This window comes from Brassica napus, chromosome A7 (genome assembly GCF_020379485.1).
Source record: "Brassica napus cultivar Da-Ae chromosome A7, Da-Ae, whole genome shotgun sequence".
NCBI classification, from domain to species: Eukaryota; Viridiplantae; Streptophyta; class Magnoliopsida; order Brassicales; family Brassicaceae; genus Brassica; species Brassica napus.
Genome location: NC_063440.1, coordinates 2,439,969 through 2,512,057, shown reverse-complemented (window position 1 = coordinate 2,512,057; position 72,089 = coordinate 2,439,969). Strand labels below are relative to the sequence as shown.

The window sequence follows — 72,089 nt, the reverse complement described above, 5'->3', positions numbered from 1 at the left end:
ACACTACAAGAAAAATGCTCATTGTTAGCGCGGATTATATGCTATGTTAGAGTTTTGATAGCGAATTCACAACTGCTGTGTATACGGCAGCCATCATAGGTAGCTCCCTTATAATAGCGTTTTTCTTTGATGCTACGAAATGTTCGTTTACGATAGCATTAATTAGCTGATGTTATTAATGAATCTACGGCACGGTTATTTTTTGTTACAAATTGGTTATGATACGTATTGCGTGCCATGGTAGCAACGTCTACAATAGCAGTAGCTTATTTTGGTAATTGTTGTGAATAAGTGCTATACTAAAGTTTTTTATAGCTTAGAAATATATTATGATAGTTTACATTATATGAAATATTTAATGCTATGATTTACAAGCATAACTGTTTTTTTTTAGCTATTGTTATTTTGTCTACGAGCTATGAATTTGCATTTTCGAAAATTTGTAATAAAAAAGCAGAAGCTTCATAACAAACTAACTCTTTCATAAAATAAGTTTGACATACATAAGTCATTACACATAAGTGTTACTGATGCAGTTCTAAAACACAAACCAAAGTCATAAGCAATAATATCATACATCAAGTTCATTAGCCTAGCTTAAACACTAGCTAAATCTGGACCTAAGTTCTTCATTCCCTCAGCTGCTGCAACAACGAAAACTCTGATCAGTTATGCAATTACATATGCAGGTTTAAACACACAAAAAGAATACTTACAGCAGCTTAAAATATGACCAATTTATCAATTGGCCATGCAATTGATGAATCGTGTGCATCTTTCAAACACTCTATTTCATCTGATTTCCTCCAAACTTCTGCATCATCTACGAGCACTGCATATACCCACACTGTTGGGGTCAAAAACGGTTACGACGGAATTACCACCCGAAAATCCTCGGAGATCGTATTTCCGAAAGAGTTAGTAAAAGAAGGGATGTAATTTTCGTAAAAATAACTTATACGAGATTTTTACGAAGAAGTATCCTTTGGGATTCACATCGAACGATCGTCCCGCTCGGTCGCTACGTAGCGACCGAGCTCGAGCCAAAGCTCGGTCGCTACGTAGCGACCGAGCTCGAGCCAAAGCTCAGTCGCTACGTAGCGACCGAGCGATCGTCCCGCTCGGTCGCTACGTAGCGACCGAGCTCAAGCCAAAGCTCGGTCGCTACGTAGCGACCGGGCACTCGTTTCGCTCGGTCGCTACATAACGACCGGGCTCGAGCCAAAGTTCGGTCGCTGTGTAGCGATTGAACCTTTCCGAACATTGATATGACACCAGTCCTTGCATCCTCGTCAAACCTTCGAATGCTATCTCCCGAAGACCGTAGCAAGCTCAGTCCATGTTTCCCGCTATTTTAATTCATCGATCAAACTTCGCGGATTAGAAACCGCGGAAAACTCGTAGTAAACGTGTCGAGTCGGAAGACGGCCCAAAAGGACCTAAAACACGACTCGAGGCCTATCCTACGATTTTTCCTAACCAAAAGCCCGTGAACCACAGCATGGTTCACGCTTGGCCCACTAGGAAGGATAAATGTCAAGTTTCCACGGATAAATACGGAAGTTTTGAAGATAATTGTGAAGATCGGGAAAAATGGAATATCTCCATTTTTACGCTATGACGGCTGAAGGGCAGAAGAGTAAAAGCGTAAACCAACCTTGGAGCTAGTATATAAGGAGTCCTAGGCGAGGAGCAGGGAGAGAACTTTTTTCAGAGCAAACTTAGCACTTAGAGCGATTTAGGCAACTTTCCGTTTTTGTTATTTCGAGCTGCGACTCAATTAGGTTTAGCCGTCTTAGGGTTGCTAGAACTAGGAATCTCGCCGACAGCTCTCGAGCCCAGGCTTATACCTTGTTGTAACGCTCATACGCAGATTCGGAATAAGATCTACTTTGCTCTCTTTTCGATTTCTTATCTTTATCGTTGTTATTCTCGTGTTCTGATTGCTTGACGTGTGGTAATTAACAGATATCCGGGTCCTCTGGGAAACTAGGGTTTTCTTAGTTTCCTTATTTAAACGGAAATCGACAGTGCGAATTTCGGTTCCCACAATGGACTTCGTTGACCCCTCCCAAGGAGAAGCCATTCCCGGTCCTGGTCCATCGTGGAGTCGAGGAAGAGGATGCAAGCAGGACCACTGACGAGTTTCTCGAAAATTCGCACTGTCGACTTCCTCTAGGACCTAAAGCAGTTAAAGTATTCCCGGAAACTCGTCAGTAGTCCTGCTTGCATCCTCTTCCTCGACTCCACGATGGACCAGGACCGGGAATGGCTTCTCCTTGGGAGGGGTCAACGAAGTCCATTGTGGGAACCGAAATTCGCACTGTCGATTTCCGTTTAAATAAGGAAACTAAGAAAACCCTAGTTTCCCAGAGGACCCGGATATCTGTTAATTACCACACGTCAAGCAATCAGAACACGAGAATAACAACGATAAAGATAAGAAATCGAAAAGAGAGCAAAGTAGATCTTATTCCGAATCTGCGTATGAGCGTTACAACAAGGTATAAGCCTGGGCTCGAGAGCTGTCGGCGAGATTCTTAGTTCTAGCAACCCTAAGACGGCTAAACCTAATTGAGTCGCAGCTCGAAATAACAAAAACGGAAAGTTGCCTAAATCGCTCTAAGTGCTAAGTTTGCTCTGAAAAAAGTTCTCTCCCTGCTCCTCGCCAAGGACTCCTTATATACTAGCTCCAAGGTCGGTTTACGCTTTTACTCTTCTGCCCTTAAGCCGTCATAGCGTAAAAATGGAGATATTCCATTTTTCCCGATCTTCACAATTATCTTCAAAACTTCCGTATTTATCCGCGAAAACTTGACATTTATCCTTCCTCGTGGGCCAAGCGTGAACCATGTTGTGGTTCACGGGCTTTTGGTTAGGAAAAATCGTAGGATAGGCCTCGAGTCGTGTTTTAGGTCCCTTTGGGCCGTCTTCCGACTCGACACGTTTACTACGAGTTTTCCGCGGTTTCTAATCCGCAAAGTTTGATCGATGAATTAGAATAGCGGGAAACATGGACTGCGCTTGCTACGGTCTTCGGGAGATAGCATTCGAAGGTTTGACGAGGATGCAAGGACTGGTGTCATATCAATGTTCGGAAAGGTTCAATCGCTACACAGCGACCGAACTTTGGCTCGAGCCCGGTCGTTATGTAGCGACCGAGCGAAACGAGTGCCCGGTCGCTACGTAGCGACCGAGCTTTGGCTTAAGCTCGGTCGCTACGTAGTGACCGAGCGATCGTCCCGCTCGGTCGCTACGTAGCGACCGAGCTTTGGCTCGAGCTCGGTCGCTACGTAGCGACCGAGCTTTGGCTCGAGCTCTGTCGCTACGTAGCGACCGAGCGGGACGATCGCTCGGTCGCTACGTAGCGACCGAGCTTTGGCTCGAGCTCGGTCGCTACGTAGCGACCGAGCGGGACGAGCGCTCGGTCGCTACGTAGGGACCGAGCTTGGCTGAGCTCGGTCGCTACGTAGCGACCGGGCGGGACGATCGCTCGGTCGCTACGTAGAGAATGAGCTTTGGCTCGAGCTCGGTCGCTACGTAGCGACCGGGCGGGACGATCGCTCGGTCGCTACGTAGCGAATGAGCTTTGGCTCGAGCTCGGTCGCTACGTAGCGACCGAGCAGGACGATCGTTCGTTTTGAATCCCAAAGGATACTTCTTCGTAAAAATCTCGTATAAGTTATTTTTACGAAAATTACATCCCTTCTTTTACTAACTCTTTCGGAAATACGATCTCCGAGGATTTTCGGGTGGTAATTCCGTCGTAACCGTTTTTGACCCCAACATCCATTAACCAATGCTTTTGGTTCTTTTGTCTGCCAACGCCCTTCACCAACAACTACACTATCATCAGACAAATCCAGAAGTTTGCATTTGTTGAGAGAATTTGCTCTTGAGCCCTATCAAACACATTCAGAAAAAGAAGTTATCATAGGCGAAATCATGACCTTATTAACTATGTAACTGCAAGAATGAAAAACATTTACCAGTGGTGCAATGTCTTCATGTTCAAGCCCCAAACCTAGTTCCACGGATTTTTTCTTCGGCCATGCAATAATATGACCAACAGCTTCCTTAATTGTGCACATGTTAGTCACAGGTCTCCAGAGGAATGCTTCAGGTTCAGTAGCTTCATCAACCAAGACTTTAACATCATTAGGACCTAATCGACTGTCATTCACTATGTCTTCAGGGTCAGAAGAAATGATACGACCCTCAGCAACGTTTCCATCTTCATCAACCCAGTCAATAAGAAGACACTTCTTTTGTGGTATCTTGTTCACACTCTGTTAAATGTTCAGTTGTAAAAGTATAAGAGTAGTGTAAAGTAGAAAAAAATGCCATTGATCTCATATAAATTACTTACTCTTGCAGCCGAGTTTTCCCCCACTTCATTGTCATCTCTCTGTAACATAAACCCAACACAAAGCTTATTATTATGTGATAAACAGTTATCTTTATGTATTCTTGGAGATGTAACTAACCTGGTTTTTTTCCTTGCACTCTAGGGTGCAAATCCGGCCTAATACCAAGCTCCTCCAGATCCTTACGAGCGGCAAGACCATCCTTAGATTTCCCACAGTGCAACAACGTTGAAACTAAGCTTGCAGCAACATTTCTCTCCACATGCATTACATCTAAGTTGTGTCTCACCGGGAGTTCCTAACATGAGAAAGAAAACATCATATTTAAGTTAAGAAAATAAAGTGATGAGGAAAAAAAATTAAGCAAATGAAATAATAATCTAAGGTAGCTTGAAGAATATTGACCTCTTCTTCCATCTAGATAACTCATCCTCATCTACTAGTACTTCTTCCTCTTCATCTGATTCACTCGACATACCCTCAATATCAGACCCTAAATCAGTTGAACCCTGCATCATTTTTCTCTTACTGGCAGACCGTTTGAAATTTCCAAAATCATTGTGAAAATTTCTCAGATGTTGAGAAATATCACGCCCAGTAAGTATTCTTCCCCTTCTCCCTTGTTCTACTTTTCCATCAAACCATTTCTTCTTTCCTCTAAAACTGTGAGTTGGTGGCAGACCCTGTCTATGACCCATATACACATGCTTTCTGCTGAACTTCAACCACATGCTCTTTGTATTTTTTCCACATAACGGACACCCCATTTTTCCCTTTACTTTGCAGCCTGCTAGATTCCCATAAGCTGGAAAATCGCTGATTGTCCAAAGCAGCATCGCCTTTAGTGTAAAAGCTGATCGACTAAGAGCGTCGTATGTTACCTCTCCAATGCTCCACAGAGTGTTAAGATCGTCGATTAGGGGTTCTAAATACACATCTATGCTATTACCAGGCTGATGTGGACCAGGAATCAGCAAAGAAAGAATGATGTTCTCCTTCTTCATGCACAGGTCTGGAGGTAAGTTGTAGTTAACTAGCAGAACAGGCCAGCAACTGTACATCGAGTTCTTCATGTTGAATGGATTGAACCCATCTGTTGAAAGTCCTAGCCTCAGGTTCCTTGCTTCATCTGCAAACGTAGGGTATTTGGCATTCATATGATCCCATGCCACATAATCAACAGGATGACGCAGCTTTCCATCACTGTTTTTGTTGGTAAAGTGCCACCTCAAATCCTTGGCCATTTCTTCAGACCGGAACATTCTCTTCAGTCTTGGTATTACAGGGAAGTAACGGAGAACTTTCTGTGGGACGCCTTTCTTCGTCTCACCCGTGTGGACATTAGTCTTCCACCTTGAAGCCTTGCATTTAGGACACTTATCGAGCTTACCTCTTTCTGAATAGGCAGCAGTCGTTGACACAGGCATGGATCTTCTCGTTGTCCATGTCAAATGATTTCAAGAACTTCTTCACGTCATAGAGTGATGTGTGCAAGACATTTTATTCAGGTAACATGTCTGGCAAGGTCTCTAGCAAATCATTGAAGCTCTTGTCAGACCATCCATTCTGAGTCTTCAATCTGAACAACGAAACAATTGCAGATAACTTGCTATGGCTTGAACAGCTCGGATACAATGGTGTTTCAGCGCCAGCTAGCTTTGCCAAGAACTCATCTTCTTTCTTGTCCTCTCCCTCTGCCATATCAGATAGATTCCCCATACCAGCTAACTCTTCATCAAAACACTCAGCAGCTCTGAACAACCCATAGATCTCATCGTTCCACTCACTTCCTTTGCTTTCATCAGCAACCTCTTCGTTCAACTCTCCATGTAGATACCAATCAGCCCGCATCTTATAACCCTCCTCCATACCCCTAGAAACAAGATGATCAAGTACCACACTTGCTGAACGTCGAACTATGTTACAGTAGTCAATACACGGACATACAATAACATCAACCCCTCCCATTGCTGAAGCCACATCCCGGACAAACTTTGAAGCCCCTCTCTCATATCCAGGATCAACTCTGCCATTAACAATCAAAAGAAAAACAAAATTAAACAAGTTAAGTCGGTAATCACCAAATGAAACATGAGATATACGCTTAAGCTCATTACCTGTTTAGATGTACCCAAGCTTTGTCCATAATGTTGTGTTCGAACCTAAGTTGAAACCTTTTGTAACAAAACGAACTTATAACATAACACATAAGAGTCAGAGGATGTAATGATATAGCAAAAATTTTCAGAGCATGAAACGATACCAACCAAATCAAAAGATAACTGGAATAAAACAGGAAATCAAAGCAACCAACATATCAAAGCAACCAAGAAATTAAAGCAAAAAAGTAAAACTTCGATTTCAGCTTAACACCGACAGAGATGTCGAAATTGTGACTTCCTATACCTAAGAGATGTAGAACAGGAGTTGAATCGGAGCTGGGAGAAGCGGCGATGAAGGAGAGTGATGGAGATTCGAGGCGGAGATGGAGAATCAGAGATGGAGAATCGAGGCGGAGATGGAGAATCGAGGCGGAGATGGAGAACCGGAGATGGAGAATCGAGGCGGAGATGGAAATAGAGAGAGAACGAGAGAGAAGGAGATGGAGAATCCAGATTGATTTCTCTTAGAGTTTTGTCGAGAAAGGGGGAAAATGAGAGAGAAGAAAGGGAACCCCGATTAGAGAGAGGGAAAACATAAAATATTAGCTAATTTTTACTAAGTGTTTCGTGGAAAAGCTAATTTTAGCTTCCCGCTTAGCAAAACTCTATCATAGCATTTATATAATGCTAACCTATACTAAAAAAAAAATTCACTCATCAATGACAGCAGTTCAGTGAAACATGCTATAACAATGTGCTATGAATAGCAACTTTTTTGTAGTGTAATGATAATAACATGAAATGACTAGAGTCTGTTCTTTTTTCTTTGTAAAGTCGATGATATGATTCTAGTAAACAAGTTTTTTTCATTTAACATTTACACCAAAAAAGTATAGATATGATTCTAATAAACAACTTTTTTTTTCATTTAACATTTATACAAAAAAAGCATCTTTTTTTTTACAGAAGTAAACAATTTTTTTTACCGTGCTATTTTTTTTTTTTTTTGGAGGGAGGGGGAAGAGGTGTATTGGAATAAGAATTGTAAGAGATTTTAGAATTTTATTAAAATCTCATATCATTCAATGTATGATTTTAAGAGTTCTTTTCAAATCAGATGTTATTGAATTTAAGATTTGCGCACAGTCATTCAAATTTACTTGTAACTAAGTGGACTGTCCGTACGCATGTGCGGGCATTAACATTAATATTAAATTGATAATTACGTATTTATAACTATAAAATACTTATATTACATGTATGTGGTTAATATGAAAGATTCGATGTTACATATTAATATTTATACTATGTTCATATGAACAAAAAATACATTAGAACGTTTAGATTAAAAATTTCAGTGTTTCATATAAACAATATGAGTTATGAAAAATACAAAGTACCTTAAATCCATAAAGTAGATAAACCAGACCTTAAGACTAAGGCTTCAAGTTCTGTCTTGATTAAGGTAAAACCCACACATCATATAATATCATATTTCTCATGTCTTGAGCGTCAGATCATCATTAAGAGTGCTCTCGATTTTTTTAGCACCAACATCTTTCCAGTCTATTGAAAGCACTGTCCCATTAGATTCTACTTGTTGATTGTGCAAAACTGCAAAAGAGTCAATCAAAATGCCAAAACATTGTAATCTCCATGAGAGAAAAAAGACTAAATAGGAATATAGATAGATAGATAGATACTCACAAATGATTTGCTTTAGCACTCCTCATTTCCTCATCATAATTCAAATATATCTCACGGAAGAACTTGTTCAAAGCAGCGTCTCCTTCAAGCTTATCATCCTTCTATTCTTCTTCACTTCAGCTTCAAGCTTGTCATAGTCCTTTACTTTATTGGAAGAACGATAAGCCGATCTCATTGAAACCTCTGCACCATTACACAAACAAATAATATAAATTTTAAAATGTCAAGAGTTTGTGATTCAAACTTCTCATATCAGGTGAAACTAAATAAAAAGAAAAAAGAAAGTAGAAAACATGTTTAAGAAATTCGGGTCTGGCAAAATTGCTGGTTGTTTGCCATGTTCAAAAGAGGCCCATGTGATTATCTCGACTTTTAAAAGGCTTTTCTTAATTTTGGTTGATATTACTTCATATCTGCACTTCACTACTGCTATCTGAATACACACCGCAAGAAAAAAAAAGATCAATACAATGTGTACAACTCAGAACATGACATTGTTTGAGTTTAAAAAAACTGCTTGGTACTATCTAATAAAACGTATCATTTATATCTGATAAAATGTATCCTTTAGATACATAACTCTTTGAACTGCTTATAGGTTAAGCATGATTATTCTGTTAGTTCAAAATGTTAGAGTTCAAAAGGTTTAAAAGGACGGTTTGAGATGATACGCTTTCTCTCTTGGAACATCAGTCACAATACTCAGATGCAAAATCACTAACATAATTGACACAATTTACATAGAAGTGTTTATCACTGAGGTGTGTTCTGAGAATGCATTATGCTTCAAACGATCACATTTAACACTAATCTTAAAACATCAGAAAAATATAATTGAGAAAAAACAGATATTTCATGTATAACCCCAATAAAAAAATCAGCCATGAAATATAAAAGAAAGATTTGAATTACCTAAGATTTATTATCATTCGTTTCATTGTAACAGCATAGATGATTTACGGTTTCCTTCTCTAAGCCTTGAGTCAGAAAATATGTAATTCTAACAAAAATATTTAAAGATGTAAACAATCCCAAAATATAACAAATTATATAACGTCAATGAGTTTCAAAGTTTTTAAAAAGCTTTGAAATTACCTTTAGCTCTAAGACGTACCGAAGAGGATCACGTACAATAAATAAATTGCACTTGATTAGCATACACATCTTATATTATATTCTTGATAAAAGCTTTGAGATTACCTTTAGCTCTAAGACGTACCGAAGAGGATCACGTACAATAAATAAATTGCACTTGATTAGCATACACATCTTATATTATATTCTTGATAAGTGATTTAACTTTATAAAAAAAAGAATTACCTTTTTCGAAAGGGATGATCAGTTCCTGGATAAACATAGTCGTCTCTTTTTGTTAGTTAAATCCCACTATAAGGATTTAAATAATAGATAATAAGAAATGAATAAGAAATTTTAACATTAAAACCGCTCAACTAAGTTTGTTTTGGGTAAAAATCACAAACTGAGTATTTAACAAAAAACCCCATAAACTAACTTTATTTAATAAATTAAACTCTAATAGGTCATAATTACCATTACTACAAGTAAATCTTTAGTTTAGGGGTTTCTACACTAAGTAAACATAGTTGAAGAATTTTACCATTAAAAATAAAAAAATTCAAAATATTGTAATAGGAGGATAAATTTTCAAAATACATTTTATAAATTAATGTATAAGCTTCTATAAATGACTTAGAACCTCTTATAATAATTTAAAACATCTGATAAGCCAATATAAATAATTTTATAAATGTATTTATAATTTTATAAATGATTTATAAATCATGCACTGAATTATTAGACATTAATAGTTATTATGATACTTTATATACAAATACAATTCTTTCTATATGAAAATAAAATCATTATATCAATTCAAGTAAACATTTTTGTTTATTATTTTATGTAGTTTATAAATATATAAAAAATTGATCGCATTATTACTCTTTCATATTTCAACAATTAGTTACCATAAATAATTATCTCTAATATTATGTAGATTATTTGAAAAGTGTTAATTGAATTATCCTTTCCTTTTAGATATAATTATAATAAATAAAATTAAAAATCATCGGTCAGTCAAATTATAACAATTTGAAGAGTTCATTTATGATCAACACGTAATAAAAAATCACCTATGTGACTTCTCAATCGATATATGGTAGGATTTATATATTTTTAAATAATTTATTACATTATATATATAATTTTTAAATTCTGATAAATTTATTCTGTGAACAACGATAAATAATTTAAAAATCATATTAATAAACATGTTTGGATTTTGTAATATTTAAAATAGTTTTTATATAATTATATTCGAATACAATTCATCAGGTAGAGTATAAAACTATTATAACTATTAAAAGTAATAAATAAAAATTATTAATCTTTCTATAATTTCGAGAATTAGTTGCCATAAATTGTTATTTGTAATATTCTTTAGATTATATGATAAGTGATGTTAAATGTTTTTAGACTTATCTTAAATTTTTAGATCTAATATAAATAAATAAAAATTTAAAAAAAATCGACCAATCAAATTATAATAATTTTTTTTGAAATTTCACCTATGAGCGACACGTCACTAGACCTCACTAAAGTGACTTCTCTTTTAATATATAGGGGGATCTCCTTTTATTCAATTAATAAGTTGTAAAACTTATATAAATCCACTGTTATTCAACTCTAAACAATATCTTTAAAAAAAATTATGATTGAGATTTTAAGAGACTTGACATTTATTTTCCGTTAAAAAGAGCTTCCATAGAATACCACCTCCGTAGATGTTGGGGGTGTATTGAATCAAGGATTTTAGGAGATTTTGGAGTGTTTTAATTCTGGTAGAATTTAGGTGAGTTTTGAAGTTATTTGAGTGATTTTAGTAAAAATTAAAAAATAAAAAATGAAATCTATAGGTGTTTTGGTACAATATTTCTAAAAAATTCAATACACCCCCAACATCTATTGGAATAAGAATTGTAAGAGATTTTAGAATTTTATTAAAATCTCATATCATTCAATGTATGATTTTAAGAACTCTTTTCAAATCAAGTGTTATTGAATTTAGGATTTGCGCACAGTCATTCAAACTTACTTGTAATCTCCTTTTATTCAATTAATAAGTTGTATAACTTATATAAATCCAGTGTTATTCAACTCTAAACAATCTCATATTTTTATAAATATTTATGATATTCTATAAACAACTCTAAACTTACTTGTAATCTCCTTTTATAAATATTTATGATATTTTATATATTTTTATGAAAAAATATTTTTTTTCTAAAGAAAATTCTTTTTTTTTTTAATTTGTGGATTGGCAGTTATCCGCGACTTAAATTCGACTGACCCACATCCACCCTGCTTAAAATAATCTCGACCCACACCCGCGATTCAAAATTTTCAAATTGTTCGACCCACACCCGCCCCACGGCGGGTCAAACGGAGCGGAGCCTGCGAGCAATGATTAAAATTTCCAGCTCTACCAAGAAGCCATACTCTAGAGGTCAATCGGTGGTGCTACATTGGAGGTCATTCAAAAAAGCGAGCAGGAAAGCCTGATGTTTGTGATGCAGCTAGAGAAAATGCTGATCAGTAGAGAAACTTGATGCTATTATTGTCTTCTGCAAATAAGTGATGTTTGTTTTTCTATGATTTTGTACTTGTTACAGCAGCAAGTTTCTAATTCGTTGAGCAAATTGTAAGTCAGCTAGAATCACTGCAACCTAATCTCTTACCAGTGTAACCAACACAAGAACACCATTTTCGTCTCAGCAAGAAGTTTCAAGTTATTCACAGCAGCCATAGTAGTTCACAAGACTCATATAACACGATGCATAAGAACATTGCATAGTGAAAAAGCTATTGAGAAAAATACAGGAAGCTATATATCCCATATATGCTGCAAAATACAAGAAATCTATAGGTGGAATCTGCTACTCTTGAATTACATGACGCTCTGAACAGATCAATGAATACCATATCTAATCAAAAAGTTGTCCCTTACTCTCATATATGCTGCAAAATACAGGAAAAATATCCACAAGCATCACCACAGACATGATTCTTTTTAAGATTTGATAACATAAGCTCCCCCTCTCTATGTGCATATCTACTTTCTAAACTAGGCCAGAACGCAGCAATATCACCATGACGAATACTTCTAGAATCAACAAAGATCATTCCAGAACTGTATTTATGGTGAGTAGAAATCTGCATACCACATAATTGTACATGTGCCATGAACATGAGGTTAAATAACTCTTTGAAGTTGCTAATTCAGTTTCACCATTGATATCGATTCAGTGCTCAAAACAGAAAGAAATAAGCAAAGTATCGGACAAGAAACATGAATTGAAAAATAAGAACATTACAATCATCTTCGTCCACCCCTGCTATTATTCTCTATCCCTATTCTTCCACTATTCTTGATTGCCATAACTCGGCCTTTTTCAGAATTTATTAAAATGCAGATTTGGCGATAATGTTACAATATTTTACTTTAGAATTTATTAAAACGCAGATATGGCGTTCATCTTCCAGTTTAAATGCATATTAAATGTCGATTTTGAGGGTAAATCATGTTACAGTATTTTACTTTAGTGACACATTGTTAAAAAGAAGAGAAAATTGCCGATAAGGAACAAAACAACTATTGATTTGTCCCCTTAGAATTAAATCATAAATCTTTGTCCCTATAGAATAAACAATAGTGAATACCCTATTTTGTCATTTTATTTAATATGTAGTTACCATAAAAATCTAATTTTATTTTAATGAAATAGAAAGTAAAAGGAGTAAAAGCTTTTAAAAAAAAATAAAACCGTGTCGTCGTCTCCGACTCCTTTCTCAATTGAAGAAGATGCGATTTCGTTCGTCATCACCACCTTCTCGAGCTGTCCATCTAAGTTTGTCGGAGAGGTTAAAATCGTCGTCCCATCTCTCCGCGTCCTCCTTCTTTCATCGTCACATCTCTTCATCTTTCCTCTGTTATCTCCAACGTCGCCACATCCCTCCGTCCTTCCTTCCTTCCTCGTCACATCTCTTCGTCTTTCCTTTGAAATCGTCGTCACGATTAGATTCACATTGTTCTTCTTTTGCTCTTGCTTCATCTCGGTTCCCAAAAATCGAAGGTTAGGGTTTGGAAATCCCCTTTATTTTTTTTCTTTATTTTGTTCGTTTTGTGGTTTTGCATGTAGTAGATAGAGATTGCATTGTTTGAAAACACAATTCGATCCACGTTTATGGTTTTAATTTTAGTTTGTGGTTGAGTTGACTGTAGTTTGTTGTTGAGTTCGATTCAAGTTTTAAAACACAATCCGATCCGATTCACGTTTATAGTTCTCAATTCCAAATAGACTTGAAAAGACTAATTAGTTTGACATGTAAATAGATCGATTTTACATGTTGTTAATGTGATGGGTAGATTTGACTATGTTTCTTTGCCGTGTTGGACCATGCGTGCAGAGAAAAACACATATGCTAGTTGATTGTGATTGTTATGTGCTATTTTTGAATGTTTAATAGTTTGATTGTGAGATTGAGTTATATTTACTTTGGAATTGTGTTTGTATGTCCTTAAAGGAATGGCTAACGAGTTGAAGTTTATGATTTCATGTTTTATAGGAATGGCTTATCAGTTTCCAAAACGCACTCTTGAAGAAGGAGCTGAGACTCATATTGATAAGATTAACAACACCTGTAGACGTACGATTTTTGAAACGGTGAAGGGTGTTCTCAAGGATTAGTATGAAGAAGTATTGAAAGACCCGGTCTTCGGTCCGTTTCTGGCAATCGTAGAAAACAAGCTCATTTACTCCAGGAAGATTATTCACAGCTTCATATGCAAGCAGCTAAAGGTTTCCAAGCTCAACGAGTTGTGGTTTCTATTTGAAAAGCAGCCTCTCAGGTTTTCTATACAAGAATTTCATGTCGTGACTGGTTTGAAGTTCAAAGATGAACCAGACATAGACTTCATTAACTGGAAAGATGATGAGGGGGTTTTGGAGCCTCGTTCTGAAGAAAAATAGAAAGATTAACATATTCAGTGTAAGGGATGAGCTTCTTAAAGAGTGTAAAGAGTGCACGTATGTGGACAAGGTAAGGTTAGTATATTTGTGTATTATACATGGATTCATCATGGCTAAGGATTGGAAAGTGTCTATCCCGCAAGAATACATCCGTTTTGTGATGGATTTTGAGAAGTTGAGGATGTATATTTGGGGTCTTCGCGCATATGATGAGCTACTTGCATCAATATTCAGAGCAAGGGAAGATTTGCATCTGAAGAACAGTTACGTGTTGGATGGATTTTCATATGCGTTTTAGATATAGATTATGGAGGCAGTCCCAGACATTGGTACTATGGTGGGTAAAAAAATTTAAAAAAAAACATCACCAAAGTAAGATGTAGAAATTGGAAAGGAAGTGGAAAAGTATCCTAACAAGATATCAGTAGCCTAGAGTCACACTTCGATAAGGTAACTATCTTTCTTCTATGAATATTGAATTCTAAAATTTCAACAATTTATGCTTACTGATTTGTTTGTTCTTGGCAGGGAGAGCTATTCCCCTTTATATCTCATACTGGGAACAATGATGTTGTTGATAATGTTGAGTTCATTAGGGAAGATGAAAAAATTGATGAAAGAGTTGGTCATATTGTTGCTCTGATGAATGCCAAACAAGACTGGAACCGATTTGCTTGGGATGTTGAGGATTTTCCTCGAAATGTGGAGCTTTCTGATTCAGAAGAAGATGTTGAAGTCGAAGATGTCACAGAGGAACTGTCTGTTGTTGCAGAGGAACCGACAGTTGTTGCAGAGGAACCGCAGTTGTTGCAGAGGAACCGATTGTTGTTGCAAAAGGGGGAAAGCATAAGCTTATTGATACAGGTGTCGAGTCTCAAAAGAAACAACTGCTTTGTCAACAGGCGGCTGAGCATAACAGTGGTGTCTCCGGTAATCTGAAGACCTTCATTGAAGGATTGTTCACCTCTTTTTTCAACTCTTTGAAGGAGCTGGTGCAAAAGGACATCCAAGAGCGTTTTGACAAGGTCTATAATGAGATTGCTTAACTCAAGGAAGATATGTCTCAATTTACGGGTCCTTCACATACAGAAGGAAAAACCAGAGCATCTGAGATTCCGGGTCCTTCACATACAAAGCGGAAAGACCAAGACAAATCATCACAGAGTCCGGATCCTTCAGCAGCAAAGGAAAAAGGCAAAGGCAAGGCAGCTGAGAGTTTGCCTCCTCCCACGGTTCATCATAGCCTCAGCCAGTAAGAAAGGTAACAAAAAAATAAATCTTTTGTAATGTTCTATATCGGATTTGAATCTCTTATAATGTTTTGTTCTTTATTTTTTGTTGTAATTGCTATGTAGTTTAACACAGCTGTAAGGTGGTTGTATTTTGTTATGTGGCATAATGGTTGACTTTATTATAATTTTATTTGTATGAAGTGAAAAACCTTTCTATTAATGTTATGCTTGATTGTATTAACAGGATGTTCAAAATTCTAAGGACGACATGATAGATTTTTTTGAAAAATATGTCACAATCATCAAACATCAAAGTAAAAATGGGGACCCAAGAGTACTTACAAGATGTCATGGTAAACCTTTCTCAATCATCATATGTTAAAGGTTATGAAGAGGAATCTGAATCTCCCTTTTGTATCTCTTTCATAAAGCGGGTGTGACCCTGGATTAGCTTCCCTCATCATGTGCAAATATTTGGGAATTTTTTCATAACCTTTCACTGCGTTGATTACATATTCACGTGCATCCCATGCCAAAGAATATGATATCTCAACTCCATGTTCTGTACGCATATACTGGATTATATCATTTGATATCGGCCCTTCTTTAGCAGTTTCAAACTTATGCATAATCAGAGTACCAACTGTTTTTGCTGAAGTTGTCCGAACAGAACCGTTCCTATTGGATGGAGCACATGAATGATCAGGTACATACTTTTTGATGATAAAATACGATGAACATGTTAATCCCTCTGCACGAACACGCCAGCTGTAATCATCATTTGCACAACGAATGTACCACATTTTTTTTATCCGATTTGGCAACAACATAGTCGAAATTATTTTTCATCGCACATATTTCAAAAGTTGCCTTCAGAAGCGTTTTGGAACTAAAATGTTGACTCTTCTTCACAACATCTACCAGAGAAAAGCGAACACCACTTTCATTGATCTTCTCTATGTCACACTTTTTGTCATCATCACTGTCGTGTACCTCAACATCTTCTTCTGAATCCATATCAGCAGAATCGTCAGACTCCATAGGCTCTTCTTCTCTGTTAGGCGACTCAGCAGCTTCTTCCGCTCGGTTAGGCGATTGAATACTCACACACAACCGCGTCGAAGCTTTGTTCTTTACATATGTAAGAAAATTTCTAACTTGCCGATCATTGGTGATGATAAAAGATGGTGAGTCAATGTTATTGATTAAATCAGAAGGTAACTAACTCAGCTATATATTGACCATGTTACATCAATTTCAAAGTCTTCACACACCATAACCTTTAGGTTTTTAAAGTTTGAACTTGTGTCCAAAGTAAGTAACCTGTCTCTTTTTCTTGATCAACAAGAAACCCCAATCCATTGTTATTGGACGATTTCCATAAACCGCATGAAGCATAGAAGGGAATTTTTATATTTTACAAGGCCAAAACTTTGGAAAAGATTACAAAAGACATTAAAAGGAAGAACTAGGAAATGGAAGAGAATTCCCACAATCTTTCGCAAATCATGTACTGTCAACGAGAAAATTAGACTTTAGGAAAAATAAAAAGGATTTAAAAAATTTACAGAATATTTCCTAACCTTTTTTTGCTAGATTTTCGGATATTGCTCACAGATCTTGTAGAACTTACATTCTACCAATTTAGTAATTAGACGGATAGGTAGAATATGGTATACCATGATTATAGATAAAAAGACAACTCGAGTAATGTATTTTCTATTGTAGTAGATAAATCAATGTTTTTAGGATTTTAAAAATACAAGACACGTAGAGCATAGATGAAGTGAGGATTTAATATTCTGCGGTAGTAGTTGTAAATGTTTTTTGTGTATTGCACATCCTACGGTCAATAGATCAATGTGTCTTTGTTAGATTACGTAATATAAATATCCGTAGATGGTAGATCTGATTTACTAATACCTTAAACCCATTTTAAAATTACTATTTTAAATATTTTTTTAATCCAAAAATATTTTTTTTATATGTACATGTTTGTCTACATCAAGTTTATTATTTTTTTATATTTGTTTCCATTGTAAAACAATTTATATGATTTTTTATATATAAAAAAGATAGTGAATGTCCAAGAATGACAAAATTTGATTTTGTTCTAAAGAGATATTACTATAGTTAAGGTGTTCTTTATTGACAACAAGATATGAGCCTATTGCGTTGCAACGGGTTTTTTTTTATGTTTTAATTTAATAAAAAACACAAAATAATAAATCATTTATTACAGTTTTATGATTTTTGTTTTTTTTCATATGTTGTTTGAGATTTATTTTATAATTAAAACTTGTTTTCACACATATGTTCAAGTTAATATTTGTCTTTTATAATCATGGTGCATAGATGAATTGTTATAAACTTTGTACTTCAGATTAGAAAATACTATACCTTAACATTTAAATTGAGCACAACCCGAAATAAGAAATTGAATGAAAATTAGAAAGAAATGAAAGTCAAATACACCAATCGCAATGACAACATTATACTTGTTCTTATGAACTAATTTAATGTTTTATTAAATAAGTCTTCAAAATTTTATTTTGCTAGGATTTTGTTTTAAAAAGAAAACATTCTATTTTATAAATTTCCTTTTTTTTTAAATGAAAAATATAAAAAATAATATTAAATGCTCTTTTACAATTTTGTTTAAGATTTTAGAAAAGGAAAATTATTGTCATATAACCTATTACAATTATCTTCTCTTTAAAATTTCATAAAAAAATAAAACTGCTATCAAATAATTATTTTTAGTTATTAATAAATAATTTTAAAATTACTATTTTGACAATTCGTATCAAAACTAATTTACACTTCTTTTGTTAATTAAATACTTTTTAGTATCATGTTCAGCATTAAATACTCTCTTAAAAACATTATCAAATAAATTTGTACAATTCTCTTTTGGTTAGGACTTAAAAATATGATACAAATTTTAGATTTTAAAAAAATTATTTTTTTTTATAAAAAGGAAAACAACTATCAAATATTCTTTTACAGTTTTTTTAAGATTTTAGAAAAGGAAATTAATATTACAAAATCTTTTATAATTATATTTTGTCTAGGATTTAGAAAAATAAATTTCTATCAAATAATTATTTCTAGTTAATACTAACTGTTTTTTAAAGTTGCCATTTTCAAAATTCATTTTTATTATCTTATTATATATATTTTTAATAATTATATATTTAATCACATGTCACAATATTAGAAAGAAAATTAGTATCAAATAATCGTTTGCAATTATCTTTTGATTAGGATTCTGAAAAAAGGAAAATTACTATTAAATAATATTTTAATTATTTTTTTATTAAAATTAGTTTTTGTTAATATCTTAGTATATATATTTTTAATTATGAGATAGATTAACACATGTCACAATCTTAAAATATATAATTGCCATGTGTCGCGATCATGTTAATTAGCAACTTTGAAGAACTAAACTTTATATAATAAGATTGCCATTTTCAAAATTCCTTTTTATTATCTTATTATATATATTTTTAATCATTATATATTTAATCACATGTCACAATATTAAAAAGAAAATTAGTATCAAATAATCTTTTGGAATTATCTTTTGATTAGGATTCTGAAAAAGGAAAATTACTATTAAATAATATTTATAAGACTTTTTAATAAGATTAGTTTTTGTTAATATTTTAGTATATATTTTTTTAATTATGAGATAGATTAACAAATGTCAAAATCATAAATATATAATTGTCATGTGTCGCGATCATGTTAATTAGCAACTTTGAAGAACCAAACTTTATATAATAAGAATCAAATAATCTTTTGCAATTGCCTTTTGATTGGGATTCTGAAAAAGGAAAATTACTATTAAATAATATTTATAAGACTTTTTAATAAGATTAGTTTTTGTTAATATCTTAGTATATATTTTTTTAATTATGAGATAGATTAACAAATATCAAAATTTTAAATATATAATTGTCATGTGTTGCGATCAAGTTAATTAGCAACTTTGAAGAACCAAACTTTATATAATAAGATTTTTCCAAAAAAGAACTGCATTGGTTATTTACAAAAAATGCAAGCTCGTGATTGTCTAGTTTAAAACTTTAAATGTATTAAGTTGCACAAAAAAAGTTTAAATGCATTAAATGCGATGCTGATTACCGACTGACTTTGACTATCACGCGTGTCTACATCTCCATGATTAAGGGGGCGACTAGTTTTCTCGCTACCACCCGCAAACGCAGCTTTTGCGGTTGGTAGCGATTGTCGGCGGTTTGCAACAATCACTCAAATCGCTCTAAACCGCTTCAAACCGCTCCAAATCTCGTAAATTCAAAAGCTGGCTTCAACTAGCGTTTGCGGTTGCGGGCGGTTACGGGAGGGTAACATTTTTTTCTTTTTTTTAAACAATATATATACAAAAGTAAAAATATTTAATAAAGATTTTAAATTTGAAAATATTAAAATATATCTATTATATTTTAATTAATATTACAAAATTTAATAATAATAACAATTTCAATAAATTTTCAAAAATTAAAATTATAACTTTCTAAATATAAATTTTATATTTATTATATTTATTATAATTTTATGATTTTTGATATTTTTATAATTATATTAAATGTAAATATTGTTAATTTATTATTTGACTGTTACCGCATTTGGTAGTTAACCAGTCATAAGTCACCCGCAAACACACCAATTTTTAACCGCTGTACCAGTCGTACAAATCTCTTAAAACCACTAGAAAGCGCAACTACCCGCATCCACAAACTCCCGTAACCGCAACTGCAACCGCTGCGTTAGAACCAGTCAGGTCCTAAGTGCACCGTTCAGTATATCTGATTATTCAGAAATTTTAAATTTTATGTGTTCAGTCTGAGATCAAACCGGTTACAGTTTATGTTCACTCGGAGTAACCATATATGGCCAAAGACAAAAAAAAATTATAGTAGGAAGTGGACGTTAGATAATTCCGAAATTTGAGTACTTTGACTTCAAAATGAAAACCCAAACTGCATCCCAATGCAGTTAATAATAACAAAATCAATAGAGAAAATTTCATAAAAATACCAAAACTAAATTTTATTAAGCTTTTAATACCCAAATATTTTGTTACCCAACATAATATCCCAACTAAGTATTTTGCACACTTAAATACTTATAGTTTGTTTATTTTAATTAAAAATTCTAATAAGTTTCAAAACAAAATTTAAAAAATCTTCAAAATCTTCAAAAAATATTATAAGTTTCTAATTTTATTTTAAAATTTAGGAAAGAAGGTAAATAAACTATGGAGAAAATTGAATTATTTTTATAAAATTAATTTTGAAGGGAAAACTAAATTTGATTTTTATTTCAAAAAAAAAACTAAATTCATTATTTGAAACTAAAAACTTATTACAAAATTTAATATTATACACAATTTAGCTACTTTGAGTTGAGAAGAAGTTTCGTCAACTCAGATATTGTTCATGTACCTAGGATGGAGAATACAAGGGCGGATAGTTTGGCACATAGTGGTCGGCAACAACCGTCTTTCGTCGTACACATGGATTCAGAGTTACCACCTTGGTTTACAGGGTCTATATGAGTCTGTAATCTTTTTGCTGTCAAAAAAAAAAAACTTTTCAAACACCAAACAAAATTAGAATTTCTGAGATTTTTTTGTAAATTTTTGAGATTTTTTTAAATTTCGTTTGAAATTTATTAGTATTTTTTTTATTAAAATAAAAAAGTTTGAGTATTAAAATAGACACATATATAAAAGTTTGTGTATTAAAATGATTAAAATAATTACTTGATATATTAAACTTGATACTGGAAAAACTTTAGATATTAAAAATTTTAATAAATTTTATTATTTTGATGTAGTTTTCCCAAATCTATATATATATATATATTAATACTTTTTGTTATTATTAGAACCAAATCAATGTTGTTCTACATGTCATCATTCCGACCCTTTGTTTTTTCTTCCTCGTTTTTTTATTGTGATTCAAAAGGTTTACATCATGTGCGAGTATTTCTACTAACGGATTCCTAACGAATCGTGTTACAACAGTATTCGTCATGAATCCGTCAATAATGCATTCGTCGAGAATTTTTTGAGGTGTCTCAACCATTTCTCGACAAAGTTTTTTCTGGCGAGATAGTTTTGTGGAACGCGTTTTGATATTTTGTATTCTCGACGGATTTCGGATACAACTCCAACGAAAAATTTTCTTTGAATTTCTTGTTTTTGTAATGCGTATTGTTGGATAATAATCATGGTATTTGTAGTTTTTCATTGGAAGTGTAATTTAGGGTTCAGATTTTGGGGTTTGGAGTAATTGGAAATGCTGACTGTTTATTCTAGTCGAAGGCTGCCTATGCCATTTTCAGAGAGGTGACTCTCCAACTTTGTTAGCTATATCAAGTTCTGTGTAACTAATATTAAAACGATAGAACTTGCCTCTCTATTCCAGTTGAAAAAACTTATATTTTGTTAAAAAAGTCTAATTGAAAAGTTTGTGGATCACTTTTAAAGGAATTCATCAACATGGCCAAGAAAAGTTGGATTACTGTTTTTCTGGACTTAGTAGGATCATCTCTCTTGAATACTTGAAGGGACAACTACCTAAGTAGTTGTTGAATTACAAGAAATATTAAGAATTGAGGGTTCATAACCTTTTTGAATATATGTTACCCGAACTATTACTTTCTAAATGCTAGAACATGGTCTACTCCAATCTTGAATCTGAGTTTGGTTACATCGATTGAAAGGAACCTAAATTCGATTATGGTTCTTCAAAGATGTTTTATTGATCAGTACATGATTACAAAGAGATTAAGGAAAATAAAGAAGGTCAGAGCTTTGTTGAAAGTGACGACGAAGATACAAAGAGGCTCGATTGGTCGTAAAACCCTAAAACCTTGCCGTCAGTGTTTTAGTGTCTCTTTTCGGATCCCCTTTTGTTCCTTTGTCTTCCCTTTTTATAGCCACTATCGGTCTTTATTTTCCCTAGAACTCGTTCCCCCTAAAGCCTAGGCCTGAGACCGTGTTTAGTGGGCCTCTAAGCCGAATGAAAATACCTCGAGCTGAAGCCGATTGAACGAGCTAACGGGTGTCCTTGCTGAGCCGCTCAACCGACGTCTCTAGCCAAGGTCGTCATCGGCTAGGCTGGCTCTGGTTGGACCTGGCGGCGAAGATGGACCAAATCATGTTATTAGATGGGCTTTGTGGAGAAATATGTAATTCTTCTCCATCATCCAAGGCATTTCAGATTTCTTATTGGAGAAGAATGAAAGTCACTTTCCACAAGTGAGGCACTTTTGTTCTCCAACACCTAAGGACACATTTTGTTTTTCTTTTACATTGAAAGTCACTTTCCACAACTGAGGCACTTTCTGGTGGGGCCTAAGTGTGCTTTTGACAAATTTACCCTTGTGGAAAATGACGAGTTATAGACAATGGATTGTTGATGATAAATTATGGACGATGAACTCTGGATCGAAGAGTAACTTGTGGACAATGAATCATAGAAATGCAAATAATTTATATGATGCTTACTTCCACCATTACAAATTTGAAATTTCAAAGAAATATGACATGATAACCATTATGTACATGATACCATTAACACCATGTGGATGGTAATTTGTATGAGAGTGATTTGTTGGACATGTATTTATGTCCACGAACGGGAGAAACATGGACAGAAGCGTATGTACATACATGTGTATATATGCACAAAAAATTGGTTAGGATTGAAAGAAGAAGAAACAACAGTTAAAATGTTGTTCCAAGAACCAAAGAAGTTACAAAAACCATAGACAAAATGAAGATATATGTGTGTGGACATAGAAAAAAGCGTTGTGGACAGACGAATTGTGGACACGCATATATCTCACAAAATAGTAGTTGTGGACGAAAGATGTGTCCCCAAGACTAAAATAGCTCAATGATGTGCTTATTTTATGCAAATATTGTGTTTGGGGAACAATGACAGAGCTATTACCTCTATATTGTGAAGCTTAGCCTCAATATGTGGGCTCTAGGGTGTACGGCTGATGCGTGGGTTTTGGGGGTATAAGGTGATCCATATAATGAATTGTTTGAACAAATGATCCAAGACATAGATGAATTGTCGAAAGAGATTAGGGTTTGTAATTTGTGAGAGATTGGGAAAAGTCACAATTTTTTTTTAGTTTCGGCTTCAAAATAGGTAACCAGACTGAGCTTACACTAGAAAGATATATTAGACAATCAACAAGGAAAATATGTGCTTCAAGCGCAATGTGACTTTTTATGTAATTGTAAAGTCAAAAAGTGACCTTATGTGTAATTTTTTCAAGAATGAAACATGTCTGATACCAATAAGTATTTTGATTGCTTTCTTGTTTACTTCAGTTGACCTTCGAGACAGAGCCGCTCCTAGTCTTTATAGGGATAAAAGCAAAATAGTAAAAAAAAAAAGATCTATTAATTAACTGATTCTGAATTTTTTTTTTAAAGTCTTCTAAGGAGATTCGAACTCACTACCTCTTATTCTACTAACACCAATATCAACACCACAACTTTTACATTCTGAATGCTAGAACTAGCTCAACTCCAAGGCATTTCAGATTTCTTGTGGTAGAAGAATGAAATATGTCTGCTACAGGTAAGTACTTTGATTGCTTTCTTGTTTGCTTCAATTGACCTTGGAATAACCAGAGAAGACCATACAACAAATTTACAGCAGTATTTAATTAACATGATGGATTATATTAGTTATTATAGTTGTCATGGTTTCTTGAATTCTATTATCATATTCATGGTCAAATTTGTAATGCCTATTTGGAATATATTTTGCGTTTCCTGGCTACAGTTCCATAGGAGAAAATGTTAGTTTGACTTTTTCCTGAATTTATGAGTAGATCTTGTTTTGCAGGTCCACAGATTGTTTGTTCCCGAAGAGAAAACATCTATGCAGAAAAAAAACCCCACAATTTCTCGCTCCCAGTAGATATGGATTGTACACTGCATTTGGTTTTGATCATCTCCTGCATTTATCTTACTTGCCTGTCAAGTCAACAAGAAACCAGGTTTGTCTACAATGGTTTCGACCAAGCAGACCTTTTTACCGATGGTCTCGCCAAGATCCTTCCTGGTAGGCTTTTGCAGTTGACAAATACTACAGAGCGGCAAGTGGGTCATGCTTTCTTCAAGCAGTCATTTGATTTTGCTCCATCTGAATTCTTTACGCATTTTGTGTGCGCCCTGGTGCCTCCTAAGTTGGGAGCTGATGGTGGCCATGGGATTGCCTTCGTTGTATCTCCTTCCATGAATCTCTCTCATGCATCTCCAACTCAGTACTTGGGCGTCTTCAGCATCCCAACAAATGGGACTTCCTCCCCTCATCTTCTAGCTATTGAACTCGACACTGTTAGTACGGTAGAGTTTGATGTGCTGGAAAAGCCTCACGTTGGGATTAGTGTAAACAGCCCACTATCTGTTGAGTCTGCCCTCCCATCTTACTTTTCCAGTGCGCTGGGGAGTAATGTAAACATAAATCTCTTGAGTGGAGAGCCTATCCAGGTGTGGGTGGACTACGATGGAACGTTGCTTAGTGTTTCACTAGCCCCTATAAACATAGAAAAACCAAACCGGCCTCTTATGTCAAGATCCATAAATCTTTCAGAAATATTTGAAGATAAGATTTTTGTGGGCTTCTCCGCATCTACAGGGCAACTGACCAGTAACCAGTATATACTTGGGTGGAGTTTTAGTAGGAGCAAAGAACTATTTCAGGCCCTGGACCTCTCTAAACTCCCTCACGCTCCTCTTCCCCAAGATGAACCAGAGAAGGCTCCTCTTCCTAGAGATAAACTATCTCCACTGCTTATTGGTTTGGTTGTCGTGTTGGTGATCCTTGTACTGATAGTTCTTGGAGGACTTTATCTGTATAGGAGGAATAAGTATGCAGAAGTAAGAGAGTCCTGGGAAAGGGAATACGGTCCACACCGATTCTCCTACAAATCTCTGTATAAAGCAACAAATGGGTTTGGGAGAGATGGTCTTATAGGGAGAGGTGGGTTTGGAGAAGTCTACAAAGGAACTCTTCCCCTAAGCAGGCATATAGCTGTAAAACGACTGTCACACGATGCAGAGCAAGGAATGAAGCAGTTTGTGGCTGAAGTTGTGACTATGGGAAGCTTACAGCATCGGAACTTGGTTCCTCTTCTCGGGTATTGTAGAAGAAAAGGTGAGTTACTTCTGGTATCTGAGTACATGCCCTGCGGTAGTCTTGATCAGTACTTGTTTCATAACCGAAACCCATCTCTTTCATGGTTGCAAAGGATTTCTATTCTTAACGACATTGCCTCGGCTATTAGTTACCTGCATACAGGAGCTAGTCCAGCTGTTTTGCACCGGGATATTAAAGCTTCTAACGTCATGTTAGATTCCGAGGGTAATGGAAGGTTAGGAGATTTTGGAATGGCTGGGTTTCATGACCCCAGAGCCAACTTATCTTCAACAGCTGCGGTGGGAACCATAGGTTACATGGCACCTGAGCTAATAACAATGGGGACTTCTACAAGAACTGATGTGTATGCCTTTGGTGCTTTCATTCTTGAAGTAACTTGTGGAAGACGACCTGTAGAACCCGAGCTGCCCGTGGAAAAGCAATATCTGGTCAAGTGGGTTTGTGAATGCTGGAGAAGTGATTCTTTACTCGAGACCAGAGATCCAAGATTGGGAGGAGAATTCTTAACCGAGGAAGTGGAGATGGTTCTTAAACTCGGGTTGCTCTGCACAAATGCTGACCCAGAATCAAGACCTGCCATGGGACAAGTGGTGCAATACCTAAACCAGAGCATACCCTTGCCAGATTTCTCACCATATTCTCCAGGTATCGGAGCTTTTATGCCAGTGTCAATGCTAGCATCATTTAACATTGGTGTGCCCAATTCAAGGAATTTGTCAATGCCTACGTTTGTTTCTCATACAATCTTGGAAGGGCATGGAAGATGAGATCTATGAAACTGTGAATTATCTGCATCTAAATCTCTTTAGCTACTCAATTTTTTTTTTTAACTTCAAGAATTAACTGTTGTTGGTTGAGCTGAGTCTTTTATGCTATCTTCTGCATAGGCTTAGGTGAGAAATGTTCTGTTTTCCTTATTCCTAAGTGGCCAACAACATTATCTTAGTTTTGTAAATTTTCTTTTTGTTGGTAGAATCTTATTTGTTGACCGTGGAAAATTAGGAAACCATTAATAAGGGAAGTTTGTATACATGAGTTTATAACTAACTCTCTAACAGACTCGTTCTTGTAATTCTAATAGAGTCAACTAACAGAAAATTGGTAAGTGGACGGAGGGAATAAATTCAGTGATACGTAAGATTGTCTCTCTTACTCACAAGCAAAAGGAAATTTCAATTGTTTCCCAAACGGTACAGAAAGAGGACCTTCAAGGTCTTTGGCGATCCTAAGGTTCGTGAAGATCTTTAAGCCGTATTCTACATTTGTAGCAAAGATGTCCATATTATTGACGCTCATCGATGTTAAAATTATTAAAGAGAATTAAAATACTGTATATGAAAAATGAAATATGTTTCTTCTTTTCTTTTCGCTGCGATATGTACAAGAGAATGAGCACTGATCGATGATATCGACCAATCTTGGATCTGTTGAGATAAGCTTGAAGATGATAGATCAAGACTGAAGATTTGCCGTACAAGCTAAAAGGGATCATAGTCTATCCGAGATCGAAGATAAAGATGGTGAGATATTTTAGGAGTTATCTACAACAATAAAAGCATTAAGATTATGTTTTACGGTTTTAGCTTTATATATACATCCATCTAGTTATGATAGTATGTATGAGTTTTATGAGTATTTGAGGTTTGAGTGAGTTTTACCGAGGCAATATAAGAGAGTTATTCTTATACACAAGAGCAATCGTTTATCTGTTTTCAATACTTGGTATCAGAGCCACAAATTGAAATGATGGGGGATCTTACGGTTGCTACGACGAAACCAAAGGAGACAGGATCATCTTCGATAAAATGCCCTATACTAAGTTCCACAAATTACACTGTATGGGTAATCAAGATGAAAATTATGCCGAAGGTACACAAAGCATGGGATATCATTGAGAGACAAGGAGAAGATGATGAAAGAAACAACATGGCCTTGGATTTATTAGTACAATCCATACCTGAGTCACTTGTTCTGCAAGTAGGTGAACTGGACTTGGTGAAAAAGGTTTGGGATGCCATCAAGACGAGACATATGGGTGCTGATAGGGTCAAGGAAGCTCGCCTACAAACACTTATGGCGGAATTTAATCGCTTGAAAATGAAAGACAACGAGACCATTGATTCCAGAAGGATTTCTGAGATATCCTCAAAGTCTGCTGCACTCAGAGAAGAAATATAAGAATCAAAGCTTGTTAAGAAGTTCCTAAAGAGTCTTCCCCACAGAAAATACATACACATCGTAGCTGCGTTGGAGCAAGGTTTGGATCTCAAAATGACCAGTTTTGAAGATATCATCGGTCGTTTGAAGGACTACGAAGAGCGTGTAAGCGAGGAAGAAGAAACTGGGGAAGAGCAGAGCAAACTTATGTATGCTAACTCGGATCAGCAGTATGGGCGAAGTTTTAATGGAACCAATAGAGGCCATGGTCGTGGTGGAATATTCTATAACAGAGGAAGGGGTCATGGACGATCTGGTGCTGCGAGAGATGCAACGGGGATTACATGCTACCGGTGTGACAAGGTAGGACATTATGCAAGTGACTGTCCTGATCGTCTACTCAAGCTGATCCAGGATGCACAAGAAGCGAAAGAAGAAAACAACACACACGAAGCTGATGAGTTGATGTTGAATGAAGTTTTGTTTCTTAACGAGGAGAAGGTGAAGCTTGATACCTTTGAGACAAATCTGGACAAGAGTAATGTGTGGTATCTGGACAATGGAGCCAGTAACCAGATGACTGGAGATCGCTCTTACTTCACCACGCTAGATGAGACGATCACGGGGAAAGTTAAGTTTGTTGATGACTCCCGCATTGACATAAAAGGAAAGGGCTCTATCAACTTTGTCTTCAAGAACAGTGTGAGGAAGAAGATGTCGAATGTGTACTATATCTCAGCTGTGGGAACCAAAATTTACACCATCGATTTCCGTAATCGGAGGAAAGTCAAGAAACCCCAACTTTCTCTGAGGTCCCGGATTATCTACGAGAGCCAACGACAAGTGACCAAATAAATGCGGAAAATACAAAAAGATAACGAAACGAACTCATTGAAAAAGGTAGATCTTATTTCGAATCCGCGTAAGAGCGTTGCGATCATTACAAGACATTATAAAAGCTTCGGCCGCAAGAGCTGCCAGCAAATTACCTAGTTCTAGCAACCTAAAACTTAGTTGAGTCACAACTCGATAACAAAAGACAAAAAGATATGAAAAAGGTTTTGATTGATTTCGGACTGAACCTTATGAAAGGCTGCCTACGTACCTCTTTCGAGTATTAAGCCGAACGTAGCTCGATTAAAAGAGTAGAACAAGAGATCGAGCCGCCTTTTCGAGTTCGTCTAGTAATCGAGTGTCAGTCATAGAAACAGAACATGTAGAGAATAATGCCTAACGTTTCTAAGTGCAGAGGGTTCTAAAAGTAAAAAGAATTGTGTCCCTCCTGTATCTTCGACCTCAACCTCCTTATATACTCCTCTAGAAGCGGTTTGCACTTTCCCATTCTGCCCTCGGTCAATTTTATCGCTTCGCGGAAATATTCCATTTCTCTTTGATCTTCATATTTATCTTTGGAAACTTCACATTTATCTTTCGAACATGACATTTATCTTCTCTTGCGATATAAAAGATAAGCCGTCATAACGACTGGGCTCGATTTCGTGTAAAACCGGAAGTGGGCTTCTAGCGGCGTTCTGAACTTTTTCGGGCCGTTTTCCGACTTGAGCGTTTTTACTATTTATCGAAAGAGCGCTTCCGAAATGACACCGATTCCAAAGAAGGTTCGAGTTTCTCGTATAGCGGAGGCAGTTCGAGGTGTTTTAGTTAACCGTTGTTGTTTTATACGATCATATCAAACTTCATACGAGACAACGAGTTTTTACGGTTTTTAATCGTAAAGTTCCAACGGTGACTTCGATCGAGATGAAACAAGAGCAAGTTCGATCCAATCCAAAAGCGGGGGGGGGGGGGGGGAGAGAGAGCTGTGAGGACGGGATGAAGGCAGGATGATTGGTCCAACTCGCCCGTTCTATGAATTGGACGGCTCGGTCGTTCCAACTCTCCCGTTCGGCGAGTTGGATCTGCCGAATGGGAGAGTTCGTCGGTGTATCCAGTCCAACTCATCCCTTCGGGGAGTTGGACAATGGGTGTTTCGCTGTCCGGTATCCGTTGTCCGAGGTCTTGAGTAACCTTTCTCGAAGACTTATCGTGTGAATGCTTTTCGGAATTTTTACAAAACTCAATTTCCGTTGTCGTTAATGTATACCATAGAATAAGACCATCCACAGCGATTTGAAGCTTGAGAATATGTATAGCTTCATATGTGTACATATGTACAACTCATATAATGTATACATGAAATTTTGTTAGACAATGTACATATATATGTTAGACAGTGTACACATGAATCATTGTACATGTGGATAGTAAATTTTATATATATAGATGAACGTTATAAATATCAAACTAAAACTATGTCTTCAAAAGCCAACAACAAGAAAACATCAACAAACAAACAAAAAATATGAAAAAGGATAAACATGGAGAAAGTATACATAGATTGAGGCTTCAATTTCTTAGTCATTGATGTATACCATAGGAATAAGACCATCCCCAACGATTTGAAGCTTGAGAATATGTATAGCTTCATACGCGCATCCATGTACAACTCAGATAGTGTACACAACCTATTTTCTCAGTACACATAATTAAAGAAAATTGCTAGACACCATATAATATGTGTTCACATGTACAACCAAACGCACATTCATTCACATGTCCATATGTACAGCCAAACACACATTCGTTTACAGGTCCACATGTACATCTATACAGAACCAACCTAGTATGTTGTGTAACCTTCTCACCAACATAATTCAACAGCTTTTACTCATCGTCCCCAACTAACGCTTAAGCAAAGCTGGGATGGCTTTAAACACCCAAAACTGAAGGCTTCCAAAGCAAGACCTCAACAATAGGGCCATCTCCTCCGTGCCGTTTAGTGCGTCTCTAACGCACTGTAGATTATCAATCGTTGAGTACATATTGATCCTCTCGCATGGGTACCGATCCATTGCAAAAAGCCTTTCTGGGAGACTTCCCTTTACATCCTCTACCGCCACTGTTTCTATGAAACAAAGAGAATCAGGCTCAAAGAAAACAACATCAAAATTAACCAATCTAGCCATCAAAGCAAAACTGAAGTTAACTTACCATCAGCTATCTTTTTTTCCCCAGACTCCGCCGCCGAGACATGCTTTTAACGTCGTTACGCCTTGCCGTTTTTTTCTTCGCCGGAAATCACCTATTCGTTCTCCACTTTTTGTTCTCGGTAAAAGGAGAGAGAAAAATAAATAATTTCTTCTTCAGATCCGGTTTTACTCTATTATTAATAAAATCGGGCTTCCCTTCATCTTAAGGCCCACCACACGGATTTAATATTTTAAAATTCAAATCACCAACTAAGAAAAGTTGAAAAACAATCGTTAGTTACGTTTTTTTAGGAGCAAATTGAATCTTGAGTTATTTTCATTCTAAGACAGTTTTAAGTTTTTTATTACAGAGTGATTTACACTATAAGACAGTTTATGAGTTTTTATTACACTTTAAGAAAGAATTACACTGAGAGACAGTTTTAAGTTTTTTATAACACAATAAGTCACTTTCAACTACCAGAACACTTTTTTCTAACTTTCTTCCTTTTTCGTTACGTTTGCTAGTTGAAACCAAAACAAGCTGTAACTACTAGGTCCCACTTCTTCTCTTTCTTGTTTTCTCTTTGCTCAATTTTTTTTTTCACAGATCAAAAAGACATTGAATTTGGAGAACGAGTTATTACAATAAAAAGAACTGATCTTTAGTAACAAAATATAGACAATTCCTCCCATAATTTCAAAAAAGAATTTCTTTTATGATGAACAATCGTTCATGAAAATAGAAAAAAAAAGAGAATCAAGATCATTTTTGGAGTGGTAAAAAACCTTGTGATTTCTTCTCCAACGAACAATTGTCGTTTCTTCTCCAACGGAAATTCCATTGTCGGCAACCTCAAACCCTAAGTTCCATTCCGCGTCAAGTTCAAATCGTCTCCTCCTCGCCATGGTCGTCATGCTCGGGACCAGAGTTGTGGACGTTGGAATCGTTGTCACTTTAGTCGCAGATCGAAGAGAAAGCTTCATTGAAGCAACAATGGTCAAATTTTGATTATTTTCACATCTGATCCTCCAAATCTTGTTTATTCTCAAATTTGGCTCAAAATTCTATTATGTTCACGAATATTTCCTGAAAATTTTAATTGTGCAATCCAGACCAAGCAAATATTCTGATTTTTCAACATTGGTCCATGCCATTTTGTTTCATTTTGTTTATGCCTCAGATGTTCCTGATTGGAAAATAAATCCTTTTGATTTGGTCCCATAATTTATATGTTCACACTGATAAATTGTCTATGCTACTTTGTACACAAAATATCATTGATGTTGTCCATAATAGAAGCAAACATAAAACTCCAAAAGAATATCAATGATTTTAGGTGTCCACATGGACACTAGCTATATAGATGACTGGTATAAATGATTTAAATAAAGTTTCATATTTTCATGTTTATGTATACGAGGATAGTGAAATTATATGGTGTTCATGTATTATTGTACAAGTTAATTTGTGTACATGTGAATCAATGTACATGTGGATAATAAAAATATTATGTATGTGGTATAGTGTACACATCAAATGGCTTCAAAAGTTATAGTTTCATTTCTTTTGTGCATTTTGTAAAACCTTAGTAATATGTTTATGATATTTTTACAGGTGATTACTTGTCTTTTGCCTGAAAATATACATGCTGCATCATTACAAGAGAGGTCTATGAATCAATATATTGTTGTATAAGTTAAATTGCGTACATGTGAATCAATGTACACATGGATAATAAAAAACATTGCATACATGTGAATCAATGTACATATGGATAATAGAAAATGTGTACGTGGTATAGGGTACACATCAAATGGCTTCAAAAGTTACAGTTGCATATAACAAAGGTTATAATGCACATTAATAAATTTGGGATAAAATCAAATGTCATTTCTGCAAATCTGAAAGTCTAAAGTCAAAAATGAAAAAAAAAATCTTGAAGGACCAAACGTGCAAAAACTATAAACTTGACCATTGTTGTTATGAAGCTTTCACTCTGTGATGGAGAGGAAGACCCACAAGGATTCCAGACGGCCACGACCGGAGATCTGAGCATGGTGGAGGTGATTCTTCGATGACTAAATGAGGCAGCATAGTGGTGATTTGCTGTAGGAGCTTGCCGTTACTCGAGCAATAACAGAGTATGTGGTCGTTTTGATTTACAGCCACTTCACACATGAAAGCTGGAGCAATGACAGAGGGTGTGGCCGTTTGGTGTTCGTAGTACAGATCTGACCCTAATTTAGCGGCTAGTGAGGAAGACGTAGACGGTGGTCAGAGAAGTTCAAACGTTACACTTTGTTGCCGAAGAAGATGATGGATTAAATAAAAAGAAATGCAACAAAACTTTTTTTATTCTCAGCTTCTTCGTCCACTTTTGCCATTAAAACCATTGTTTTCGTATCTTTCTTCAAGTTTCGTTGCCATTAAAGAGAAAAAGAAAATAAGACCAAATCTATGAGACCCATTTTGTTAGAAGAATAAGTTTAGTTAGCTTGTAGTTAACAAAAACTACCTTAGTAGCAATAACTGTCTTAAAGTGTAATAAAAACTCATAAACTGTCTTATAGTGTAAATCACTCTAACATAAAAACTGCGTTAGAGTGAAAATAACTCTTAAATAAGTAGATCCAATCATCGAGTCTCCCACCTCCCCAGAATCCCCATATACTTGGGGCCACAATTGATTTGCTTTATTTGTTAATTACAAAAATTAGATTCCAGCTATATTGATTAAAATAATTGTAAGTAACTTTTCAACAATAACGGCACAATATTTTACCGCCGCAGCCTCAGGAAGGTCAACAGCTTCTAAACTGTGTTCAAATGTCCAGAACTTTGTTTAAAGGCCACCAAATTACATAAAATAACATCACCAGCTTAGAAATTACATTTAAACGCAACAAAAAAACAAATCATCTTCCTTAATTTAAATTCGAGTATTGGCATTAAATATCTCTAAAACATGTTTATGTTCTCATGTTAGCTCACAAGACTCATAAGTGAATAAACTAGATTTTAATGGGTTAATTGGTTTAAAACCCAAAAGAAATGAAAATACCTATGATGCGACTAGTTTGTGTCTATGGGGTGCAATTTTCCTTTTATTAAAGAGGCAAATGACAATTTCTATAGATATATTAAATAAATAAATATGTAAATAAAAATCAATTTCTTTAAAAAATGTTTTAATTATTATTTTATTTCAGATTTTTTTCTTTCAAATATTTTTCTTTTGTTTTTTCTAAGATTTTTTAAAAGTTCTTTCTGGGAACCGATTTTTCTTATAAAACTAGGAAAACCTTCTTGAATGTATATGTATCTTCTTGACTTTGAATCATATGGATATTTAGGAAAATATTAATGAATAAAGTACTTTCTTCATAAAATTTAGAATTGTTTTCTTGAATGTGTATTTAGAAAGACTTTAACGAATATATATTTATGAATATCTTACAGAACTTGAATGTTCTTTGAAATGTATAACATATTTCTAAAGTTTTAGGAAAACTTTTGTGAATTTTATATCTCTAGTTTACAAAATATTTTATAAATATATATATATATATATATATATATTTAAAAATATCTTCGTAAATTTTTGAAAGATGTTTTATATTCAGTAAAAAAATTCTATATACACATATAACACATAATTCAAGCAGATTTCATACATTTATAGGAAGACCTTTCTAAATATACATGAAAACTACATTCAAGAGTTCCAATTTCACGTCTATGAAGTCATTCATGAGTTCATTTTTTCTTACAAATTCATGAAGATATCCTACATATTCAAAAAGGTCTTTTCAAAAAAGTGTTTCTAAAAACAATTGAAAAATAAAACTGAAAATTGTATTTCAAAAAAATCCAAAAAACATTTCAAACAAAAGTTTTCAAAAAAAAATTTTTGAATTAATTATTTTTAGGTTTTTAATATTTATTTATTTTATATATTTAATAATTAATTAAGTTCAATTATAAATAAGAATTTTTTTTAATCACTTTAATGAAACTTGATTTAGTCACATTGACATTTGAATGCTATTTAGAGAATAAAACTAAAAAGAGGATTTAGTACGTAGCGTTTTGCCTTTAATTTGTAGTGATGTTTATCAATAATTTACTTTAATAATTTATTTTTTTAGAAAAATATATATTTACTATTTCACCAATTATAGGTACACTATGGAAACATATTTATAAAAAAATACAAATTATATTCAATTTTATCATAAAATTATCTAAAACTTAAAGAGAAAATCTTCATTAAAACTCTAATAGATCAAAGACAAAATAAAATTCCAACTTTACTTACGGAATTTTTACCTTAACTTTTTAATATTGTATTTTTAAAAAATCTGATTTTTTGTTGATTAATACAATTTGGATCTATGGAAGTCAACCATTAATTCCATTTAACGGTGGATTTTTGTACTATCCGAAATAACAGAACTTGATTGATAGAGATGATAATATGAAAGTAACATTATGCTATAGAAATAATATGCTACAAAAACAATATGTTCTACAAAATGTATTTAATAAATTGATTGGAAGACCAGTAAATAGTGGATATATAAAACTAACATAAAAATTTATTATATGATTAATATTTATTTATTTATAAACAATAAAGATATATTTATATTACTATATATATATATATATCTATATATTATTTTATATATTTTTATGACAGTAATGAATCATATTTAGTTATATATATATATATTTATATTTATTTACTTATTAATATTTTAAAGTGCAGTAACATTATTCTTTAAAAATTAAATATTAAATTTTTTTGATTTAAAAAATATTATTTTGGATACAAATATTAATTTATGATATTACTAGGAAAAATATATTATGATAATTATGAGCATAATTCTTATATTAATGCTCTGCAAAAAAAAGTATGACGATAAAAATGTGCAATTTAAAAAAATCAAATGTTTTTTTCCCGGAAGAGTAATTTCAAGAACATACAAAAGTCCACATGGTGGCTATAAGAACCCACACCGAGGTGACCTAAAACATTAACTGGAGGATGAATAAGCAATCCTCGTACACATAAGCTCACATAAAGGCGGTCACTCAAACCCACACCCGGGTAGCATACAGTCCAAGAAACCAAAAACGACACTAATACTAAAAAAGGTTAACTAACCAAAGAGTGAATGAGAAGATAATTTAGTATATTTTACACTTTTGTAGAGGCCAATGATCGGGAATTGTTGCTGCTGCCCATAGCTCAACATTTTTTAATAATGTATTTTTGAGAGTTCTCTTTCTTTTAACTTAGTCATCTTCGAAATATGTTCTTATGTTTATTATTTTAGCAAATATCATGATCTTACCATGACTTGTTAAACTGGCGATGATCATTTCCCTAACAAAACTAATCTTAAATGACTGGCACAAAGTCTTAGGCCAACAACAGTGGGACAACAAAACCTCAAATTTGGTGTAATTTCATCTCCAATAGGTGTTGGGGTCGAAAACCGTTATCTCAAAATCAACATCTAAAAATTGCATTTTGTACGAAAATATTCTCAACACACTCTCGACGAAAGTTCCGAAGCAGAAGGCTCGAGAGAAACGGATCACGAAACCAAACGAGCAGTCCAACTCGCCGAACGCAACGTCCATCTCGCCAGTTCGACGAGTTGGACCGAACGCGCCATCAACCTCCTCCCAACTCGCTGTAAGGTGACGTGGACTGGACCTTGTGCTTTTCACCTAACCTCTACGGATTAACCCCTCGTTTCATATCGATCGGAGTCGTCATTGGAGCTTTACAATAAGAACCGCAAATATTTGTTTTCCCGAATGAAGTCTATGGTTATCGTATAAACGGTAACGGTCAACTTATCGTATCAAGAAACGTTCTTTAGAAGAAGTCGTAAAAACGTATAAGTCGAAAAACGGCCCAAAGAGACCTAGAACACGGCTAAAGGCCCACTTAGATTTCATACGAAATTGAGCCCGGGAATGCTATAACGGTGTATCTTTACTTGCATAAGAAAATAAATCTCGCGAAATCAGAAGATAAATGTCAAGCTTACAAGATAATGATGAAGATCGAGAAGAAAAGGAATATTTCCGCAAAGCGATAAGCTTGACCTATGGGCAAAAAGGGGTACTGAAACTGACCTAGAAGGCATATATAAGGGGAGTTAAAGCAAAAGGCGCAGGGGAGGAAGATTTAGACTTAGAAAAACTCTGCTAGCTCAGAGAAACTTAGAATTTAGGCGGCTTGATTTTTACTTAGACACTTTTCGTCCCTGTTCTGAGATTAACTTGGTTAATGAAACTCTGTCCATCTTGTCTTTCCAAAACCATGTAACTTTACTCTTGTCAATCAATAATACGCCTCTATGCAATTTACTTTCGATATTTTGTTATCTTTGTCTCTTTCGTTTCGTGTGTTTATGCAGATAATCGGGGATCTCTGAGAAATTTAGGGTTTCTTATCTTTCCTTATTTTACGCAAAATCAACAGTGCGAATTTTGGTTATCACAATGGGATACCGTAATTGACATTATCTCCCCAAATTTGGAATAGAGTGAATAGTATTACACCAAATTTAATGTAACACTATTCATAACACCAAATATTTAATATACATTTTTATTGTGTTTCATTTAATAATATAGTTCATTATTATTATTAAATAGTTTAAATTTATAACTAAACACAAATATATTGTATTATTTGTATTTTTAAATCACTACTACATAATTTTTTTTTTAATTTCAAGTAAGAAATCACTAATTGATTATTATCGTTTTCTTTATTTAAAAAAAATAAAATACCATAAAATTTTATATATTTTTTATTTTCAAGTAATAAATCACTAACTGATTATTACCATTTACTTCACATTGTAATATTTTTTATTTTTAAATATTTATTATAATATTTATTTATGTTATATTTAATCAGTAATGAATAATAAGTAATATTACATAATTGTAAATTTAGATTTAATAGTAAATAATTAAAAAATATGTAATACTAAAAAACCTTTATGCAATACTCTTAAATTCACCAATCAGTAAAATAACATTTAGTTTTTTATTTATTTTATAATATAGATGAACTTGTATTACTAGCTAATACAAATTTTATTTCAAATAAAAATATTATTTTTTCATAATTTTAAGTTTATTTGAAGAAATAAGTTTATTTGAAGAAATTTGAGGATTTTTGAAATTTTTAATCTTAAAAAAAATAAATGATATCAGAATTTATTTATAGATATTATTTATTATTTATCAAACATATATATAAATATATAAATTAAAAATGATTTTGAATTAATTATTTTATTATTTCATTTCGATCATTTTAATTTTCATCATTTTCAAAGTGAAAAAACAATTGTGTCAATTACAAAATAGAATCAATTACCATTGTAGGAGGTGGTATTTCAGTTCACTACTTTTGAACTAAATTTATCTTCCAAAACTCATGAAATCATGATTGATAGATTTTTTTTTTTACATCCATGTTTTCAATAAGCTGGAATTTTGAATAGTTTATACAATTGACTAATCCAATAAGTTTAGATTTAATATAGCATTTTTAAATGTTTGATACAATATGAAGAAATTTAAGAAAAAAATGAAATTCCCTGAAATATCCGATTCAAGAAGGTGGTTCAAAAGGTGGGATAAACACATAGTGGGGTGAACCACCTTGAATATTAATGCATCATACTAAATAGTAAACTAAAAATAGAATGCTCCACTAGCAGTTTTAATTTCTTTGTAAAAACAATGAACTGTCCAAATAAAATGATACACTCGTTTTCAGGTGTGTTCATCCGCTTTCCTTTTATTATATCATTTTTACCATATATATATATATATATATATATATTATGTCTATTTTAATAACTTAACACAATTATTTTCTATTTGTTTCTTTTTATTTTATAAACAGTTTTATTTAATGAGAAAAGTAAATAAAAATTAATTCTTTAAAAAATAATTTAAAATTTGATTTTACATGACTTTATATCTAAATATAGTTATTTTAAAGTCATCCAAAATCAGATACATATTTTATTTTAAAACTCAAAACAATGATATATATGTTTAGAATAATTTTCTATTATAGATTGAATAAATTTTTATTTATTTATATTATAAAATGACTTTTGAAATAACTATTTTTAATTTTGAAAACAAATAGTATTATCAGTTTTATATATTAATTTTAAACTAGTACAGTATTTTGAACAATTTTTATCTACTTTCACTATTTAAACATATGTTTTAAACCGATATATCTGCTTGATGCACACTTGTATCACTTGAAACACTTGATCTATTCTTGTTTCGCTTGATCCCTCCGCAACGTTTGATCCGATTTCTTCATTTAGAGCCTCAATAAGCCCCCAATTGTTTCTTTCATAGTTATGATCTTTGTACCACTATCTGATTAGCCACAGATGATTGCTATCCTTACAAAACCGTTCTCAATACTATTCTTTACTTGCCAGCCTGTGATCAGATTCATATTGAAAGCTACGCAGTTTTGATCCATATTAATCCAAAAGCTACACAGTTTTGATCCATAAAACTAATATCAGACAAGTGAAAAGCTATATTAAGCAATATTTAAGACTACGACTTTGTCTCAGCCCTTTGAGATTGGTTTTGTTAAGAAAATAATCATTCTGTTCAAAGAGTTGTGGTACTGAGATCATTAATATTGCTATAAATATAGACATAGTATCTTGTCTTGAAAATGCAACACAATAAATAGAGAAAAACATGTCCAAAGTGTTGAACTTTCAAACAACCCATATCAATTATCAAGTATGACTTTTTTGTAACCTTCATTTAAAAAAAATGGTTATCTATTTTAATCTTCATATATTGTTGACTAAACTATTTTGGATAGGCAAAAGTCAACTGTTTAATCGAGTTAACGATTGACGTTTGTGGATTCAAAATGACTTAACATATAAAATTTAAATTTTAAAAAAAATGAAAATTGAAGTGTAATCGAGAGTTGAAAGTTTTTTGAATTTGATTTGAAAGTTCAGATTTTAATGATGCTTTTTCTCTAAAATATAGTTAAATTATTTTTTATATTTTAAAATATTTTCACTAATTACACATCATTCTATATCAGTTATTCTATAAAAGTTATATTATACATAAAACAGTTACAATGTATCGTACGTTTATTTTGCTTTTCCTACATTTCTCGTTTAGTCCTCACTATTAAAATCCTAACTTTTAACTTCCAACAACTCAAATGATTTATGAATAAAGGAAGACGTCTTTCCGGCCAACTCTAGAAAGTAGAAAGTTAAATAAAGAAGAGCGTTGTCGTTTGACAGTGTCTTGTCACCAAGTCATCATAAAAGACGGCTTTTAATCCATTTGGTCTTTTACCTTTTATTTTGTTTTTTTTTAACAATAAAAGGCTATATAAACCTAGGCATATTCATTGTTGGTATGAATCTGATCCTCCAACAAATCCCACATAATAGTTGAACTGGCCAATAACCATTTAAATGGGACTTCACTCGTCGGATCGCGGACTACTGATCGGCTTGACTCAAGACTACTTTTAGTCGATGGAGCGAGCGACTGCAAGCAGTCGACTCGACGGCTCGATGCGGCAGCCCGATTATTCGGTCCAACGAGCAGAAAACCCATTGAGCGGAGGCAAATTAGGTCATCGACTGGTCGCCTATATAAGAGAAGCAAGAAGCAACGAGAAGGGGATCCGTAAATCACCTCACACTTACTTTTCGGCTAGAATTAGGGTTTTACATCTTTCTCTTGCCGACTTTTAACTTCCGGCAAATTAGCTTTCGCCAGCTTACTTTTCACCGTTTCTTTCCTCTTTTGTAACTCGACCGAACAATTCTCTGATCTAATAAACGCTTTTGTCTCGACCCACCGACGAGTTCTGGTCTCTTCATCTCACTAGTTTATCGACATTTCTCGGTTCAAACAGTTGGAGCTATCATGAACCGCAACCTCCCGAGCGGCAGCGTCTTCGCTAGGTTCAACCTGATTTTCAGCAGACTTCTTCTTCTTGCTCTTCTTCTTCTTCTTTGGAGGCTCGTCTGGCTGCGCCTCGGTAACGGCCTCCATCGAACCTTCATGAGCAGACGCAACTGAAGGCTCGAGAACCGTGTCCTCCCGAGTAACCGACGAGTCAGGAGCAGCTCTCTTCTTTCTTTTCTTCTTAGTCTGCGGCCGCTCGATGGTCCCCGTTTCGAGATTCTCTCCCGAAGTTCTGACAACAACCGAATCAGAAACAGGTTCCAGTTGGCGATCTGTGTCCGAGTTAGCCATCTGAATCCCCTCGGAGACTCGTACGGGAACGCCCAAACGACCCCCTAACAGCGCACTCAGATCTGGAAAGCCTTCATCCTCCTGGCCGCTTTTATCTTTTTCTGTTCTGCTTTGGTTAATAACGAAAGCCGCCGTTTTTTACCGACCACTGATGGTAGAAAGTCTAATCTCCAGTCTCCTGCAAAAGATCGACGAATCATAACGTTTAAACAATACAAGAAAACGAAGCAATATTTAAACGAAAGAACTTACTCTTCGAAATCCTATCGATGACTCGTAGAATCCTCTCAACGGAAATGTTTTCCCAACTTTCTTGAGCAAGCGACGCGACAGCGTGAGCGTTTGCTATGAACTCTTCAGGATAAACGGTTTTGTTTGGGTGCTCGACTGCAACAAAAGATAAAGCCGTTAAATAAAGAAGAAAATAATAACAAGTTATCAACAGCAATCTACCGAATTCGAGATTCCATAAAAATCGAAAGACGTCGCCGGGCGAGTCTTCGAAAGCAAATTTGTCTGACTTGACATAAAAGTAGAATTGCTGCCAATAATTTGTCTTTTTGGGATGCCCGGCGATCACATTGTAGTTCGGCCTCATTTAGATCGAGAACAATCCCTCCCCCATCGATTTGAGATATGTATGTTCTTTGAAGGCTCAGACGCTCATCAACACATCGATCTCCGCTGACATCACCATCAATGCGACCACGAGACGAAGCAAACCGTTTAAAAACTGGGAGATCACCACATCACAACGTCTCGCATAGGATGTGACGAGTCGAAGGATCATGAACCAAAGTATCGTCTCATTATGAAAGTACGACTCGTACACACATTGAAACCCTACCAGCAAGGACCATGGCCTTTGGGCCTCCGTGGGGATGAGGAAGGTCACCCTGACTTTGTGATATTCCCTGAGTAAGATCTTCACGCTACTTGGAGTCGAACGAGTATTTTCGACATTTCCCAAGACTGCCCCTCTACAGTCGGAGAACGCATCAATTCATGCGCTTAAGCCGGGATCTCTTCGAAAATTCCTCCAGGATGGTAGCAAGTCGGAACAAAGTCGGGGAGAACAACTTCTCCTTCACTTGATCCACCCCGACCGTATCTCGCAAAGTCTTAAGCAGCAGACGCAACAGTCACTCTTTCTGTCTCGCCGACTCGACAACTAGAACCCGCTGAGGCGTGTCCATATTCACCATGTCCATCATGGCCTCGCGGTGAATCTCCTCAAATTCAGAGGGAGGATTTCCGGCCGCATCTCGCGCATGACTCGATTCAGTCGCCACTGCTTTCCCTTTTTGTTCTCTGGACAATCTTCCGCCCAACGACATGATGAGTGACGGAGAACGATACACGTGATTCCTAAAATCTATGACTAAAAAGCTAGAGAGAGAAGCAGAGGGAAGGAGAGAGAAAGTACTTGAATCGGATGAAGAATGAGAAAAATGAGAGGTAAGAGGGGTATTTATAAGAGAAATCACACTTCCCCGAGACATCATCATTAGGTCTAAACGGGTCTAGATGGGCCCATTAAACCGTGTGAAGATCCATGCAGTCTCGTGATGTTTCGACTTCTCGAAGAAAACAAGAACCAATTTAGAAAAAAACGGTGGTTATACTCGGAACCGGTTTAGACAAGAACCTGTTTATCTAAGCGACGAACCCTAACGATTCGGCGCTCCAACGCAGTGTGAAGCGATCGCTCGCAAGGAGACACGCGACGAGCCCAGCGGAGAAGCAGACATGAAGACGACTCCAGAACAGCTATCCATCAGACATCACTTCAAAATTCATTGTCTCGGCTACGCTACTCCCCAATGAACTGGAGGGACTTACTATTGGGTATGGATCTGATCCTCCAACAAGGCCCACAGAATAGTTGAACTGGTCCATAATCATTTAGACTGCTTTTAGTCAATGGAGCGAGCGACTGCAAGTAGTTGGCTCGATGGCTCGACGCGGCTGCCCGATTATTCGGCCCAACGAGCAGAAAGCCCATTAAGTGGAGGCAAAATAGGTCATCGACTGATCGCCTATATAAGGGAAGCAAAAAACAACGATAAGGAGATTTGCAAATCACCAAACACTTACTTTCGGCTAGAATTAGGGTTTTACATCTTTCTCTTGCCGACTTGTAACTTCCGGCGAACTAGCTTTCGCTGGCTTACTTTCCACTGTTTCTTTTCTCTTTTGTAACTCGACCGAACGATTCTCTTATCTAATAAACGCTTTTGTCTTGACCCACCGATAAGTTCTCGTCTCTTCATCTCATTTGTTTATCGACAGTTCTCGGTTCAAATATTCATGATCCGAGAACCACTCATGGAAACTAAGTCAACATAAACATAGCAAAAAATGATATATGGTACATGAACCTCTCATTTTTTCTTTTTTGAAATAAAATTGTTCATAAACATAGCAAAACTGAGTCAACAATTTCAAAATGATATATGGAACATGAACCTCTCATTTTGGAAAGCAAAAAATTATATATTTAAAGTTATTGAGCTTTTTTTTTTGGAGATACTCTAAGAAGAAAAAACAGTGGAAATGGGGTCTTGAGAATTTAATCCCAAGTATGTATTATAGGGAGTCGCATATAGGACAACTAAGAATACGTTTTAAATTTTGGCAAAATAAAAAGAATACGTTTTAAACTAGTCACTGATTTTGACCTACGAAAAGATAAACACGTAACATGTTACACGTTGAGTCGGTTTTCGGATCTCTAATTTGATCGCAGATTTAAATATACATGATTAAGATTCAATACCAATAATTAAGTTATAAATAATCTCACGATATGCATGGTTTAAATAAATATGAAGATATTGGGATGATGATCTCAGTTTTTGCATAATATGAGTTGTAAATAAAACATATTAGATCCATTAAATTCGCATCGATGCATGTGTCCTGTCCATCATTTGTGCATACTATCTACCCTATGAAAGTTTAATTATAATAATTTTGGCACGAAATTATTACAAGTCTAAAATTTGTGTTAATATATGCGTGTGTCATGTGTTTTACCTTAAAATACTATACCAAACGGTCCAAACCCCATCTTTAGATCAAAAGTAGAAAAAAGCACAATCTGTTTTAACTTGTCAACATAACCCTTAACCCTTGACGGGAGAAAATATAGACTAACGTTCTTTTTTGTAACTGATATACACTAGCGTTTTGGTTAGGTCAAACAATATTTCATTTTATGTTAGTGTTGTTTTACAGTTTCTACCAGACAACGTAGCATTTAAATTAAAAAAGTGATTGTTTAATATTTTAATGCATATTGATCAGAATATTTTAAAAAATAAGTTGATCCAATTTCATTTCAAAAAGGAAGAATAAATATACGTGTTGTGAAATAAGTAGATCCAATAATTTATATAAAACAAAATAGATCCAACCATCGTGACTCCGCATGGACCCATCCCCTGAATCTCCCATATACTTGGGGCCACCACTGATATGCTTTGTTTGTTCTATCTATTTTTCTTAAACAAATCGTAAATAACTTTTGAACCATATTATCAGCATAGTCTTTTTTTCCCTAAAATATAATCTCACTAGGTGTTTTACCCGTAATACGGACTTAAATATTTTCATAATTTTTGAAAAGTTATTTGTATACTATATTCATTATACTAAAATAAATTTTAAAATAACTTAATATTATATTTTTAATTATATAATTTAAAAAATCTATTTGATTAATATTTAATTATGTAATTTATGTTTTTAAATTTTTCAGATAACAATACAATATATATATATATAGAAATTATCTTTTCTTAATTATATTTTTAGATTTTGGATAATTCAATATTATATTTTTAATTATATAATTAAGAATTTTATTTGATTAATATTTAGTTATATAATTCATGTTTTTAATTTTTTACTAAAATACTTTTTCAAATAACAATACAATATATACATAAATTATCTCTTTTTAAATTATATTTTCAGATTTTGGATAATTCTTACTATTATTAATTTTAATCAATTATCTAATCAAATAAATTAAATTTTTGTTTTTATTTTTTAATTTAGATATACTTTTTATTTATTAAGAGTATAAACGTTATAAACCACTCTAACTTTTAACGTGAGAGCTTGATTACAAATAACTTAATATCATATTTTTAATTATATAATTAAAAAATTTATTTGATTAATATTTAATTATGTATGTTTTTAACTTTTTCAGATAACAATACAATATATATATATATATAAATTATCTTTTTAATTATATTTTTAGATTTTGGATAATTCAATATTATATTTTTAATTATATAATTAAGAATTTTATTTGATTAATATTTATTTATATAACTCATGTTTTTAACTTTTTAATAAAATATGTTTTCAGATACCAATACAATATATACATAAATTATCTCTTTTTTTAATTATATTTTCAGATTTTGGATAATTCTTACTATTATTAATTTTAATCAATTATCTAATCAAATAAATTAAATTTCTGTTTTTATTTTTTAATTTAGTTATACATTTTATTCATTAAGGGTATAAACATTATTAACCACTCTAACTTTTAACGTGAGAGCTCGATTCCAAAAATTTACTTCGCAAATAATAGTATAGATGTATTTAGAAAAATGTATTTAACATTATAATTTATTATGTAGTTAGATTTTAAATATAAAAACAAAATTAGTCATAAAATGATATATGGGGTACATGAATCTCTCATGTGATTTTTTTTTTGTAATTTCTAAAACAAGAAACTATATTTATTCTTCCTTTTTGAAATATAATTGTTCCTAAAAAATGATATATGATACATGAACCTCTCATTTTTTTGTAAAATTTCTTAAACAAAAAAAAAATTCTTCGTTTTTTACTCTGTCTTTTCATTATTTTTTATTATTTTATAAATGAGAAACTCCATCCATTTAGAACATGGAGGATAGTTTTAGAACACGGTGGATAGTGGGTTGCCCCTTTTTTTGGAGAAGGAACGTGAATGCTCCGATGACTGACGCGAATTGAACTCAGATGGCTTTCCGTATTGGGGCCGAATCTCCCTTTTAGAACATGGCATTATAATTTAACGCAGCAGCCTCAATATTGTCAACACCTTAGACACTACATTAAAATGTCCAGAACTATATTCAAACGCCAAAATTTTACATGAAATAACATAAAATCACCAGCTTCGAAACAGCCTTCACTCCCGCAAATAACTAGAATTATCCTGCGGATTTACCAATCCAAGAAAAAACATTGATCAGTTGTATCGCTTAGTATATAGTATTTTTATTTTCTTCCGGAATTGTTTTTAAAATTCCAACAGGCTTCAATGATAAAAACAAAAATATAATCTGTCCTTATCGAATATTAATGAAAATTTTTAGTCAACAAAATATAAATGGAATAAAATATAACATAGAAGAGTAATACAATATATATTTGGTATCTATGACCGTGGTCAAAACAAAAATCATATTTGAATGGAAACAAAAGTAATTCAGTTTCAACATGAGAAGTAGAAGAAGCTATTCCTTCTCCAATGACACAGGCCTCAAAAGACTCGAAACTCTGGCATGTTTTATGAGTTTTAAATATAATTATCACCGCTTCTGTCAGAGTCAGAACTTTAGGCGAGGAAGTAAATATTGTACGTATATATATTTTGCTTATCTCGAACCTTTTCTCTTCTCAAGCTTATAGTTTTCTCTGCAGATTAACTGCAAAAAAGAAGAAGAGAAACAAGATCCGACCACTTGACTCATAGTTATCCATAAAAGTTTCAATAAAAAAAAAAAGTTTCATAAAAGATGGGTTTTTGGTCATTGTTGGAGGTGGCTTCTATGCCAGTGATTCAAGTTCTCTTCATAAGTGTTGTTGGAGCTTTCTTGGCCACTGATAGATGCAAGCTCTTCCCTGTCGAAGCTCGCAATTCCATGAACAAGGTAAAACCAATATCTTGACCCGATATTTCGATCTCTGCAAAAAACATATCAAAGAATTAAAATTCGTGTGTTATCTTATAATGAACTCCAAAAACTGTAGGTGGTGTTTGTACTATTTGCACCGGCTCTCATGTTTGCAAATCTGGCTCAGACAGTCACACTTGAGGACATGATCTCATGGTAAAAAAAACACCCTTTTCTACACCATGTTAACAAAATGTTAAAACTGTTAATTTTAAATTTGGGTTCTTGTTGATGATTTTAAAAAAAAAAGGTGGTTTATGCCGGTGAATATGGGACTTACATTCTTAATCGGAGGAATTCTTGGTTGGATTGTTGTCAAGATTCTGAAACCACCTCCTTATCTTGAAGGCCTTATTGTTGCAACTTGTTCTTCAGGTATGTGACAAAATATTTATTTGGACTTTACCATGAACGTCATCATCAACGCGACATATGCGTTCATTTTAGACATCTCTTTTGTATTGTTCTGATGGCAAAAACATTCTGACATGTACTGAATTTGGCATGGCTCAGTTAACAGTAATTAGCCGATGATTTTGTGTTTTTATATCTAATAAAATCCAAAAATATATCCAACCTCTAATTAATATTTTTGAATCTGTGGATGTAGCCGATTTAGCGAATTATTTGTCAGTTTAATTTTATCGTTATCATCTGTTTTCGAATTATATTCTTGCATAGTTTATAACTTTATAACAAACTCACTTTTGATAAATAGGAAATATGGGAAACCTACCAATCATACTTGTCCCAGCAATCTGCGACGAGGACAAGAGTCCATTTGGTAACCGAAGTGTATGCAGAACCGTTGGACTCTCTTACGCGTCTTTCTCCATGGCGGTATGTAATGTTAACATTCCCCTGTTTCTAAATAGAGACTTGAGATGAAGAAAAAGATAAGTAAAAATGAATCTCATATGTGCAGCTAGGGGGTTTCTACATATGGACTTACACGTTCCGGCTTATAAAAGGGTCGGCAATGAAATTCAAAGACATAGAGGAGTCTGAGCAAAAAGCAATTAGATCATCTAATAGTGACTTAGAGGCTGATCGCAAGACCCATCTCCTGGGTGCCCCTGAAGAGACGCTGGTTAAACAAGAGACAGGGTTTTGGAGAAAAGGAGTAGACTTCCTCCATGAGATATTAGAGGAGCTTCGTGCACCACCTTCAGTTGGTGCAGTAAGTTCGATTTACAAACCAAGAAAAATATACCAAGAATGAAGTATGATAATATACTTATGTGAGATGTTATGGTGTCTTTCAGATTATAGGTTTCATCTTCGGTGCGGTTACATGGCTCAGAAACCTTATCATAGGTGATGATGCTCCTCTAAGAATAGTCCAAACCACAGCTAAACTCCTTGGGTAAGTCAACACAATCTTTCAATTAAAAATTAAAATACAACCTCCTGACCACTTTCAATACACATACATGTCAATTTACTAACTTAGCCGATTGTGCAGAGATGGAACTATCCCTTGTATGACAATTATATTAGGGGGCAACCTCATTCAAGGTAAATTAATTCCTCTATCAACGGCTCACATCTCACATTCAGACCAAATCTTGAATACTTAATGTGGCTCAAATCGACCAGGTTTACGTTCTTCTGCTGTCAAACCGGTGGTTGTGCTTGGAATAGTCTGTGTTCGGTACATACTTCTCCCAATCATCGGTATAGGTATCGTAAAATCAGCTGAGAGTTTCGGGTTTCTTCCAGCAGATCCTCTGTTTCAGTATGTTTTAATGCTTCAGTTCACTCTCCCACCTGCCATGAATATCGGTTAGTCAATAAACCATTCGCAGCTGAGTTCATGCAAATCTATAAAAACAAAACTAATGAACAAATTGAAAACTTCTAAACAGGTACAATGACACAGCTGTATAATGTTGGACAAGACGAGTGCTCAGTGCTCATGCTTTGGACATACTTGGTCGCCATTCTGGCCCTCACTGTGTGGTCCACAATCTTCCTTCATTTGTTGGTCTAGACAAAACTTGGGAGCATAAGAAAGTGTCCTATCTATCTATCTATCGTCAAGGGATCCTTACCATTCTTTTTTTTTTGTCTATCAAATAAAAGCTTGATCATACTTGATATATTCTTCTGGTTGCATTTCGGCAAGTATTCAATTTTCCCCATTGCGAAAGCAGAAATTGTATCATGTATTACATCAGTTTAATGAAAAAGGTTGTTGTACTTCATGGGTGTTTAGGTGACAAAGAAAAAAGAATTGAATATTCATCAAGAAGAACACATTTTTCTCAGCAAAGAAATAAATAAATATACATATATATATATATCATTGTCAAGATGATCATTAGTATCAGTATGAATCCAATATTGGACTTCTTATTCCCATGGCTACCTGAAATACTTGTGCTAAATGGGGTCGCCTGGAGAAAGTTTGTGTCCTGGCTAAACAGAATTTGGAAGCTTTGTCGGATAAAGACATGGCACCAAAAAATTTTAAAAGAGGGGAGTCGCAGAGAAGGAGAGATAGCAGAGAAGACGCAGGAGGTGAAGGTCTATTGGAGGAGGATACTCGTAAGAAATAGGATGAATTGAAGGTGTTGGATAAGGAAGAAGACTATCGGTTCTCAGGGGACTTCGGCACAAGTGGTGTTGGATACAAATCCAATTGTTATGAGTACAGGGTCATCACGTAGAAACCTTCAAATGTCAACTTTCTTTTGGAATGTTCGTTGATTCAACAAAAACTTAGAGCATTCCATAGTGTGAGATTGGGTTACAAAAATGGTGTTTCAGTTTGGGAGTTTGCTGGAGACTTTTCTTTTTAACGGAACATTCTCAAATCATTATTTTCTCTTGATCTCTTAAATTACTAATGGAATGTGATTCTAAATATGTGTATAAAATCAAAACTCCAGTAAACCTGGGAAAAAACTATTGAGCAGAAAAAACCTGTACTATATTAGCGATCATCGTAACCCCTTACCATGACCCATGCCAGAAAATGTTTTGGTTCCTTTTGAAATTCTCAGCCTTGGAATTAAATACGTAAATAATCAAAATATAACTCCTTGGAATTCTCACGTTTCCTTCATGTAATATGAGTGGAGATAGAATTAATATGAACAAATCTGTTATTCCTCACTTCCCGATCAAAAACTACAGCTCGAACCCTATAGACAAGAGAGATGTCTGTTGCTACTTCTTCTCCCGTTTCTATCATAGAATTTGTTCCAAAGAGTATTATCAAGTGAAAATAAATTCCTGATCTCCTTACGTGGTAGTTTCTCTGCACCAAAAAGTCCATTATCATCGTGATAGGTATCATCTATCAGTCTATAAAGTGGCAAGTGCTGAGGATGACGTGGAAGGATTAGAGCAAAGGGGAAGACTCTAGATGGGTGAGAGGCTTTGCCGTTAGATCTCTGAAACATGAAGAAGATGAAGTATAAAAGGGGAGCTTGAGAGATGTTTAGGATTATGCTTGATGTTGTAATTGTAGAAGCCGTTAAACCGGACTGATGTAAACGATATAATAAAAGCGAAGTTAAGGAAATAGACGAATATAAAAAACGAATACGAGAACGATAAGTAACCGTATTCGCAACGAGACATGGAGGCGAGATATGATCTCTTTCCTTAACTCAAAATATTCGCTCGTTAGTGAGACGGGACTGTACGAATATAGAGTCCCAGGATACAACCATGGCAGACGACTCACGCCTCACTCGTGATCGCCCTATCGAACTAAAAATCTACGAAACACTCTCGCAATAATAGACTTACGCAGAGGGATTTTTTGCTATTGGATTTCGATTCAGAAAAGGTTGGAGAAATGAGAAGAGAGACGAGTTGTATTTAAAGGGATGGACGAGGATCGACTTCCCGTAACTGTTGCATAACGTGCGCACGTTAGTGAGTGTATACACTTATATATACTGCTCGTTTTCTCCTCATGTAACCGATGTGGGATGTTTTTAAACTCCTTCATTAAAGTCATTAAAGGCTTCTTGAGTTAACTCCCGCAGGCCTATTTCTTTTCATCATTTCCAATTTTTTATTAAAGCCATTGGGCTTAATAAATTGGTCCAACAATCCCCCACATGAATAGAAATGACTCTAGACATATGCAGACTAAATGCAGACTCGATAGACTTTAAAATACTATACTTATTCTAATCCTGACTAGACTAGACAAACTTATCGAAAGTGTTTGCGAATAATTCACTGTGTTTGAGTTGGTGGCATTTTTAAGCCTTGAACCACTCATAGTTAATATCTGTCGAGTTTACTTTACCAAAAGGTGAACATGATGTCTTGAACCAACCGGTTTTTTATGTAATCCGAGACAACAGGCATAACGCAGCTTCATTTTCTCGTAGAACTTAGTTCTCTATTGTGTTCATTGTGGCCCTGAACTATTCCTGGTTTTCATGAGTGAACTTAGAGAATATAGCCTTGCATTCATTCTCCTAGAAACGGCCTCATTTCACACTCATTAGGTGATTGACCATGAAAAGTATTGAGTAATACTCCGCTCAGAAGCTATGGAATCATTAAAAGCTTATGCTTATCCTTCACACATTCGTTAGCACTTTTATCATCTTAGGAGCTGGGAAGAGACTACTTTGTCTCAAGTGCTTTGGTTAGATTCTGTTTGATTTTGTTTTCCCTTTGAACCTACTTCTTGGGATCTCCAGTCATGATAGGTAGGGTTGCAGTCAAGCATCCTCATTCGTTATAGGCTTTAAACCCATTCCTTTTGATGATTTAGCAACAACATCTCGTGACAGACCTTTAGTAAATGGATCCGCTAGGTTGTCAGCCGATTTGATGTAGTCTATTGTGATTACACCAGTTGAGATAAGTTGTCTAATGGTTTTGTGTCGTCTTCTGATGTGACGAGATTTACCATTGTAGAGATTATTCTCAGTCCGAGCTATAGCTGATTGACTATCACAATGTATGCGTATAGCTGGCACAGGTTTCTCCCACATAGGAATATCTTCCAAAAAATTTCTAAGCCATTCAGCTTCTTCTGCTGTTTTGTCTAAGGCTATGAACTCAGATTCCATGGTTGATCTGGCTAACACTGTTTGTTTGGTAGATTTCCATGATATTGCTGCTCCTCCTAGTGTAAAGACATATCCACTCGTGGATTTTGAGTTTTTAGAATCTGATATCCAGTTAGCATCACTGTATCCTTCTAAAACTGCTGGTTCTTTACCATAGTGAAGCCCAAAATCTTTAGTGTAGCGTAAGTAATTGAGTACCCTCGTTATAGCTTTCCAGTGTGTATGACCTGAATTACTTGTATATCGACTAAGTACGTTTACTGCATGCGCTAGATCTGGTCTAGTACAATTTGTCAAGTACATGAGACTTCCAATTACACGTGCATACTCGTTTTGTGAAACCGCTTCACCTGAATTTTTTGTCAAGTGCATTTGGGGATCTAACGAAGTTTTTGCCGTACTATTAGAGTAATTTTTAAATCTCTCTAATATTGTTTGAGAATAATGAGATTGGGTTAAGATAATTCCGTTTGAATTTCTTATGACTTTAACCCCGAGAATTACATCTACTAATCCCAAGTCTTTCATCTCAAATGTCCCTTTGAGCATGTTATTTGCTTGATTGATAATGTCTTTATTGCTTCCAATAATGAGCATATCATCTACATATAGGCATAGTAAAACATACGCATTTTTGGTAGTTTTGTAGTATATGCATTTGTCACATTCATTTATTTTGAAACCATTTGACATCATTGTGTTGTCAAACTTTTCGTGCCATTGTTTAGGAGCTTGTTTAAGCCCATAGAGTAACTTTACAAGTCGACATACTTTGTTTTCTTGTCCGGGAATGACAAAACCTTCAGGTTGTTTCATGTAAATTTCCTCTTCTAAATCACCATTTAGAAAAGCAGTTTTTACATCCATTTGATGGATTTCTAGGTCTCTTAAGGCTGCGATTGCTATCATCAGTCTTATTGATGTTATTCTCGTCACTGGAAAATATGTATCAAAATAGTCAAGGCCTTCCTTTTGTCGGAATCCTTGAACTACAAGCCTAGACTTATATTTTCCACCAGGTTTGCGTGTCATTATCCATTTATTCTCTAATGCTTTGTAGCCAGGTGGTAAATCCGTTATGTAATACGTATAATTCTGCATAATCGAATCTAATTCACTCCTGACAGCTTCGTTCCAAAAAGGAGTTTCTGGTGAAGCCACGGCTTCTGCCAAAGTTTTTGGAGCATTTTCTACTAAAAATGTCATTAGGAAATCTTCTCCAAAAGATTTTTCCTTTCGAGCTCTTTTGCTTCTTCGAGGTTCATCTTTTCCTTCATTTTCTGAAATATAATTTATAGAAATCTCGACGTTTGTCTCAGTTTCTGAGTTCTTGTCGTTGTCTCTTTCTTCATGAGTTCGTTTTGAACCTTGCTTTTCCTTATATGGAAAAATATTTTCGAAGAAAGATGCATTTCTTGATTCCATGACTGTATTTTCATGAATGTCTGATATTTCAGATTTATGTACCAGAAAACGATAAGCATTACTGTTATGTGCATATCCGATGAAGATGCAATCCACTGTTTTAGGTCCAATAGTGACCTTCTTTGGTGGCGGTACCGCAACTTTTGCCAGGCACCCCCACACTTTGAGGTATTTATACGAAGGTAAATTACCTTTCCATAATTCATATGGAGTTTTGCCAGTTACTTTGTGTGGAATCTTGTTGAGGATATAATTAGTGGTAAGCAACGCTTCCCCCCACATGTTCTGGGGTAACCCAGATTCCTGCAACATAGCATTCATCATCTCTTTTAGAGTTCGATTTTTGCGTTCAGCAACTCCATTAGATTCCGGTGAGTAAGGAGCTGTAGTTTGATGAATTATTCCATGTTCTTTACAGAATGCATTGAACGGACCATCATACTCGCCTCCTCTGTCGCTTCTAACTACTTTAATAGTTGTTTTGAGCTGATTCTCGACCTCGAGTTTAAATTCTTTAAATTTTTCCAAGGTTTCATCTTTGCTATGTAATAAATCAACATAACAATATTTTGTGCAGTCATCTATGAAGGTCACAAAGTACTTTTTACCACTTCTAGTTTGTAATTATTTTAAATCACATAAATCAGTGTGAATTAAATCTAGAGGTTTATTAGTTCTTTCAACACGAGGTGATGGCGTTTTTGTGAGCTTAGCCTGTACGCATACTTCACATTTTTGTTTACTTGTTTTGCATTTAAGAATTAGATTTAAATTCATTAATCTTTGTATAGACTTGTAGTTTACATGGCCTAATCTTTCATGCCATATATTAAAAGACTCAACCAAATAAGCAACTGGCTCATTCTTATTCATTGAAACTTTTGGAGCTACAACTTTTGGAGTGACTGTCATTACATTCAACTTGACAAGTCCACCCTTAACATATCCCCTTCCCAAATACATCCCATTCTTCCTAATCACGAGCTTATCCGCCTCAAAACTTGTGGCGAATCCATTCTTGCTGATCAAGGTTCTCGAGACTAGGTTCTTCCTCATGTCAGGCACATGCTTCACATTTGTCAGAGTGACCTCACGTCCTGATGTCATCTTCAAGATCACATTGCCGCGTCCTTCAATCTTGGAGACTACAGTGTTTCCCATCTTGAGCTTCTCCTCAGTCTTGCTTTTCTGATAGGTGCTGAACATCGCCCTATCGGTGCAAATGTGGGTGGTTGCACCAGTGTCATACCACCATTCCTTGGGGTTGTTGCTTTCAACCATGTTGGCTTCAGTCACCACAGCAACGAGATCCTCCTCAGTGAGATTTGCCTGAGCCTTCTCATCATTGATCTTTTTGCGACATTCAACTGTCTTGTCCCCCACTTTGTGGCAGTAGTGACATTTCCCCTTGAACTTCTCCACATTCGCATTGATCTCAATACCTTTGTTCTTGAAGTTTTTTCCAGAAGCCTTCAAGGCTGCAGTAGTTTTGGAAGGCTTGGCAGGAGAATAGGCGTGGGCCTTTCCTTTGCCTTTGTGCTCAGCCATGTTGACACTGTGCTCCTTTGTACCGACCTTTGCAGCAGTTCGGTTTCTGGATTCCATCTGAAGCCTCGTGATGAGCTCCTCGAGCCCCATCGTCTTCTTCTTGTGCTTCAAGTAGTTCTTGAAATCCGCATAGCTTGGAGGAAGCTTTTCAATGAAGCTGAGAGTTGTGAATGTCTCGCAGATGGACATTCCTTCAGCAGCGATTTCATGGCAAATGAGCTGAAGCGCTTCCACCTGATCCATGATGGGTTTTGAATCCACCATTTTGAAGTCGTGGAATTTTGAGACCACCTACTTCTGGCAGCCAGCGTCCTCACCTCTGTACTTCTTGTCTAGTGATCTCCATAGCTCTTTCGCCGTAGGGATCTCACAGTAGACACGGTACAATGGGTCAATGAGGCGACCCAAAATGTAGCCTTTGCAGATGAAGTCGGAATGCACCCATATGTCAACAGTTGCAAGGCTGTGAACATCATCAATCCCGTAGGGCATAAGGGGCTTGTCCTCCTGGAGGAACTTTTCCAGCTTCATCGTTGCCAGGAAGAACAACATCTTCTTCTGCCATGTTTTGAAGCCTTTACCATCAAATTGGTTTGGCATCAGTCCTTGAGTGAACACACTAGGGACAGTCGGAGGAGTTTGAACTGCCACCGGACCACTTGCAGTTGCTGAAATGGAACCCGTCTGATAAAGACCAGCACCGAATAGGGTACGGCGAGTGGTTTCATCAGCAGCATTCCCCGCAGGGAGGAAAGTGCTTGTTGTTGCTGCAGTGGTTGACGCTGTGATGTTTCCAGCGGTTGTCACGCCAGTTGCTGCAGCGTTGAGTGGAGTCTGAATGACATCCGAGGTGTCCATGGGAGTGGGGGTGTCGTTCTCGTTTGTCATTTTTCTGTAGAGAAAACATGAAAACGGATTAGTACTCCATTCAACATTTAACATATTATTTTAAATAAAATAATAGTCTAAAATCGATGTTCATTTTTGGTGTTTGAACCAAATCATATCGATATAAATCTTGGAAAAACGTTTTGCAAACTCGCTTAAAAGCATTCACAGAAATCATTTTTATAGACTTAGAATGTTTCACAAACTCGCTTAAGAAAGCGATCTTGAAATGATTCATTTATAGAACGTTTTGAAGATGTATCAAAAACGTTTTGCGAAAATTGCTAAAAAGCAATCCGCAAATCGTAATGAAATAAAACGGAAACGTTTCGCGGAAGTACTATAAAGCAAATCGCAAACACGTTTTTAGAATAACGCAGAAAACGTTTCGCGGATAAGCGTATAGCAAATCGCAAACATCGTTATGAAATAAGAAAAACCGTTTCGCGGAAGTGCTAGGAAGCAAATCGCAAACACGGTTCCAAAACCCGTTTTATAAATCGTTCTTCAACCCGATTCGAGCTTTAGACATAAAGCTATTTTGAGTTAAGATTGTAGAAGCCGTTAAACCGGACTGATGTAAACGATATAATAAAAGCGAAGTTAAGGAAATAGACGAATATAAAAAACGAATACGAGAACGATAAGTAATCGTATTCGCAACGAGACATGGAGGCGAGATATGATCTCTTTCCTTAACTCAAAATATTCGCTCCGTTAGTGAGACGGGACTGTACGAATATAGAGTCCCAGGATACAACCATGGCAGACGACTCACGCCTCACCCGTGATCGCCCTATCGAACTAAAAATCTACGAAACACTCTCGCAATAATAGACTTACGCAGAGGGATTTTTTGCTATTGGATTTCGATTCAGAAAAGGTTGGAGAAATGAGAAGAGAGACGAGTGGTATTTAAAGGGATGGACGAGGAGCGACTTCCCGCAACTGTTGCATAATGTGCGCACGTTAGTGGGGATTTGGCAAAGATCTCGGGAAGTTTAAGTTACAAAATTATTCCCCAAGACTCGCTCTCTCTCTCTCTCTTATCTCGTTTAAATATCTCGAGAGGATGAACCGCATGACGTTTTTTTATTTTATAGACAAACTGCTTGTCGTTTTAAAATAAAATGCATGTTGTTTTTGAGATTTTAAATGGCAAAGTGTTGAGCTTAACTTGGTCCAAAAAGAATAATTCTTATCGGGCCAAAGGCCCTCCACCCAAGCCCAAGCCCAAGCCCAAGCCCAAGCCCACGCCGAGCCGAGCCGAGCCGGGCGGCCGGACGGCGGCGGCGCGCGCGTGGGGAGCTCTCTCTTCCTCTGAGCCGTTTAATCTAGTGTAAGTGTATACACTTATATATACTGCTCGTTTTCTCCTCATGTAACCGATGTGGGATGTTTTTAAACTCCTTCATTAAAGTCATTAAAGGCTTCTTGAGTTAACTCCCGCAGGCCCATTTCTTTTCATCATTTCCAATTTTTTATTAAATCCATTGGGCTTAATAAATTGGTCCAACAGTAATTGGTTAGACGTATGAGTCTAGACCCGATCGATATGAGATCGGTGATTCAAGATAAACTCGCCATGAGAGTGTAGACTGGATCAAGCTTCAAGCAATATTGTAATCCATTAGTGTGTAATCGATCTTGTACATCAATAAAGGGTGACTTGAGAAGTTATCTTCAGACCTAACACATCCTCGTCAACATTATAATGCTCATCCTTATTTCCCATTGAAACTTTTGTTCTTTAAAACTTATACGAGAGCTAGAGATTGCTGTAATCAATACTCTATTATTGGTTTCGCAATCACTCTCAATCGCTCTTGAACTTGTCTCTCGTTTGTCTTTGCGGAATCAATGGAATGATAAAGCGATAAGCGTAAAGTACACCAGAGATGTTAACGTGTTCAGCCTCCACTGTCAATGTGACAGCAGCCTACTCACGCCGGATTGCATTCCTGGAAAATCCACTATCACTTGAAAGAAAGTACAATAACGATCACCGATCTCTCGATCTCTCACAAGAACTTCACTCTCGTTTGTTAACATGATCTAAATCTTTTCCTGAATTGTTATCCACCTATACTCAACTCTCCACCTCTGTAACTGTTATATATTCAGTTACAGATTCCGTTACAACGAACTCGATCTGAGTTGACTCACCCTTTAAACGAACACAAGACGAAGCTGACTCAAACCGGCGTCGCTTCTCTCTGGGGCTTATACTTACCCTCGCAAAGCCCAATAACCTGGTAGCCCATTTCAACAATTCTCCACCAAATGGTCAACCAGGTTCATCACTCCGTGTTCAACAAGGTTCCTTTCCTTCCAAGCTTTTCCTGCAATCCCGGAACCCTGAGCTTCTTCTTACTCAGAACTTAGTTGAAGCTTCTTCAAAGCTTCAACCATCTTGCTGACTGGAACAACCTTAATGAAGACATCAGCCGGATTATGTAGAGTACCAATCTTTGTAACTCGTCTAATCCCTTCTTCAATCTTCTCTCGGATAAAGTGATACTTATTCTGAACATGTTTGGTTCTCTAATGGTGGATGTTATTCTTTGACAATGTAATAGCACTCTCAGAATCATAGAAAATTTCCACCTTCTCCTGAGTATAACCACATCAAGGTGCACATGTATGTGTATGTAAAAAGTCTATTAAAATAGTTAACAAATATATAAAGATATTGTTAATTAATATTAAATGACATTTTTGTTCAATATAACACATGAAAGATAAATTAATTCATAAAAATATTATAAAACTGATATAAAGTATAATATATATAACATATATATATATATATATAGAATTCTCCATATATATGTATATATATGCATATAACATATCAAATTAGATATATGTTCTTAAAAATATTGGTATTTATGATTCGCTTCTTTTTTGGATATTGTATTTTAGTATCTGATTTATTTCATAGAGTTATAGATATCCAAACCTTTTGGTTCAAATCAACTCAACTTTATCTGCAAAACAATAAAAATGTAAAGTCAGTAGAGAATCAGTTCGTTGTATGTGTGGCTCACAAGATTGTGGGGAATTCTGACATCCTTCCTACAACAACAGCATTATGATAGGAAAATACTGAGACATGTACTAAAAATGTATTAGATAAGACAGTTAGCAGTAAATATTCCAATTCAGAGATCGTCCATGTACCAAGAGCACAGAATACAAAGGCGGATAGCCTAGCACGCAGTGTTAGGATTCAGTCGTCTTTAATCGTTCATATGGATCAATATCTTCCAGTTTGGTTTACAGAGTTTGTATGAGTCTGTAAAGTTGATGATAAAAAAAAAAGCAGTAAATATTCCAATCGTATGAAATCTTGATTGATGTCATGATTGTCATCACTTAACACCTAAATGAGAAAAAAAAATTATCTCACATGATGAAATTTTTGTAATATCAAAATTTGAATCAATAGAAGATAACACAACAAGTGTCAGATAGAAAATCATTTAGAGCTCTAACAAACAGAATAGCATCCCCGAGAAAGAAGGACCAACTATTATCCAATCTTAATATTCTTGTCATTGGTTCTGTTTCATAGAGGAGAGAATCGCAACCGATAAAATTCAGATCAGCTTTAATGTATGCATGGTCGAAAGGTACAAATATAAACCCTCCAAATATGCAGTTTCTTGAAGGGTTTAATGTATTTTTCCTTGATAAATGGTTTACCTGCATACAGTTGATAACAATTAAGAAAGTCTGATGACAAAATAAATGAAAAACATTTTTTAAAAAAATAACAAGTGATCATATACCAGTTTTAAGGCGAAATTGCACTCATGCACTTCTAATCAAGAGAGTTTCATATGGTTTCTTTATAGAGGTGGAATGTCTGCAAAAGATAATGGAAACAGATCTTTGCAGAACTAGTCGCTATCAATCTCTAATGTAGCCAAATCGCATTCGTAAGCAGTCTTCTTAACTCTAGCCTTGTATTTGATAATACATTTAGTAATAAAACCCCTCAATTAAAGATGGATTGTAAAACAACTCATTAATTAAAAATCGTTGAAAGAAACCCTCAACTTTAATTTCGTTAATGTATACCGCCCTTCGTCTACAATATCGTGACGGAGGGTGACAAGCGTTAACGGTTTGTAAGTTGAGTGTTATAATGTTGAAAACTTAATTTAGGAGTTTTCTTCAAATTTAAAATGGTTTATAAATTTTATCACTAAAATCAATAAATATTTTAAAATCTTCATTATCACACGCATTGTTCAAAACTCTTATAATCGATTTGTAAGTCTTTAAAACTAATTTATAAATTCTAAATTAATTATTTTTAACCCTACTTAAAACTTAAAATAACTTAGAAATATTAAATTATATGATATTAGGGAACATTGATATAAGAAAAATTGTCTTATATCTCTTTTGACAAATATCAAATAGTTTAAGATTTCTAAGTCATACTAAGCCTTAATAACGTTAAATATAATTAATTCATGAAGTCAATCTTCCTATTTGGAGTAGGACGTCGGTCCTCATCTCCTATTTATACAATTTCGCCCCATGGGTCATACTTTTTTCATGCCTCTAGGAAAATAATGCAAAATTATTATTCTTCTCCTTAATTTCTGAACAAAAATGTTGTATTTTTTTCATATTGATCGATAAAACAATATATTTTATATAATATTTTTATTTTATTGTTTTACTTTATGTTTCCATAGTATCACAAATAACCATCCATCATTTTATCCTAAAAGTAGGAGGAATTGTAAAAACTTATAAAATCATTGTTAAACCTTATTAATCATTTGTAAAAGTAGTTGAAATATTCATAAAGCTTTATAAAATGGTTATAAGACTGATGCCGTGATTATAAAAGTTTTATAAGAAAACTTAGTTTTAAGGATTTATAAATTAGTTTTAAAGATTTATAAATCATTGTAAGAGTTTTAAACAATGCATAAGTGATAATAAAAAAAAATAAAACATTTAATGCAAAACCCCTCAATTATTTTTGAATAAAAAAACCCTTCAATTAAGTTTTCGACATTACAAACACTCAAATTAGAAACTGTTAATGCATGTCACCCTACGTCATGATACTGTAAACAGAGGGTGAAAGATGTTAATGAAATTAAAGTTGAGGGGTTCTTTCATCGATTTTTATTTAAGGATTTGTTTTACGATCCATCCTTAACTGAGGGTTTTATTACTGAAAGCCCAATTGGAAATTACCCTCTTAAACTAACCAATCTTATAAAAAAATAACTCCAAATTCCGGAAATAGAAAACTAATTATAAATATACGCTATATTATTCTTGGATTAAGAAATGTGTTAATGTTTCATTTGAATATCAATGGTAGAAACCTTGGTTAGATGGTCTTAATAAGTCTAAAGCTTGATTGATTTTAACACTTGACTGCTGATTTAATTTTATATACTTATGTTCTTTTGATTGTTGTGTGTAATTCAATGACAGTTTTTGAGCTTGCTCACTTGCATGAACTGGGAATAGTTCGTTCGGGACTTGAAACCATAAAATGTATTGATAATTACATGTATGACTTTGAATGCAAAGTTTTTCGGTTTGAGCATTAGCAACCGTCTAACTGGGGATATGTCATTCTTAGGTCATTTTGCCACATGTGCTAGCATAATTACATAGTGGCCTAGAGGTTGGTTAGGAAAATGATGCTTGCTCGAGTCTAAACACTGTTGGCTGAATATGTTATTATGCATATGAAACAATTGCTAAACCACATATTAGAAATGGATTCGTTAAAAATTGCAGGTTGTGGTACTTCTGGTTGTGAAGCACCACTTTAATTACCAAACTCATGTTGTGGACATGTTTAGTTTAGGATGTATCCTCTTTCACTCCATAACCGGTTGTAAGCAGCTCTTTGCAGATGATCTTGATCAGATTTAAACGTGATGTTTACTTCGCAAACAACAGAGTTAACTTATTACCAATGTTTTAAAAACCGGACCGGACATTGACTCGACATTATAGTTGGATCAATGGTCAGACTGATCCAACCGGATTTTAAATTTTAATTTAATTTTAGATTAAGTAACTACATACAGTAGAACCTCTATGAATTAATACTCGATAAATTAATAATCTCTATAAATTAATAAATTTCTCTAGCCTCTACTTGGGCCGGTTCAAAATTTGACATCTCCTAGACTATATTTACGAAGTGATTTTACCACATATTTTTTCTACAGTCAATTTCATAAAACAAATATGACATGCCTACTGAAATTGATGACATGTCTTATAGCTTAATACGACATGGAAAATTGTATTTAATGTTAATTTATATTTTTGGTAATCTTTTTAAAATATGGTAATAACTCATATATTACATTTAATGTCAATTTATATTTTTGGAAATTTTTTATGAATATGGGAATAACTCATAAATCATCACTAAAATAAATATATTCAAATATGGCATTATAAATTTAGAAATATAATTTAATTATATATTTTTAAATTATACAATTTTATTACTAAAATTTTCAAAAATGTATACAATTTTCAAAAATCATTATTTTCTTATATATCTACAAATTTTATAAATATTGTTTAATTTTAATTTTTGGTAATTATGCAACTTTTACAAATTTATTTAATATATTTAATTAAAATAAATAGATAGAAAAATCTATCTAAGATTATAATTTCAAATATATACATGTATATTCTTAAATATAATTTTTATGATTAATTAAATAAAGTTTATATTAAAATATTGATACAAAAAAAAGAAAATTTACAATATTAATAAAATTTTATTTTAAAATATAATTTATATTTATCTATTAAAAATATTTAAAAAACTTTTACTGCACATGGTGCTCAAAGACACTTAGTAAATCGATAAAATAATAAACTAATAATTTTGTAGAGAATTCTATGTAAAGATATGGTCTCATTAAAATTATAAATTAATAATTTATATGTACATATATTTTATATAAGTAAGATCCTATCATTATATTTTTTTTATTCACAATGAAATTAATTTTATATTTTTTTAACACTTAATATATTTTTGATGAGATTTATTAATATTATATCTTAAACCATATTTAAATTCTATATAATATATATTATATACACCAAACAATAAAATAAAACTAAGATAAATATAAACGTAAAATTTCAAAAAATAATAATTAATATCTATACACTAAAATCAAATATATTTTCTTTATCTTTGAATAAATATATCTTAAAATAAGAAATCTAAATAAGAAACTTTCATAAATTAATATTTCTATAAATTAATAAAATTTCAAAAGTCCTAACATTATTAATTTATAGAGGTTCCACTGTATATATGTACAACTATAAATTTATGTTTTATAAAATTTATATCATTGTTAGAATCAAAAAATGATATGAAAATAAAATGAAAACTTTAAAAATAACATAAATATAATGAAAAATAATTTATTTCGATATATATTTAAAAACAATATGACTTTTTATGAAATCATTTTAAAATTTACAGTTTTTAATATATTGTTTCTTAAATTTGAAAAACAGGGTTTAATATTAAATCAGGTCACCGGTTTTTGACCGGATTTGCCAGTTTAACTCAAATTCGGTTTTTATTACAATTTAGAACTGGTCAGAAGGGCGAGTCACGGTCCGACTTGCCAGTCTGGTCTAGTTTTCAAAACAATGCTTATTACCACTTATTGCAAATGCACCGTAACTCTGTAGGACATGTAGTGATGTAGGGGTGAGCAAGTATAAAATATTACCATAAGTTTCAGTATTTGTGATTTATTTTTTCTGTTACAGATTTCTAATTTCCGATTTGATTTAGTTTAAAAAATACGGATATCCATAATATTTATAGATATTTATGAATATTTATGCATATTTCATCATTTTATTCAATACAATTTAATCTAAAAATTTTGTTTTCAATAAATATATTTTACATAATGAAAAGTAAAAAGTAAAGATTAGTGAACTATATGCTCCATAATTTTTAAAATTATTTAATTTTGTATAAAACATTAAAAAAATAGAAAATTATTGTTTTCTAAAGATTTTATATTCATTTCTTAATTTAATATTTTATAAGAAATTTTATAATATATATATATATATATATATATATATTAAAATAAGAATTATATAAAATTCTATATTTATAATTCTATATGTAATTATAAATAAACATATGTTTGTATAAAAGTTAGAGCAAATTGGATATCCAACTCTAAATTTTTTAATATTTGTGATTTGCTTTGTTTTAAAGTATATTTATTTTTAGTATTTGTTTTGCTCTAAAAATTATGGAAATCCTTCTTTTTTTTTTACCAAATTGAAAGGAATAACATATCAAATTAAAATTAACATAAAATGTCCAGTTTTAATCACAGCTAAATTAACTGCAACATGCGTCACTAATCTATGTATATATCTCATAAGAATACATTTATGAAAATGGTGTGTTTTTTTTTTTTTTTTTTTTTTTTTTGGTCAATGATAATGGTGTGTTAATAATAATATTCAGGATTACTACAAAGAAAGAGAATGTCCAAATAAATAAGTTGCGACTATTTTTATTTTTTTTGAAAGAAAGTTGCGACAGTTTCGTGCCCCTCCCTGATGCTGAGAATCTCAAATCTTTCGACATCTTCTCGATACGTGGCAGTGACCACAAGAATACGGCTTCAACTACGTTTTCTCTGCTCACCTTCTCCACCACCATCACCATCACCATCTTCTGTGCCTAGCGATGACCATATCGTCCGTCTCATCCTAGACCAAAAATCACCTTCAGGAGCTCTACAAACTTTCCAATGGGCCTCCACTTTCCCTGGCTTTACCCACTCTCCCTCCACATACCGTGCTCTCTTCCACAAGCTCTGTTCTTTCCGCCGTTTCGAAACCGTCTACCAACTGCTCGACGAAATGCCTAACTCTATCGGTTCCCTTCCAGACGACGCTATCTTCATAACCATCGTCCGAGGGTTAGGCCGCGCTAAACTAACCAAACGTGTGATCAACGTCGTTGATCTGGTCTCAAGATTTGGAATCAAACCATCAGTAAAAGTTTTCAATTCGATTCTTGATGTATTGGTGAGAGAAGATATTGACATAGCCAGAGAGTTCTTCAGAAGGAAGATGATGGCTAGTGGGATCCAAGGTGATGAGTACACATACGGGATCTTGATGAAAGGTCTTTGCTTGACGAACAGGATTGGCGATGGTTTCAAGCTTCTTCAGATCATGAAGACGCGCGGCGGTGTGGCTCCAAACGCTGTGATTTATAACACTTTGCTTCACGCTCTTTGCAAGAACGGGAAAGTTGGGAGAGCGAGGAGTTTGATGAGTGAGATGAAGGAGCCGAATGATGTGACTTTCAACGTCTTGATATCTGCTTACTGCAACGAGCAGAAGTTGGTTCAGTCGATGGTGTTGCTGGAGAAATGCTTTGGTTTGGGGTTTGTTCCTGATGTTGTGACGGTGACTAAAGTGATGGGAGTTTTGTGCAGTGAAGGACGTGTAGCCGAGGCGCTCGAGGTTTTAGAGAGAGTGGAAGGAAAAGGATGTAAAGTCGATGTTGTAGCTTGTAACACTTTGGTAGAAGGGTACTGTGCGGTGGGGAAAGTAAGAGTTGCTCAGCGCTTCTTTGAAGAGATGGAGAGGAAGGGTTACTTGCCTAATGTGGAAACGTACAATCTGTTGATTAATGGGTTTTGTGAAGCTGGAATGTTGGATTCAGCTCTTGACGTTTTCAACGATATGAAAACGGATGCGGTTAGAAGGAACTTTGCTACATTTAACACGTTGGTAAAAGGGCTATCAGTAGGAGGGAGGGTTAACGATGGTTTAAAGATATTGGAACTGATGGAGGAAAGCGAGAACGTACGTGGGGCGAGAGTTGATCCTTACAATAGCGTTATCTATGGCTTTTACAAGGAAAATCGATGGGAGGAAGCTCTGGAGTTTTTGCTAAAGATGGAGAATCTGTTTCCAAGGGCTGTTGACAGAAGCTTCAAGTTGATAAGTTTATGCGAGAAAGGCAGTGTGGATGATGTGAAGACAGCGTATGATCAAATGATCGGAGAAGGAGGAGTTCCTAACGTGGTAGTATCACATTGCTTGGTTCATAGATTCAGCCAAGAAGGCTATATGGAAGAAACACTTGAGCTTATAAACGACATGGTGACCAGAGGCTATTTGCCTCAATCGTCAACATTCAATGCTGTCATTCTCGGGTTCTGTAAGCAAGATAGAGTCATGAACGGCATGAAGTTTTTGGAAGACATGGCTGAAAGAGGTTGCGTACCTGATGGGGAAAGCTACAATCCGTTGCTAGGAGAATTGCGCGTGAAGGGTGATTTTCAGAAGGCTTGGTTGACTTTCTCACGAATGGTGGAGAAGAGTATCGTCCCTGATTCTTCTATGTGGCGTTCACTGATGTATTGTCTCAGCCAGGAAACCGCGTTCAACATAAACATAGCCACCTTGTTGGAGGACATAATCAAAACGTAAAGCTAGAGACAATGACGACAACTGTATATGCTTGTTGGGCTCGAACGTGAGATCTTGATAGTGCTTCTGCAACAAATAGAAAGAAGGGTTTACACTCAAGCAGAGAGAGAGAGAGAGAGATCAGAGATGGTCCGGTTTGGTCTGTAAACCAGAGCTAAAACATACAGCACCATGAGGGCAAAATGGAGAATTGGACAACGTTAAAATGGGAAAATGTTTGAAGCACCAATCATTAAAATAAAAAAAAGACAGGAGGAGCAAAAGGTGGAGCGAGTCTTACGTTTCGAAGCCACAACGCAATCTAAGTGCTGTTCCTCTCTCTCTCTCTCTCTTTTATTCAAAGATCCAAACTTTGACAAATAAAGTGCACAAAACTCGGATCTTTACGGTAATATTCAGACAGGGAAAGAGAAGATATGTCGTGTTCATCCTCGTCTGGATCAGAAGAAGACGATGAGGGCTTCGATTCGTACCGTAAAGGTGGATATCACGCCGTTAGAATCGGAGACCAGTTTTCCGGTGGGCGTTACATTGCTCAGAGAAAGCTTGGTTGGGGCCAATTCTCCACCGTTTGGCTTGCCTATGATACTCACACCTCTGTAAGCATCTCTCTCCTTTGTTATGTCAACATGATCTTAAATGCAGAATTGGATTTACGTATATATGTAACCGGTAGTTTTCTCACATTCTTTTCATCTGGGCTCTGATCTGTTTTGGTGCAAGATCTTGGCTTCTTCCAACATCTTCTTGTGAAGTAATCTTTCTTTCAGAAAAAGCGAAGTTTTGAATTTGTGGGTCATGGTTATAGATTTTGACACTGTACTATGTAGTTAACCAACCATAGCAATTACCTAGAGCTGCGTATTGGATATAAATGCGTTTTAAATGGCGTCGTTTATTAAATCTCACCGTGACTTTGTGAATGTTTCATCAACTATAAGTTTACTTTCTTCTCTTCTGAGCTCTATCTTGAGAGTTCTTTGCCTTCCCTGAAACAGGAAAACACTTTGACTCTCTTATATTTTCTAATTTCCAGAAAATAATTCTGATGTTTTGCTTAGAATATATAAGCATACATGTCCATGTCTATAGATTAGAGAATCCCTAGTTTTTATAAAAATATGAAATTAAATTCTACAAGCTTCTTATGTCATCTTTATTCTTGGCTCTTGTTTCCATTAGTTACTGTTTCTCCTTTATCTTATTCTTTTCTACTCACATTTTTGTGTAATAATTGTGTCTGAGTCTGTTACAGAGTTATGTTGCTTTGAAGATTCAAAAGAGTGCCCAACATTTTTCTCAAGCTGCACTTCACGAGATCGAACTTCTTCAAGCTGCTGCTGATGGGGATACCGAAAATACCAAATGCGTTGTTCGCCTTATCGATGACTTCAAGCACGCAGGTCCCAACGGGCAGCATTTATGCATGGTGCTCGAGTTTCTTGGCGATAGCTTGCTCCGTTTGATTAAATACAATCGGTATAAAGCCATGGAGTTGAATAAAGTGCGGGAGATATGCAAATGTATACTGACCGGTCTAGATTATCTGCATCGTGAACTCGGTATGATCCACTCCGACTTAAAACCCGAAAACATTCTTCTCTGCTCCACCATCGACGCTGCAAAGGATCCCATCAGATCCGGACTAAGACCGATACTAGAAAAACCCGAGGGAAACCAAAACGGTGCAGCAACCATGAATCTGATTGAGAAGAAGCTGAAGAGGAGGGCAAGAAGAGCGGTTGCTAAAATATCAGGAAGAAGAGTTTCCATAGTGGGTTTAAGTGAGACACCGACAAAGACCGTGAGAAGTTTAGATGGGATTGATGTGAAATGCAAAGTTGTGGACTTTGGGAACGCTTGTTGGGCTGATAACAAGTTTGCGGAAGAAATACAGACAAGACAGTACAGAGCTCCTGAGGTAATACTTCAATCAGGCTACTCTTTCTCTGTTGACATGTGGTCTTTCGCTTGTACCGCTTTCGAGCTTGCCACAGGTGATATGCTTTTCGCTCCAAAAGATGGAAATGGTTATGGAGAAGACGAGGTAAAGATGGTTTTGTCAAGAAATCCCTAAGAGTATTCTTTTGTTTTTTTTGTTAATATATGCATTCTTCTTCTCTTGTTTGGCATTAGGACCACCTTGCTCTTATGATGGAACTATTAGGAAAAATACCTCGGAAGGTACCTGAAAAAAAAAACACTTTAGTTTAGTCTCTTTATAACTCGGTTATAGTCTCTCTTTGATGCATATGTTTTGATTAGATTGCCATTGGAGGTGCGAGATCAAAGGATTACTTTGACAGACATGGGGACCTAAAGAGGATCCGGAGGTTGAAATATTGGCCACTGGACCGTTTACTGACCGATAAGTACAAGCTGCCTGAAGCAGAAGCACGCGAATTTGCGGATTTTCTTTGTCCGATTCTTGCTTTTGAGCCAGAGAAACGACCTACTGCTCAACAATGCCTGCAGCATCCTTGGCTGAATCTCAGGGCGCAGAACAATGAAGACCATGTTGAAGGTCAGATGAGTAACTTGCAGATCAAAGGTTGAAGAACTTTAAAATTTCAATTATGATTTTTGGCTTACAAATGATATAGAACTTCTCTCTTTTATTTGTCTTTTTTTCATTCTTTGGTTCGCTTCAATTTGAATACTTTTGATTCTTTATTTGTTCGTTCTTCATTTTCCTTTACTAAATTTTGGGGAGATATGGTTAGTGACTAACCCATTGGTTTCATATATTTTTTTGTTTTGCAAATGTAATTTGTTATGTTGCATGAAAACTCGTTCCAAAATCAATTTCTCGTTTCAGAATATTTTGGAAATAGAAATTCTTCGAAAATGCGAGGGGATATACGATTTCCATAATTTTTTCGTCGAGTCTGGGATGATTTTCTGGTTTCGTTTAGGGTTTAGCTGTTGGACTCTGTTTTCTTTTCCCCAGTTAAAGATCGAATTACACTGATTGATCTATTTCTCAGCAACAAAAATGTGATTATGGTGTTAACTACATAACACGTATTAGTTGAACATATTTCTTACGTTAAGCATATAGTTTGTGTTGCTAATGATACATTAGTATTATTGTCTAGATGTCTAACAATGTAATGGCATGTACTCAGTGTAGGTGACCATCATTTTTCCTATTATCAATGATCATAATCAACACATACCCCTTTTATAGGTCGGAATTACTCTTTTTTATGGATTTAAACTTGTATTCATGTCTATGTTCTAATTTGTATATGTCGCTTCATCAATAAAAAAAGGGCAATTGTCAATAATAGCACCTTTTGAAGTTTTCCTCCCCAAACTAGCACTCAGGATCAGAAATCACAAAAATAGGTTTCATTAAAGATGTAATTTACCTTGATACCCTTTGTTATAAGAATAAAAAAAAACATTTCATTTCATTCGATCGCGAATCGTGTCGTCTCCTCTCGGAATCTTCAAAACCCTCACTCGTCCTGTCCAGTCTCCGACTCGGGAAATCTTCGTCTCCGGCTCGGGAATTCATCTTCTCCGACTCGGGAATCGTCGTCTCCTTCCGGCTCATCTTCTCCTCCGACTCGGAGATCGAAGTCTCCGGCTCGGGAATCATTTTCTCCGGCTCGCCTCTTCGCTCGCGGAATCATCTCTCCAGTCTCCTCCCTTCTCCGGCTCTAATCGTCTTCTCCGGCTAATCATCTTATCTCTCTCTCCTCTTCTCTCATTCTCCCTCTTCTCCTTCTCGCTCTCTCTATCTATCGTTCTCACTCCTCTACATCTCACAACTCTCTATACTCTCCTCTCTAAAATCGTAACTTTTTAAAATTAGGGTTTTGATTAAAATTTGGGAAACTTGCGTTTTGATTTTATTGTTTGTTACTCGTTCTTATTAACAAGCGAAGCAAATGAAGACTTTGTGTTGTTTTGTATTTGTATTGTTTCAGGAAACCCTTCCTGAAAATGGTTTTTTTTTTTGTTTTTTTGTCTACGCAGGATAGAAACAAGATGGGAGATTCAGTACCTCTAAAACTAGCACTGCCAGAGCTGAAGTATCCTATTGGTTCACAGCCAAGGAAAAGTCAGCAATCAACCAATACTTCCGGTCAGAGTATATCACTATTGTCAAAAGCATCCTAAACCAGATGAGATGATGAGAGTCCGGGGATCATTTCTGGGACCTATAATAAAGCTCAGTGAGAGAGGATTGAAGTTATCAGGAAAGATAGTCTACGCCATTCTCACTAGAAGCATCGTTTCTGTCAAGGAGAATGAAGCCTGGTTCCATTTCGCTGCGCAGCCAATGAGGTTCTCTATAAGAGAATTTCATATGATGACAGGCTTGAAATGTAGTGGTGCATTAGAAGGACCACGAAGGGAACCCGAGAGGTTTAATTGGGAATTGCTAAAGGGGCGTAGTCATAAGTTAAGTGACGTGGTGGACCAGCTCAGAAACACAAGAGAAGATGCTTCTGAGGAGAGAGTATGCCTCGCAATGCTCATCCTGGTAGAGAGCATATTATTGCGGAAGAGCAAAGGAGGGAGTTTTCCTTTGGAATATGCGAAAAATGCACAGGATATGACATATCCATGGGGAAAAGAGGCTTACATTGTGCTCCTGAAGTCAATTCAAAACGCTGTCGCGAATCATTTGGAGAATAAATCCAATTTGAGTTGCAAGGTTATCCTCTAGTATTCCTTCTTTGGATACTAGAGTCGATTCCTTTGCTAAGGAATAAGTTCAGTAAGTGTGTACCAACAGTTGAGGTTCCTGGGCCGACTTACTTGTGTGAAAAATACACTGAGATAGAGAATCCATCACTTGATAGGGTTTTACAGGTTGAAACTGATACAAAGGTAAGCTTTTCCAAGTATATGTTTCTCAGTTTATTTGGCTTCTTCTTTTTAATATGTTTCTCATTGGTCTCGTTTTGAAATATTCTCAGCTGAAGGTCCATTGCATACTACCTTCTATTCCTCATGATCCAAAGATGATATCTCCATTGAAGACAAATATAGTGACGAGTTGGAAACAGTGAAAGATGTAACAAGAAAGGGTACAAGATTACAAATCAGCCGATGACTGGGAAAATAGGTGTGTAGACACATTTGACACATTGGATGCTCTTATTCAAATGATGGCAAATAAGGAGACTGGCCAAGCTTCTACTCCGATTGATGAGGATTCAGTAAATGAAAAAGTGAACAGGATCATCACGGTAATGGAGGAGAATCTGAAGAGCATGAAGGATCGAATGTCATTACTGAAGAAGAAAACATACATCTTAGAGCTCGTGTGTCAGAGTTGAAGGAAACAGCAATGTTCTTTCCCACTAACGTGACACAAAAGTAAAAATTCTCAAAACATCTTCTTTTTTACATTTGCATTTTCAAGTATTTTTTGGAAGATCTTGTACATATTCTTGATGCCTCCTAATATTTGACAAACAGTGATCCAGTGGGACATCT

At 34.9% G+C, this 72,089-nt stretch overlaps 4 protein-coding genes, 1 long non-coding RNA gene and 1 pseudogene across 7 annotated transcripts; 4 read left to right on the top strand and 2 right to left on the bottom strand.

Annotated features, from left to right (window-relative positions):
* Positions 1 to 6,721: 6,721 nt before the first annotated feature.
* On the bottom strand, positions 6,722 to 13,308 carry LOC106361228 (annotated as a pseudogene).
* Positions 13,309 to 22,886: 9,578 nt separating this feature from the next.
* On the top strand, positions 22,887 to 27,282 carry LOC106376486 (L-type lectin-domain containing receptor kinase I.3-like). Of its 2 annotated transcripts, XM_048737292.1 has the most exons (2): positions 22,887 to 26,123; positions 26,244 to 27,282. In XM_048737292.1, exons 1-2 carry the CDS (start codon positions 24,346 to 24,348, stop codon positions 26,449 to 26,451), a joined length of 1,986 nt encoding a protein of 661 aa, XP_048593249.1. In that variant the 5' UTR covers positions 22,887 to 24,345; the 3' UTR covers positions 26,452 to 27,282. The 2 variants fall into 2 exon arrangements, with proteins under 2 accessions (XP_048593249.1, XP_013672035.2); XM_013816581.2 differs by having other exon boundaries at positions 22,887 to 27,282.
* Positions 27,283 to 46,337: 19,055 nt separating this feature from the next.
* Positions 46,338 to 47,544, bottom strand: LOC111199192. 2 transcript variants are annotated; one of them, XR_007315144.1, is made up of 4 exons: positions 47,468 to 47,532; positions 47,277 to 47,362; positions 46,899 to 47,197; positions 46,338 to 46,445 (listed from the first exon to the last, which is right to left on the bottom strand). It is a non-coding gene; the product is annotated as an uncharacterized LOC111199192 (long non-coding RNA). The 2 variants fall into 2 exon arrangements; XR_007315143.1 differs by lacking the exon at positions 46,338 to 46,445 and having other exon boundaries at positions 46,615 to 47,197; positions 47,468 to 47,544.
* LOC106447259 (protein PIN-LIKES 5-like) lies at positions 46,934 to 49,392 on the top strand. The gene is made up of 9 exons (XM_048737291.1): positions 46,934 to 47,163; positions 47,264 to 47,343; positions 47,438 to 47,562; positions 47,906 to 48,027; positions 48,113 to 48,367; positions 48,453 to 48,553; positions 48,653 to 48,705; positions 48,787 to 48,972; positions 49,056 to 49,392. The coding sequence occupies exons 1-9, from the start codon at positions 47,029 to 47,031 to the stop codon at positions 49,178 to 49,180; spliced, it is 1,182 nt and encodes a 393-aa protein (XP_048593248.1). The 5' UTR covers positions 46,934 to 47,028; the 3' UTR covers positions 49,181 to 49,392.
* Positions 49,393 to 64,594: 15,202 nt separating this feature from the next.
* Positions 64,595 to 66,649, top strand: LOC106447276 (pentatricopeptide repeat-containing protein At2g17525, mitochondrial). The gene has a single exon (XM_013889170.3). The coding sequence runs from the start codon at positions 64,737 to 64,739 to the stop codon at positions 66,627 to 66,629; it is 1,893 nt and encodes a 630-aa protein (XP_013744624.1). The 5' UTR covers positions 64,595 to 64,736; the 3' UTR covers positions 66,630 to 66,649.
* A 385-nt stretch (positions 66,650 to 67,034) lies between these two features.
* On the top strand, positions 67,035 to 69,376 carry LOC106447285 (SRSF protein kinase 3-like). Its single transcript, XM_048737290.1, has 4 exons — positions 67,035 to 67,228; positions 67,885 to 68,676; positions 68,766 to 68,813; positions 68,895 to 69,376. The coding sequence occupies exons 1-4, from the start codon at positions 67,046 to 67,048 to the stop codon at positions 69,183 to 69,185; spliced, it is 1,314 nt and encodes a 437-aa protein (XP_048593247.1). The 5' UTR covers positions 67,035 to 67,045; the 3' UTR covers positions 69,186 to 69,376.
* Positions 69,377 to 72,089: the final 2,713 nt, after the last annotated feature.

Bases quoted from the DNA above. Each gene is read 5' to 3' on its own strand.
- LOC106376486 (XM_013816581.2), top strand. From the start codon at position 24,346: ATGAGTAGATCTTGTTTTGCAGGTCCACAGATTGTTTGTTCCCGAAGA.
- LOC106447259 (XM_048737291.1), top strand. From the start codon at position 47,029: ATGGGTTTTTGGTCATTGTTGGAGGTGGCTTCTATGCCAGTGATTCAA. The intron at 47,164-47,263 runs GTAAAACCAATA...CAAAAACTGTAG, and splicing joins CTCGCAATTCCATGAACAAG to GTGGTGTTTGTACTATTTGC. The intron at 48,368-48,452 runs GTAAGTTCGATT...GGTGTCTTTCAG, and splicing joins CACCACCTTCAGTTGGTGCA to ATTATAGGTTTCATCTTCGG.
- LOC106447276 (XM_013889170.3), top strand. From the start codon at position 64,737: ATGCTGAGAATCTCAAATCTTTCGACATCTTCTCGATACGTGGCAGTG.
- LOC106447285 (XM_048737290.1), top strand. From the start codon at position 67,046: ATGTCGTGTTCATCCTCGTCTGGATCAGAAGAAGACGATGAGGGCTTC. The intron at 67,229-67,884 runs GTAAGCATCTCT...AGTCTGTTACAG, and splicing joins CCTATGATACTCACACCTCT to AGTTATGTTGCTTTGAAGAT. The intron at 68,677-68,765 runs GTAAAGATGGTT...GTTTGGCATTAG, and splicing joins ATGGTTATGGAGAAGACGAG to GACCACCTTGCTCTTATGAT.